Source organism: Oryza glaberrima, chromosome 7, assembly GCF_000147395.1.
Source record: "Oryza glaberrima chromosome 7, OglaRS2, whole genome shotgun sequence".
NCBI classification, from domain to species: Eukaryota; Viridiplantae; Streptophyta; class Magnoliopsida; order Poales; family Poaceae; genus Oryza; species Oryza glaberrima.
This window is the reverse complement of record NC_068332.1, coordinates 19,440,722-19,508,991: the sequence shown is the minus strand read 5'-3', so window position 1 is coordinate 19,508,991 and position 68,270 is coordinate 19,440,722. Positions and strand designations below refer to the sequence as shown.

Below are 68,270 nucleotides of genomic sequence, written 5' to 3'. Positions count from 1 at the left end.
GGAGGAGAAGAGATCGCGGTGAAGAGGCTGTCCCGGAGCTCCGGGCAGGGGCTGGAGGAGTTCAAGAACGAGGTGATCCTGATCGCGAAGCTGCAGCACCGCAATCTTGTCAGGTTGCTGGGATGCTGCATCCAGGGCGAGGAGAAGATCCTGGTGTACGAATACATGCCCAACAAGAGCCTCGACGCCTTCCTCTTCGGTACGTACACCCTCAGAATCCAGCAACATTTTTCTTGCAAAATTCAGAGAGTTCAGAGAGACAGTAATAAGCTGACACTGGCAGTGTGTGACTGTTTTGCTATGTCATGTCAGATCCGGAGAGAAGAGGGCTCCTGGACTGGAGGACGAGGTTCCAGATCATCGAAGGCGTGGCGCGAGGGCTCCTGTACCTCCACCGCGACTCGAGGCTCCGCGTGGTGCACCGCGACCTCAAGGCCAGCAACATCCTCCTCGACCGCGACATGAACCCCAAGATCTCCGACTTCGGCATGGCCAGGATCTTCGGCGGCGACCAGAACCAGGTCAACACCAACCGCGTCGTCGGCACACTGTAAGCAAAAAAGCACCTGAGCACAACAGCAACTCTGACACTGTAACACACTGAGGTTAATTACTTTACATGTCGCCGTGACACAGGGGCTACATGTCACCGGAGTACGCGATGGAGGGGCTCTTCTCGGTGAGGTCGGACGTGTACAGCTTCGGCATCCTCATCCTGGAGATCATCACGGGCCAGAAGAACAGCAGCTTCCACCACATGGAGGGCTCCCTCAACATCGTCGGCTACGTAAGCGCACGCACACACACAAATCCTCCCTGCAATCTTACTCACATTCTTGTCAAAAAAAAGTTTGCTGATCGAGTTGCGTTGCGTCTTGGGATATTGACAGGCGTGGCAGCTGTGGAACGGGGACAGAGGGCAGGAGCTGATCGACCCGGCGATCCGGGGGACGTGCCCCGCGAAGGAGGCGCTGCGGTGCGTGCACATGGCGCTGCTGTGCGTGCAGGACCACGCGCACGACCGCCCGGACATCCCCTACGTGGTGCTCACGCTCGGCAGCGACTCCTCCGTGCTGCCCACGCCGCGCCCGCCGACGTTCACGCTGCAGTGCACGTCGTCGTCGTCGGGGCGGGACATGTACTACAGGGACAAGGAGGAGTCCTACTCCGCCAACGACCTCACCGTCACCATGCTCCAAGGCAGGTAGGAGTGCGTATACCACTACGTATGTCTTAAAATATAGCAATTTAGAACTAGATTAGATATATTCTAGTCTAATAAATCTAGATAACCATTTCTTCAGATTTATTGAACTAGGATATATCTTTCAAATTATTATATTTTGAAACGGAATGAGTAGTAGGAGGTTGGGTGTACAAAACTGTACATAGACACGAAGAAACACGCGCTCTTCTCTCGATCGGGTGGACGATCGAGCTAGGGAGATGTACTGTGTGTTCCACATGTGTTGGGTGATTTGATAGCTCTGGGTGTAGAGATTGGTTTGCTTTTGCTTTGTACATGGCCCCAATTTTGTTACTGCCGGTTCCGGTTTTTTTTTTTTTACACTCAGTTCCAGTTCATTGATTGGTTGAAGTTTGTGTAATCCATCATCACTGTACAAACAAAACTATTTAACCAGGACGCGCCGATTAATTGGGCCGCGTGGGCCCTTCTCACAAGTTCCCCCAGGCCATCTGTTGGCAACAGGCCGAAATTTATGGGCTATGAGGTGAATGTACGGCCCTATTAAGCTATGCGGGAAGGAGTAAGTCTATAGTGGCTCCCTCATCTCTTGCCCTTCGCTGAATAACAACCCTCAACCGCAAAACCGGCTATATATAACACCTCCACCATCTCCAAAAACTAGTACAAATCGACTCCTCCGGTGGTTTTATAAGCGGTTTATGCTGATGTGGTATGTTGACTTGCTCCAAATGTGCCGATGTGGTAGCCAGGTCATTAAAGGGATTGAAAATAGAAGTGAGTCCCACATGTAAATGATAAATGCTAAAACAAAACAAATGGTGGGGCCACTTGTCAGCCCCATTTTTTCTTATCTTCTTCCTACCTTCAATCTTTTTCTCACAGCCACACGCATGGAGACCGATTCGGCCGTGCGGCGGAGCCCTTCTCATCCTAGCGAGCTTCTCCCTCGCGCTCGGCCGGCCGCAGCCTCCCGGCAAGCTCCTCCAACACACACGGCCAGCCGTGGCCTCCCGGCAAGCTCCTCCCCCGCGCCCGCCCGGCCGTAGCCTCCCGGCGACCTCCTCCCCCGCGCCCGGCCAGCCGCGACTTCCCGGCGACCTCCTCCCCCACCGTCATCGCCGTGTTTCCCCCATCCAATCCGCCACCACCAGCGCCAGCCGATGCCCCCTCTCCCACCGCTGCCGCCTATGGGGAGATGATGTCGCCGGGAGGCCACACGAGAGGAGAGAAGCACGCCGGCCTGTCGCACACGGGGGAAGGGGCTCACCGGGAAGCCGGGTGGTGGGAAGGGAGCTCGCCGCCGGCCGCGCACGGGTAGAGGAGCTCGTCGACCAGCCGTGCGCAGATAGCTCCCGGCGGGCCACACGCGGGGAGAGGAGTCATCAGCCAGCTGTGCGCGGGGGAGGAGCTCGCCAGTCGGCCGCGCGCTGGGGATAGAGCTCGCAAGGCGGCCGCGCGCTGGGGTGGGAGCTCGCCAGGCCGACCTGCTGCTGTTGCTACTTGCCGTCGCTACCGTCTCCACTGCCTCCTCTCCTTGACCACCACAGGCGTCGGCTGCTACTTGGACCGCCGCCGCCGCCTCAACCTCCCATCCCGCCGCAGTAGCCACCTGCCTCCTCTCTCTTGCAGTCGCAGTCGCCGCATGCTGCTATTACTTCTTCCACAATGCCGTCGCCGCCGTCTTCACAGCCTACTCTCCCTTCTTCCCTCGCCGTCGCTGCCACTGACACCCTCTGATCCGGCTCACTACGGCCGCAGCCCTCACGGCCTCTGTTGCTGCTGGAATGTGAGAGAGAGAGAGAGGAGAGAGAATGAAGATATGAGATGGGAGGTGAAAAAAAGATGATATGAGGTGGAAGTCGCTGACATGCGGGTCCCAACTTCCAACTCAGCGAGTCAACCTCGGTCTAGCAGCCACGTCAATAAATACCGCTTGCCAAACCACTTAAGGAGATAATTTGCACCGTTTTTTAAAGATGGGGGATGTGTTATACCCAGTTTTGTGAGTGAGGGAGGCAATTCAATAAAGAGGAAGAGATGAGGGAGGTAAAATATACCTATTCCTATGTGGCATGGAGCGTAGTACGCATGGCGCAGATTGGATCGTTACAGTTCCATCGACAAAGAGACGGCATCTCGTGGGCCAATTCGTGGTACCTCGGCTTTATTGAGTCGGAATAAGTTTGCTTAAGGTCCCTCAATTTGACGCTGAGTCTGAAATTCATCCATGAACCACAATACAAGATATGACGCATCACTTAACTTTTAAATAAGTGCAAATAAGGTCTCAAGGTGGTTTGAGCGGTGGTTTTGGCTGACATCACACTTAAAGTTAGGAAAAACCATAGGATCCACATAATAGTGAGTGTTTGGTTAAAACAAATTGTAGTGGGTTCCACCTTTATTTTTTGTCCTTTCTTTTTTATTTATCTTTTCTCCTTTCTTGCTTATTTTCCTTCCCAGCATCCGGTGACCGACCACAGACCGATGTTCTTCTCCTCGCCGATGAGCCACGAGGTTGGGGAGAGAATGGGACCTCGGTTTTAAGGTTAGACATGACGTGAATCAAATTCGCCCTATAGTAGAGGTAGGCAAAATGAACATTTTCCTTTGCGGAGATGTACGGCCCAAATGTTTTAGTATGTTGTTGTAATATACGAGAGAGGATTTTAAACTCTCAAGGTGGCGTCCCCTCGTTTCTTAAACTAGGAAGGTAGCCCGCGCACATACGCGGGTATCTTATTTAATGTGTTTGCAATTTTATTACGAATTTTTACGATTACTCTATTATAAACATAGTTTTTTGAATAATTTGCTTAGGTTTCTTTGAGTTCTAGTATTTTTTTTTCTAATTACCACATGGTGTATGAATTCTAAACTAAAATTACTTAAAACCATTGTAGTTTTAAATTTATAAGAAACTATTGTGTCACAGTGGAGTTGTTACTTATGAAACTATAATATCATTTGTATACAATGCATTTCTTTTTTAATATTTAGTATATTTTATTTTTGCATGTACTAAACTCTGAGTAGCATTTTCTTGTATACTATATCCTTAAAAAATATTCATAAATGACATATATGACTTTGCTATTTAAAATGGGTGTCAAATTCCAAAAAAAAAGTTGGATTTAGAAAAAAAAATAAATGTTCAGTTTTCAATTTTATTTCATGTTATTTTAATTTTTTTCTAGATTTTCATTCCGTCAAGCATCCCTTAAATGTTTTGATCTCTGCAATTTGGAATGAAAATATAAATGGGTTAAGGTCGTACAACTTGGCATGGGGTAATGACATCCTTTCTAAATTTCTCTCTCCAATTAAGAATAAAATATTAAAATAACAGTCATAATGTTTTTTAACTAAACTACCACTAAACTGGAGTGTTTCTAGATTTACCAAATAAATAAATATATAAATATACATGATCTTTAATTTCCATATAGAATTGATTTGATATATGTGGTTGTTTCACTGCTATAATTCCTTGGCACAAACCATGTGCTTGCTACGATCTTATATGATATTCAACGCACCATGTTGGTTATTTTCAATCTGTTACCTATATATGACAAATAGACCCTACACGGGGTACACATTACGACTAAAAAAATGATATAATCAAAAGCTTTTTCTCTAATCTATTAGTGACACCATATATCATATGTATAATTTATATGCTATGATCATCTTAGGAACATTTATTTAATTATCTCCTATAAAATAATTTATTCACAAAAGCACATCTAAGATCAAGTATAAGTAAATAGCCCCTATATGCCTATTAAGAGAAATTAATTACTTCCTCTTTTTTGGAAAAATATATCAATAATTACAACACCAAATTACTTTTAGTAAATTTAAAATTAAATATGTTTTTATAATATATTTGTTTTTTTATAATATATTCAAAACAGAAGTAGTCGGTAGAAAGACATTAGATGTCTAGCAGGGTATCATAAATAATAGGTTTACTAGTTTATTAAAAAAATAAGGTGGGATATTTGAATTTCTAATGAGAAAATTTTATTTTATTTTATTTAGTGGAGGCCTCAAGGTGGATATGTTCCACAATGTAAGTCAATACGCATATTAAATTATTGACTTAATTAAAAATTACAGTAGTTTATACATATTGTAAATTATATATAATTTAAGAAATTATGATTATTTTAAAGTCCTGTTTATGCTGCTTCTATAAGTGCTAGATAGAGGAGAAAGAGAAGAAAATCATGTGATAGAGAGAGAGCCAGCTACATGTGTTAGGTAGAGGTCCATTTTTTAGTCTTTTTCCGTAAAGATAATTTTTATTTTAGTTGTTGCGTGGAGTGAAAAAAAGAAGAAATGACATGGAGAGAGGAACGGGAGGATGGGTGAGGGAAGAAGGTTGGTTTGCGATTTTTTTTAAAGATAGATCTAACCAGATAAAATAGTGGGTCCATCGATTTAAGTGAAAATCGATGGTTAGATGTTTTATTACCCATATTTATAGAATTTTTAATTTATTACAGTTCCTTGTAACGACTTCAGAGCGTTTATAGGCATACCATTAGACCTAGACATTCGTAGTTAGAACGGTCGCATGATCTAATTTTTAAATAACAAAATATGAGCAATATGAATTTGGAATTATGTATTTAATTATAAATAACTCAACAATTGAAAAAAAAAGAAAAAAAATGTAACTTGAGAGTTATGATCATTTAGATGCCTGAATTATTTTTTAATATATTGAGTGTTAGGTAGAAAATATGATAAATTAGCTAAAAGATAGGAGAGAAGGGGAGAGGAGGAGGGTGGGAGGGAGCACGTACGTACGCAATGGAGGTGGGGATACCACTTTTTTCCTTTTTCCTTTTAGATAAAGATCAAATGGTTAAAATTAATGGGTCTACCGATTTAAAGGAAAATCAATGGTTAGATATTTATTTGATTTTTTATGATTAAATTAGAATGCCATATGGCGGTTTAGCAGCGCTTGTAGGAGACAACGTGGCGGCTTGAGAGCGTTTATAGGAAGTTTAATGGACTGTTAGTATATAACTAGGAAGGTAGCCCACGCAGATGCGCGGGCAATTTATTTATTGTTTACAAATTTAATTGGTAAATTTTGAGATAAATCTAATGGTTTAGAAAATTTGAAGATTTTTTTCCTAAGAGAGTAGGAAAGGAAAAAGGAGATGATGAGAGTACGTCCGTACCAGGGAAGTGTGTGGAGAAGGTGGGAGCACATACTTTTTTTGTTTGATCTAATAGTTAAAAATATTGGACCCACCAATTTAAAAGAAAATCAATGGATAGATTTTAGAGTGTCACTTGGCTTAATCCAAACAAATTAAAATTAAATCAGATCTACTTGAAAAAACACAACTAAATTGTTTTATTTTTTTTCGCAATTACGTAGTACATTTATCAAGTGATATTTGACATCATAAAATATGATATGAAATTATTTAAAATTATCATAACATTAATTATTATATATTTGTCCAAGATGTGGTGATGTATTTAGAACCGCAATATAAATTTTATAAGACACAAATATTTTATTTAATTAAATAAATACAACGGGATCATAAATTGATTATACAATTTAAAATAATTTAAAAGATGAACATTTAGAGATAATTGATTTGATATTTTTTATTTATATTATAGATCTAGTTTATATTTGCACATATTTGTGGAGTAATATATTTTTTATATGGTAAAAAGTTATATTTTAAAGACAATTGATTTTGTTCGGACGGTAATATGTATTATCGATTTTAATTTATTTTGAATCTTAAATTGTTGGTTTAATTATGATAGAGCAAAAGTTAGATTAGATATGATATGTGTAGCTTAAAATAACTATGGTTGTTTCTCCTTATCATAACTACTAAAAACTATAGAGAGAAGTGGAGGGGGCAAAAAGTGTTGTGCGTATCTAATGGTGAGGGTGAGGTGGAGGGGACTTTGTTTTTCTATTTTTTTCTAAATCATTTAGGTCAAAAACCAATTATCATGTATTTTTTTTAGAAAATCTTTTTTTAATTTTAAAGTCATCATAATGACTTAAAAAGTATCTTAGATACACCGATTTAAGCTGGACGATTTAACTGGAGATTGCTTGGTTCGAATTAGCTACGTAATATCACGGTAAAGCCATCTAAAGTGATTTAATTAGCTGTATATGTTATATTATCGTTAACTTCCTTCCACAAATCATGTATAATAACTAATTTAATTAGCTATGTATAATCTTCTTGTTAATCTCCTAGCTTCCATATATATATTGCCGTGCATATAATAAATATAGCTATGATTAGTAGTAACACAATATGTCAGCTAATTAATTTCAACTTCTAACAACCATAGTTACTAATCCTTCCTGCAAACCATACATACGTACGGGACAAAGCTAGATCTAATTCATTGATATAAAATAATGGGTCCACCAATTTAAGTGAAAATCAACAGCATGTAAAGATTTAATCTAACTGTATAAAATAATGGGTCCACCAATTTAAGTGAAAATCGATGGTGAAATTATATTGTGCCACAGAGCATTTGTAGGAGCGCCACGTGGCGGCTTGAGAGCGTTTCTAGGAAGTTTAATGGACTTTTAGTATATAATAGAAGATAGATAATAGATAGATAGATATCACTTAAGTATTTATAAAAAATATATAAAAAGATGTATTAACATGTGATATATTAGTCCACAAACATGCAACTTAAAATTTAACTATTACATGTTTTAACTCCTATATTATATGCAGGAGTTACGTAGGACATAACAAAACATGCACATGGTGACATGAACAATATGAACGTATAGCATGTACGGATGTACCGAATCTAACAATCAACATAGAACATGTAGGAATGTATATATCGTTCAATGATTCAACGACATCTGCACGTCCAACTCGAGCCTTTCCATGGCCGGCGCCGGCAAGCACATCGGCACGGCGATCACCTCCTCCCCGCTCGCATCCTTCACCGTCAAGTGAAACGTCGCCAGCGTCGCCGCCGCCGGCCCGCCGTACGCCCCCTCCCCCCACCCGAAGTCGACGCCCTCGAACCCGGCCCGCGTCACGTCGGACACGAGGTACGCCCTCGCCGCGCGCCCGAACCGCGGCCGCCCGCGCTGCGCCATCAGGTCGGCCACCGACTGCAGGTTCCCCTCCGACGTCGCCCTGGCCTTCGCGCCGGCGACCATGCCCACCACGTCGGCGAGCGGGCTGTCACGGAGGCGCCCCGCCGTGCACGCCGCCACCGCGAAGGCGAACGCGTTGCCGTAGAACCCCGCGGGCAGCGGCGGGCTGCGCCCGCGCGCGTTCACCACGAACATGACGCGCACCTCGTCGTCGTCGTCGTACTCCAGCGCCGCCGCCCGGCGCTGCCAGAGGAAAGCGGCGAGCATGTCGAAGCGGGAGATCCTCTTGCCGGCGGCGGCGCCGGCTGGGGCGGCGAGCTCTCGCAATGCGGACATCTCCTTCGGCCCGAAGAAGAACGCGCGCTGCACGAGCGGCTCATGGTGGGCAAGCACGTCGTGGTTGCCGCCGGCCGCCGTCTCGTCGTACTCCGGGTGCCGGTGCGTGACCACCGGTGGCGACCGCGCCATGAGCAGCTCCCTCGCCCACACCGGCGGCACGGTCGGCGCGGGCATGCCCCGCGACATCTCGCCGATCGCTCGCAGGAGTTGCACCGTGCCAGCCGCGTCGGCGATGTTGTGGCATATCTGCAGGCCGAACACGAAGCCACCGCACCTGAGTCGCGTCACCTATCATTTCAACGTTCACAATATTAGCTTACACGTCGGGGAAAGTGTTTTCATCTATCCTCCTAAATAGTCATAATTTTTTTAAAAAAATAATAAAATAGATTAATATATAACATATAGTACTCCACGAATATGTAAGTTTAAATTCAACTTTAAAAAGTTGTAGCAAAAAATAGGCATGTTCGGCTGCTCTTTGCAACCGCACATATAAAATACTATGCGTATAGGCTGCAACATAGTATAAATAAGGGCAGTCGAACAGGGCCATATAACTGCGAATGCACGATATTTTTAGTTAAATTTGTTTTTTTACGACTTGAAGAAGTTGAATTTAGTTATGTATGTTTGTAGAGTGATATATTTTATATTAATCTATGTTATTAAGGTTTTTAAATTTTTTGATAAATATTTAGATGACATGCAATTAATGAGTGAACATACCCTACTACACATCGTAAGTTGTAACGTGAATGCTTATGAAAGACAAAAAAAAAATGGTGCACGTGCGCTGACGTGCAAGATGATCAGTGATCACCTGAATGAAGAGGAGCGGGCGGCCGACGACGGCGGCGCAGTTGCCGTCGGGCTCGCACAGGAGCTCCTGGTAGCACGGGAACGGCGGGCAGAGCACGTCGCCGAAGTCGGAGAGGGAGACGTCGGCGTCCGCCTCGACGAACACCACGCCGTCGCCGGTGCAATCCACCACCAGCTTCCGCGCCGGCGCCTCCACCTCACGGATTCTTCCGGCGACGGGGTAGTAGTGCACGAGCGCGTCGGCGAGCCCTCTCCTGACCACCGCGGCGGGGTCGGCGCCGCCGCCGCCGCGGCCCCGGAAGAAGTGGAGGCCCGACCGGTAGAACCGGAGGCCGTCCTGGTCGTCGATGTCGGACAGCGGCCGGAGCTCCCGCGGCGTCGCCCTCGACGGCGCGACGAGCTCCGGCGCCGACCTCTTCACGGTGAAGGCGAGGGTGGTGGCCATGCGTACGTGTGCACTTGTGATGAAAGGCAAAATGTACGTGTGCTAAGGTAGAAGAGACACGTGGCTTTATGGCTCTTTGGTGCTTCGGGCATCTTTGCGTGCATGGCATTTTATAGGGAGTTTGCATTTGCATGGACAGCAATTGGAACATTCAGAATTGGAGTAGGCCGTGGCATTCAGATTCGGATGCTGCGACGACTAGTAATTATTCAAAGCGGCGGTGACTCGATCGGGGGTCTTCCACTTGCGAATTTTAACGCATGTGATGGATCGTGCCAAGAGTCTGCAAGAATATGAAGTGGTGGCAAAGCATCTGACCTGTCACAAGTCACAAAGCTTTTCATCCTAGTAGTGGATCGATCAAAATTTGTGGATGGCGCCAATGACATCTTGCGCGTTGAGCCTTGCTGACGTTGAATCATCAGAGAGAACAGTCATTTCGTTTGAATTTTCTGCCACTCGGAGGCCGAGTCAGTCTACAGCGAGTCGCTTCTACTGTTCTACCAGTTTATACTTTTCACCCATCCTGTGGGCTGCTTGATTGGGCTGAGGTGATAAGGTGACGCTCTCGGCGGCGTCACGTCACGCTCTCGTGGGCTGGGAATTGGGCCAATATTTTCATGTTAGCCTACTGCGGGTTGCGGCCTTTGTACCCATCCGGATGTTTTATTTCATATCGAAAAAATAAATCCCAATAGACCTGCTTTTTGTTAATTTAGCTTCTCCTCTAAAATTGCGTACTAAACATATTCTGGCCTGGTCCCTTTAAAAAAATATATAATCAGCTTATTTTCTTTTTTTAAGAAACACAGTACAAATACAAGTGCTCATAACGCGTGCACACTCATCTCTATAAATACACATACTCTATCCCTATGAGCACCTCCGAAAGACTAGGTTATAATCAGCTTATTTTCATTCAAACTAATCCCTAAACTTAAAATAACTTTTTTTCGAGCACAGAGTAAAATTCAATCCTTAAATACAAACCCATCCCTGTGTCACCCATCTCACACAACATGGGTGGGACTCGCCACCCACATTACAATGCCTCCCACCTCGTCCCATGCATCTCACCACCGCTAGAGGTCCGCACAGTTGCGAGGAAGGGCGATGGCTGTGATTCTTCTTCTTCATCATCTCTCGCCCTCAACGTTGTGATTCGGGTGCTCATGAATTCGGTGGCGGTTGCGGTGCCCTCGTTTGGGGGCCTACGACAGTGAAGTAGCTAAGTCTAGATCTGGCATCTCCTAGATTGTGGGTGACAGTGAGGCGCAGTGTCTAGAGGGGCGTTGATACAATGGTGGCGGGAGTGGCGCTGGTATGATGGTGGTAGGAGTGGAAGGCCCTAGTGAGGACCGTCTTGAGGTAACCAGGGGTAGTTGGCGGAGGTGCACTGGTATGGTGGTGTATAGCGAAGTTCAAAAGCCTAGCCTTGTGGTTCTTCCTAGCTAGCAACGACAATGCCTTTTGGCACTGTGATCCCTCTTGGGGGCATTCCCGAGATGCCTCCTTCGTCTTTGGCGGGATCCTCCGAGCGAGATCTTTGTCCATGATTTCTTGGATGCACGGTGCGGCACAATCTCCTTAGACGCGTCATCTAGGAGATCCCATTTGTAACTTTCCCGCCTCAAATCAGTATGATCTGCGTGGCATTATTGGTTGTCACCATAGTGTTTGCACGAGGCCAAGTAGATCTGATCTTATCTCTCTCACCCTCTCCCTCAACAACCATTCTCTGTGGGTTTAACTAGTAGTCTATGGCTGACCTTCTAGGGTGGTGCATTTGTGCCCCTATTGATGAGTTGATAGTAACCGGTCACACATAGTGGTAGCCGGCTTGGTGTTAGTTCTTTCCTTGTGAGTGTATGCATGAGCTTTTCTGCGTATGGCGGTGTGTTTTTTTTCCTGATCGTAACTTTCATGGACTATAATATTGTTTTTTTTATGCTATATCAATATATGAAGCCTTACACTGTGTGGTGCGACAGTTTTTTTATTGAAAAGAAAAATTTTCTAGTCCAATTCGATCGGTTGATTTCGTGTGTTGCAATGTTGCATGTTTCTTGATATACTCCCTCCGTCCCCTAATATAAGGGATTTTGATATTTTGCTTGCATTGTTTGACTACTTGTCTTATTCAACAGATTTGTGCAAACATAAAAAATAAAAAGTTGTGCTTAAAGTATTTTGGATAATAAAGTAAGTCATAAATAAAATAAATAATAATTCTATTTTTTTAATAAGATGAATGGTCAAACAGTGCAAGCAAAATATCAAAATCTCTCTCTTATATATATATATATATATATATATATATATATATATATATATATAGAGTAGGGGACGGAGGGAGTATAATTGTAGATGAAGTCGTACACCACAAGCATATAGGGTGAACTTTCTATTTTTTGTGGATTCATGACAAAAGATATCTCTACCCTTCGAAATAATCAAAACTATTCTGGGGAATCTTATTATCTACTTTGATGACTGGTAAGAAATTAGGCAGATAAACATGTTCTAGATATAGCACATTGGATTACTAGAGTCTGAAGTCTGAGCTACCGGGGTAGGTTCATGTGCCAAGTCAGAAGTCATACCGGTTTAGGTTTAGTTTACCACCATCTCAAAGATCTTCCATCTGATGCCGTAATGACTCTTCCAACACTAGAAAAATACACATTTTTTTTTTATCATAAGTCGCCGTTGCGTCAAAAAAGGAGACGCTGCCTCTCCATGAGAAAAATGCCATGGAAGTCGCCATCATGGGCCAAATCTTACCCCATAAGAACGACTCCTTTTTTGTTAGATAATATTTGCATGTACTATCTAAACATAGGATATCAAAATCAGTAAATCACCATCTCCTTTCCAAAAAGGCAGCAATGCAAGACCGCAAGTCGATCCATCGTGGAAAGTCACCGTAAAATATTTATCTTTGTGAAAACTTGATGTTAAAATATTTTGTCAATCAACACCAGTATGATGGTATTACAGTCAAGTACGACTTGGTAGGAGGATGGTTCATAATACCGGTTTGTTATAGTACTATAGGATACTGGCGCGTTATCAGGAGTATCTAAAAAACTGTCGCAAACTTTTTGAGTCAAAAACTTTTCAGATGTTACACTGTAACTACACCGTAACTACAATATAACTTATTAAAACATGTATTCAACAATGCTTTGATTAGATAGCACTGGAATCTTACGTATGACATTTCTTTGTAGCAATTTTTTTCTCTTCATGTACAAATCTTGAGACCATTTGATAGTCACAAATCTGAAAGTTTTGGGGCAGAAAAAAAACTTGCGAAAGTTTTTTAGCAAATCCCTTTTTTTAATTAAAATCCCATTGCATGTGCCATATACTGGTGTCTAAAAATTGAAGAAATGGAGGTAGTACATCCAGCCAATAGCCGCCTCCTAGCCGGTCGCTGGCTCCTGGTCGGTTATCTGCCGGTCCACCTGTTTTTGGAACCATCGTGCTCAGTAGCCACAGTTCCTGGATGCGCGCGCGACAAAGCGAAAATGGCGAATGCAACATTCCATTGGATGAGTAGGCGAGTGTTCAATTTGCACAAGTATTCCAGCTAAAACAAGGTGCGGTTTTAAAATTTTTCTCGCCCATCTTAGTAGGAGCCGTGTGAGTGCGTGGTGCTTTCGGGCGCCACATGGTCACGATGGCCATGGCTGCGGCGAGCGCCATGCGGCCATTAGCTCCCCTCTTCCTTTTCTTCTTCTTCTCCCTTGCCGCCTCCGCGAGTGACAACATTCTTGCCAACTCATCTCTCGCCGATGGCCAGAAGCTTGTCTCGGCCGGTGGGGTCTTCGAGCTCGGGTTCTTCACCCCGCCGGGCTCGACGACGGCGGCGAGGTTCTTGGGAATATGGTACAGGGACATCGATCCGCCGACCGTGGTGTGGGTGGCCAACCGGGATGCTCCGGTGAGCGGCACGGCCGGGAGCTTGGCTGTCGTCGTCAACGGCGGCGGCGGCGGCGGCGGTGGTCGTCTGGTGCTCGGCGATGGGTCGGGGCGCGTGGTGTGGTCGTCGGCGCCGTCGAACGTAACCGCGAGTGATCCGGTGGCGGCGAGGCTGTTGGATAATGGCAACTTCGTGCTCGCCGGCGGCGGTGGCGCCGGGGATGTGATCTGGCAGAGCTTCGATTACCCGTCGGACACTCTGCTCCCCGGCATGAAGTTTGGGTGGGACCTCACCACCGGGCTCGACCGCTACCTGACGACGTGGAGGAGCGCCGGCGACCCGTCGCCGGGCGACTACACGTTCAAGATCGACCCGCGCGGCGCGCCGGAGGGGTTCATCTGGTACAACGGCACGTCGCCGGTGTACCGGAACGGGCCGTGGGACGGGCTGCAGTTCAGCGGCGAGCCGGAGATGGAGCCCAACAACACCAGCTTCCGCTTCGAGTTCGTCGCCAACCGCACCGACGTCTACTACACCTTCGTCGTCGACGGCGGCGGCGGCGGCGGCGGCGGCGGCGGAGTCCTCTCGAGGTTCGTGCTGAACCAGTCGAGCGCGCAGCGGTACGTGTGGCTGCCGCAGGCCGGCGGGTGGAGCCTCTACTGGTCGCTGCCGCGGGACCAGTGCGACCAGTACGCGCACTGCGGCGCCTACGGCGTCTGCGACGTCGGCGCCGCGTCGATGTGCGGCTGCCCGGCCGGGTTCGCGCCGGCGTCGCCCAGGAACTGGGAGCTCAGGGACAGCTCCGCCGGGTGCGCGCGGCGGACGCGGCTCAACTGCACGGGCGACGGGTTCCTGCCGCTGCGCGGCGTGAAGCTTCCCGACACCACCAACGCGACGGTGGACGCGGCCATCGCCGTCGACCAGTGCAGGGCGAGGTGCCTGGCCAACTGCTCCTGCGTGGCGTACGCCGCGTCCGACGTCAGGGGAGGCGGGAGTGGCTGCATCATGTGGAGCTCGCCGCTCGTGGACATCAGGAAGTTCTCCTATGGCGGCGAGGACCTGTTCATGCGTCTCGCCGCATCCGATTTGCGTATGATTCTCCTCTCCTCTCTAGTTCGTATGCCATATACTTTCCTTCGTTTTTAATAGACGAGGTCATTAATTTTAAACACATTTTAACCATTTGACTTATTAAAAAAATTGTACGAATGTAGAAAATAAAAATTATGGTTAAAGTATTTTTAAAAAAAGAACTTAAAAATAAATAATAATTATATAAATTTTTAAATAAGATAGATAGTAAAATATGTGTTTGAAAGTCAATGGTGTCATTGAAAAAAGTGGTAGTATTATGTAATTATTTCACTACACTTACAACATAACTTTTGAGGATGTAGTATGTTTTTTAATATAAAAAGTGATAGGTACATTAGTGGTCATAGAACTATTAGACAAATTTGATCAACTTAGACCGTATGTAACATCTTCATATATACGATTTTCTTAAAGCTAGGTATTACTAGTTCTCAAAATCCATGGATCCATAATTATGATTATACTGATGACATTTGAATAAACTATTTTGCTTATATTAGAGAAATATAAAAATTTAAACCCTTGTACAACCTAAAAATCCAACATGATCTAGGATCTATAGATGTGTCAAATAGAATAGGGTCTTAGTCATCTGTTTGGTTACAACCACAATTATGATAAGATTTTCTTTTAACAAACTATCTCACATGTGTTTGTTTACTCATAAAAGTGTTGGCAATGATATTTTTAGACTTGCTATGGTGTGACAAGGATTTTAAGCACCTACCTTATATTAAGCATGTTTGGTAGCTTTTGTTGATAAATGGTGGCAACCAAATAGGCCATAATAAGTAAAGTTAAGGTATAGCAGATATTATTCGCTTAAAAAAGAATGTTTCAAGAAAACATCAGATATGTTCTGTCATACCTACATGATTTAATTTGCGTATATATATGTTAATTTGATGTAGAACAATATTGTAAAGAATCTGCAGTCTTAGTATAATTCAACCGTTTTGTCCTAGTAGAGACTGAATGAATTGCTTGGATTCGTCTCAAGAATGAATTGAAGTCTTTCTATAGAGAAAATCAGTCTTATTGTTCTATCTGATGTCCTGTGTGGTCACAATGCGCTGATCAGAAATGGTTCTTTAATTTGGCCTGAAGCGACTGTCCTGTACCTAAATCCAAGACATGCAGACTTTTGGTTTTCACTTGTTGCTTTCGTGGACAAGCACCTAAGATTGCTAGTTGTCATATTTATTTTGGATCTTCTTCTTAATTTTACATGGATTATCACTTCCATTATTTTTGGTGTTGGAAATCACGTTTGGCAGCACGAACCTTTCAGTGGTGTACCTGAAATTTGAAAAAAACATTGTCAGTACTAAAAAATCGTCGATAATCATTAAAGAAAAGGGAACTACTAAATCGAGGGGTTACTTGGTTTCAAAGCAAAATCTTCAGTCAATCTTCTACTAGCTGTTTCTGTAGTACAAACTTCACCTATCAGTCAAGCACAACTAATTTTTTAAAATATCTTCTAGTACATCTAATTTGACTTGCTGACACCTCCAAGATGACTCTGACAGCAACCAATGGGGATGATTCCAGCAGGAAAAACACAGTGCTCGCTGTTGTCCTAAGCCTATCTGGTGTTGTTCTTCTGGCGTTGGCTGCATTCTTCGTCTGGGACAAGTTATTCAGAAACAAAGGTTCTTCCAACTCCCAAGTCTTCCTTCTTCTGTCTGTCTGACAGGAGAAAAATGAGCATTTTTCAGTTAATCCATGTGCTAACCTGAATACTAACTACAGTTGCAAATCCAGTGAGATTTCAGAGTCCTCAAAGGTTCACCTCATTTGACTCAAGTATCCCTCTGAATCAAGTCCAAGACAGGAAAATGGAGGATGAAACCAGGCACAGCAACGAATTGAATGTCACTCTCTTTGACTTCAACACGATAGCCTTCTCCACTGACAATTTCGCGAACTTGGCTAAGCTCGGTGAAGGTGGTTTTGGTCCTGTCTACAAGGTAAAAAAAAAACATAAAAAATCAAGGCAGATACATTTCTGATATCACACACATTGGTGATTTTGATTGAAAATTTGAGAACAATTTGCATGACGCGAAATTCATCAGGGAGAATTGGATGGAGGGCAGACAGTGGCAGTGAAGAGGCTGTCGAAATTCTCGACGCAGGGGCTGGACGAGTTCAAGAACGAGGTCATGCTCATCGCGAGGCTCCAGCATGTGAACCTTGTCAGGCTTCTCGGCTGCTGCATCCATGGCGAGGAGAGGATGCTGGTGTACGAGTACATGGAGAACAAGAGCCTCGACAACTTCATCTTCGGTACTGAACACCCAGATAATTGCCTGAACATTTTTGGCGCCATATTGATTCATTGCAGATGAAATTTGATGGGTGTGATTTTGTGCAGACAAGGCTCGATCAGCTCAGCTGAACTGGTCGAAGCGATTCAACATCATACTCGGCATCGCACGGGGCCTCCTGTATCTGCACCAGGACTCCCGGTTCAAGATCATCCACAGGGATCTCAAGGCCGGCAACATCCTGCTCGACGGAGACATGAACCCCAAGATCTCCGACTTCGGCGTCGCGAGGATCTTCGGCGACGACACCGACTCGCACACCAGAAAAGTCGTCGGGACATAGTGAGCACGACACTGACTCTGATGATCTTCAGATATACTCTAATACATAGCTGCTAAATTCTGAGCTGTGATGGTAACAACGGCGAATCGGCAGTGGGTACATGTCGCCGGAGTACGCGATGGACGGCGTGTTCTCGGTGAAGTCCGACGTGTTCAGCTTCGGCGTGCTGGTGCTGGAGCTCGTCAGCGGCCGGAAGAACCGCGGGATGTACAGCAGCGGCGAGCAGACGAGCCTGCTCAGCCACGTAAGCAGCGATCAAGAATTCGAAAAAGTTCGCTGAAAATTTGCTCGAGAACTAATCGAAACGTGCGTGCGTGCGCGGATGCAGGCGTGGAGGCTGTGGAGGGAGGGCAACGCGCTGGCGCTGCTCGACGAGGCGGTGGCCGGCGGCGGCGGCGGCGGGTACAGCAGGTCGGAGGTGCTGCGGTGCGTGCAGGTGGGGCTCCTGTGCGTGCAGGAGCGGCCGGAGGACCGGCCGCACATGGCGGCGGTGTTCATGATGCTGGGCAACCTCAGCGCGGTGGTGCCGCAGCCGAGGCACCCGGGCTTCTGCAGCGACCGCGGCGGCGGCGGCGGCTCGACCGACGGCGAGTGGTCGTCCACCTGCACCGTCAACGACGTCACCGTCACCATCGTCGAAGGCCGGTGACCAGTGCACTGTACCGAACTTTGTGGAGTAAAAATGTAAATTAAATCACATTACATTACAGCATCAGCAAAGTTCAGGCTACTGTATATATGATGCATTTTTTCCGGAACACGCAAAAGAATTAATTGCACACCAAAATATGTTACAAGAAACTAAGAAAGCAAATTAATAATGTTCAAAAATGTCCGAGGTTGAGCACTATGCTTGTAGCTCTCGCCAAGGTGAGCAGATCGATCGGCAGCGCCTCCATCTTCTCTTCCCACTCTTCTTCTGGGCGCGCGCGCCGTGTCGTCGGCTGGCAACGAGAGGTTTAGCCGACGCACGTGCCGCTGCAAGGCGAAGATGCGAATATTAGAGTATGACATAATATCAAATAAGTAGAACAGATGAGACTTCAAACTCAGATCGTCTAGTCCACCACCTTATGAAGTTAGCCGGAAGATCCTTGGCTGTTTCTCCCGCTGCGAGGTGAAGTGTAGCCAGAGTCCGTGGGACGGATGGAGTATTGAATAATGATTTAATTTCCAACAAAAGGCCGGTGACACCAATCGTCAAAACTTGTGGAATGTGGAGTAGATGTAAATTAATCACATTGTATTATCACCAGCATATCAAATGATGCATTTTTTTTCCGTGAACACAAAAAAGAATTGCTCCCCCAAATTCACAACATAATCTCTCACAATATATATCTATACCAAAATTATCGTAGGTCGGCTACACGAGAAAAAAAATATATCTCTGAAAGAAATTGATTGCAAAGCTACGACTGATTTACTGAACACAAGACTGTCACATCCTTGCTTTGTGTAGTAGAGGCCAATTGCCTGAACTCGATTCTGGGATTTGAAAGATACATGCTGCGGACCTTCTCGTAGCCCTCCTGGTCTGGTCTAAATGGTGACTGCTGATAGACCACCTTCTTGAGCATGGCTGCATCCAGTCTGAATATCTGATCCACAAATTCTGCAACTACTCCCACAGGAGCTGATCCTATGGGACGGATCTCTACTTCTTCAAGGCAGTCGAGAGCAATGCCGTCGGTCTTGTAGATATCTGGCGAGCGACAGGGGCATGCTGTCGAGCAGAAACTGGATGGTGATAATGGAGGTGGGTCTCTGTGTTCAATAATCATTACCACAAGTTTCTTTACATGGCTGCATCTTCTCAGGAGATGTAGCATGCTTGGCACAAAGCCATGGAACTGCGCTATTAGAGCTACCACCAAGGTCTCACACTTGGGAAGGTTGTCCATATCATCCATGAATGTCCTGTATGCCTCCACTCCCTGCCACAAACATATACTGGTTCAAGAATTGTATATACGACATATATAGACAACTTGGAAAGTATGCCTTACTTATACCCGTTCCGGTTGGTCTCAAGTATTTGACGTAACTTGGTTAAAATTTTAGAACTTTCACTATTAATAACTTTTAAAATACTTAGTTTATAAAAAACAGCAATTGGTGGGCATACTATACTACAATAACTTTTAAAATACTTAGTTTATAAAAAACGTAATTGGTGGGCATACTATACTACACCTAGCTACGGTGCAAAATAGTAAATATTGTACTATGCGCGCGTTCGAATCTCCAACAAAAGTTGGATGACACTTTTGATATTCGTGGCACACTTTTCAAATTGTTAATTGCTCTAAAATATCAGATAAATCTATTTTTCAAGTTTGTAATAATTAATCGTACGTTAATATACCACCTTATTTTTACGTAAAACACTTAATCTTCATCTTTATCTTGATTTACATGAGTTTCAAACACCACCTATGACTATTACATGATGAAAAGGTGCAGTAAGAGATATTTGAGAAAGATACAACTAGTGAAAAAAAAATTATTAAGATGGTTAAAACAAAAATTGGCGTAAAGGTGAAATATTTATGAATCGAGCAAGTTTAACATGTCTAAATCCAGAACGGCATGCCGCATGCAGATTCCAGACTCACCTGAGGAACCGCGAGTGTCAGATCCAGCCAGTCGACGGCGTCGAATCTCTGCAGCAGATACCCGACCGAACAGGGTGACGTGATGCATAGCCGCCGCAGACTACGCGCGGCGCCGGCGATCTTGAGCGGGCGGCGGCGGACGCCATTGCTGAGGTAGGCACGATGGACGTCTTGCCAAGAGACCTCGGCCAGCATGGGGGCAGCGACGTGGAACCCGGTGTCGCCTGACGCGTGCAGCTTCTCCAACCTCGGGGCCACGACCTCCTCCAGGCCGGAGTCCCGGAGGTGGATGTACAGCGAGGTGAGCGAGTCGGAGCGTATGGAGAAGCTGGAGGCGGCGCCGCCGCCGCCGAGCAGCTTTACGCCGATGATGGAGAGTCTCTCGAGGCGAGGGCAATGCGAGGACACGAGGGCTTCCAGCTCGCGGCTTTCCACGGCGGCGGCGATTATGGTCAGGGCGGTGAGCTTCGTGAACGCGCCGCTGCCGCCGGCCACCGGCGGCGGGATCATCATCAGCCGGAGGCGGAACCTGTGTCCGAGGTCGAGCACGATGCTTGTAGCTCTCTCCATGGCGAGCAGATCGATCGGCAGCGCCTCCATCGTCTTCTCCTCCCCTCCCACTCTCCTCCTGGGCGCGCGCGCCGCCATGTCGTCGTCGGCTGGCAACGAGAGGTTGAGCCGGCGCACGCGCCGCCGCGAGGCGAAGCGTAGCCACGCGATCACGCGGTGGGCGGGGATGGCGGCGAGGGGGAGTTGTCGGGTTCGGTTCTCCTTTTCCACGGTGATGCAGAGGCTGTCGATGGCCGGGGCTTGGCTGGCGGCCATGGCGGCGTCGATGGAGTCGAGGACCGAGTCCACCGCCGCCGCCGGCGCACGGAAGTTTCCGAGTTCGAGGTCGGGTAGATGGGCCCAGACGCGGAGCCAGCGTCGGGACAGGACGCTGGTGCGGGCGGCGGCGGCGGTGGAGCGGAGGCGGAGGAGGATGTTGTGCAGGAGGTCGTCGGGGAGGCCGCTGATGTAGTCCTCCTCGTCCACCTCGCAACTCCGGCCGGCGGCGTCCATGACGATCTCCGATCGGCGGCCGTCATCGGGGTGCACCATCCCTAGTTCGAAAAGAGAGAGATATGGAGTAATTCGATCGGAGTCTGCGATATAAGGAGTCTTTTAGGTCCTGTTAGTATAGATGGCCATATGGCCCGAGGACCGTGGCCCGGCTCAAGCACGGCACGGCCCGATAGCCGGGTTGTGCTTGGGCTGTACTCTTGGCACGGTGGGCCGGCCCGACACGGCAGGATCGAAGAAAAATATATAGGGACGCTAAATAGACTTAAATAACCATATAAGGCAAGATCCAAAGAGAAGAGTAATACAAAATAGACTTATTTTCCAGTCAAATGAACACAGCCCACAGAGTTGAGGGATGAAAAATAGACTTATTATATGGAGAAGAACGACGGGTTGTCGTGTCTTCGGGCCGGTCCGGCATGACCCTAGTCGTGTTGGGCAGTGCCTGGGCCGTGTATGCAACCCGTGGGCTGGCACGGCACGGCTCGGCGTGTCGGCCGGGCCGGGCCGGCCCGACTAACCTTGGCATAGGCACGGCCAGGCCTAGGTTGTACCGTGCTGGGCAGCCCATTTGGCCAACTATACCTGTTAGTATGATTTTTTTTTTATTTAATGTGCTGCTACATTAATTACTTGTGGGCTGTGTATGTGGGCCGCTGAATGTTTGACAATGGGCTGTATATATGGGCTATATGTGCTGCAGTAGTAGGCTGAAGAGTGGGCTAAAAATTAGTGGCGAATTTGGGCTGCAATATGCTGAAATGGGCTTGCAAAAATGGCTGGAAAATTGCTGCGAAAATGGCTGAAATTGGGCCAAAATTGGCCCATCTTTGATTCTGGCCTGTTAACAAATGGGCTGAGGTAGTGTCCATGTCATCATCCATGTAAGCAACCATGTAAGCATCTATGATGATGTGGCAATTCATCCGTGTCGGTTATTTTTCGTCACAGGAAAAGGGCTTGGGCTGGACTAACTAGGCCTCGGGCAATATCGTGATGGTTTAAAACCATCACCGATTCTGGTACTCTGTGATGGTTTTCGACAAACCATCATGCAGGTCAATCCATGACTAGGGGTGGAAAAAAAGCTCGGGCTCGTGAGCTCAGCTCAGGCTTGGCTCGAGCTTGGTTGGCTCGGCTCGGCTCGTAAGCCAAACGAGCCAAGCCCAAACCTCCTTTTCAGCTTGTTGCTGAAATGAGCTGAGCCGAGATGACTTGCGAGCTACTTGTTTTAGCTCGCAAGCCTAGGCCACCATGTGTTTATATCGATTATTTCACTTTTTATAGCGTTATTATTTGTCAACTTGAAATTTATCATTAAAATTTTGAAGAATTGAATATATAAACTTATTTAGATTTTACATGTTGATGATTTGTTCATGCTTCTTTTAATAATTACAAAATATATATTAAGAGGTATTTCAACAGGAAGACTTGCAAGCCAGCTCGAGCTGGCTCGAGCCAGGAAACGAGCCGACCCGAGCTCAAGTTTTAGTTTGTTTCTCTATCTGAGCCGAGCCAAGCCAAGCCTAGTTTGTTGCGAGCCACTATAAGCCGAGCCGAGCCAGGCTTGGCTCGGCTCGTTTCCACCCCTATCCATGACGCTCAATCCGTGATGATTTGTTAAACCATCACAGATGCTGTTTGGTGATGGTTTTCTAGTGATCCGTGACGGATATTTTCCATCACGGATTAACATGATTCTTGTAGTGTACCAATTGATGAGTAAAACTGTGGTGTCACGGTAAATTATACTTCCTCTATCCACAAAAGTTACACCTATTTCACATTTGAGTTTTTCCAAATAAGTTGTTTCTATTTGTAGTCTTTATACATTCAAGACTTAAATGAAGAGATAAATTAAATGTTTTATTAGATCCCAAGGAGTCCTCTAAATACTTATTGGTTGCATGCTTGTATTCACTACTTGATTTTGTAACATCTAAGGTGATTTAATTTCTCCTTGGTCTTGGTGTCAAAAGTAATATGTGTAACTTTTGTTGATGGAGGGAGTAAAACTTACATTGTAAATTTCAACCTTGATTTTATTAATAACTACTTACGAGACCTTCTTTGGTACATATCCCTTATCTCAAGTTTTTGATCAAACCAATCCATTGACACAAACGGTTCATGGGCGAAAAGTGAGTTGTTTGGGTCCTGGAGGATTGACGGGGAGAAGTGCAAGTTTTCGGAGCCGAGATATCCATACGAGTTACTATGGGCGTATTTGTCCAATTGACACGTCCGAAGGAATTCAAACTCATCATAATGTAGATTTCAAAGCTTGTTGGTTGTGTATATCCCTTGGATGTAGAGGCCGGGTTTTATTTAAATCCATTATCTAAAAAAAATTCAAAGCTTGTGCAGTTATTTTTCTGATACACTATACATAAAGATGTAGCAATCATATATGAAAAAAGTGACCCCAAATAAAAAAAAAAGTCCCTATATTTTTAGCAGAAATTATAAGTTTTTCAGTTGAGATGTTTTTTTTAAAAAAATTGCTGTCCATCACAAGGAGCGGCACGGTCAAGGGTATTGAGCTGGTCGACCACGAAGGAGAAACGCGCACAAAGAAGGGGGGGGCTTCACTGGTGAGAAAATGAGTGAGGAGGGTAGGAGGAGGCGAGGGGGAGCAAAAAAAGGAGATAAGAGGCCGCTCACATTAACCATCCCGCACCTCGGATGGGAAGCCATCATGTACTTCCTCCGTTTTATATTATAAGACTTTCTAGCATTACCCATATTAATATAGATATTAATGAATCTAAACACATATATATGTCTAGATTCATTAACATATATATGAATGTGGACAATGCTAGAAAGTCTTATAATATGAAACGGAGAAAGTAGATTTTTTTTTTCCTATGTTTGAGATTAAGTTAGAGTTCACTAGAAGATTTCCTTTGCATGCTTGCAGGTTTCTTTTTTTTTTTTACTCAAAGAGAAACTATCATTCAACACACATGGAAAGGGTGATTCCCCGTCCCAAAATATACAAGGTATCTTAACATTTAAAATTCGTCTCAAAGATTCTTAACATTTGAAATCTGTCTCCAAGCATGAGAACTTTCAGAGCACCAACCACATGATCTTACCTCAGCCACTCGCAATCCCCAACCACCGCTTATTCAATTGTAGTACTTTTGTTAACCACTCAGGAGATAATAGCTAAATTTCTCATATTTTGGGATGGAGGGAATACATCGCTAAAAGTAAATGAATCCCATCAGTCCGATGAAAAAAGAACGATGCGATATAAAGCTACAGTCGGTATTACATAATTTCCATAGCTAGGAGTCATCACTCATCAGAGAAGCAATAATTTTTGCAGTAATTTCAGAAAGGTAGAGGTGCAAGGGATGTTTCACTTCCCACAGGAATAACAAAGTTATCCCATATATATATTCTAAAATGGGGCCTAAATTACTGTCCCACCGTTTCTGTTGCCACTACCTAATCAAACAATTTGTGTTTTTACCACTTTCTTCCGAGGGCAGAGGATGCAATGATCGGCCAAGCTCCCTCACGACCATAACTTGAATTCAACATCAATCTCCGGATGACCATCAACAATGCTGCGAATTTTCTTGCTCTTCGTATTGCTGATGGACTTCACATCCTTTGGGATTCTGACATATACCTTCTTAAGGATTGGCGCATGGCAATCGAGCAGAAGGTTGATAAATTTCATCTGATTAAATTCTCCCTGGAACTCCAATATTTCTACCTCTTTCAGCGAATCTAACTGAATCTTTTCAGTGTTGCAGCTATCCGTCAGAGAGCAAGGACAGCCCTCCGTGCAGCTTTTGTTCCCCTGAAAAAATAGTGTGAAGTACATTTTCAGAGAGAGAAGCTATTTTATGTTAATTTTACAATTTCAGTTCATAACTCTCTGAAATTACACTAGGAGATAAACTTGTAATGTACATGAAGGTACAATCTTTGTACAAACGAAAATCACAAGCTTGCAACCAAGAAACGGTTATGACATTGTTTCAATTGGTATACTAACTTGCATGCATAATTAAGGAACTTTGTCTTAGTTCAATTTCCAGGACATATATGTGTGTTCCTGACACAAATTTTGATTGTATATTCTCCTTAGTTAAAAGAGGTAATTGAGCTTACCATCCGAGGCAGACGAATCAGAAGCTTCGCAACACCAACTGATTTCCTGAGGAGATGCAACACTGCTGATGAAAAGGCGTGCCGTCTCGTCGTCACCTGCACCTCCAAAACCTCACACTTTGCAATCATGCTCGTAGCATTCAGAAACGTCTTGTACCCTCTGATCCCCTACCAACAGCACACACATATATGATTAAGATATGCATGTTTTGTGTATGGTACATAAGTAATGAGAGATTTCCCTACGGTCGTTAAAAAGTGAGAGATAATACATATCCTCCTAGTTATTAAAAAGTGTTTTGGACACACATTTTCCAAAATGAAGCTTTGATCATTAATTCTCAAGGAAATTACACTTTGCACCAAGTAAAATGCACCATGTAAATTACACTGTTGGTATACCAACTTACTAGGTGTGTGCGATTTAGTATATGAACTTGTAAATTGCTCATTTCGGTGCATAAACTTATCTAGTGTGTGCAAACCAAAGCCAAAACATATCTAACTAATCTCACAATTGATTCTGATGTAGGCTTGCATGTCAAGATGATGTTATCATAATAAGCATATGTTCAATCAAACATATAATAAGTCATGTTAATTATACATATTAAAAATGTATTTGAAGGAAGTATGCAATGGATACAAAATAATAGAAGAACAAACTAAACATATATAAATGTTAAATACACGTACGACGTATCACATGCCCTCATATGTGTGCATGACATTTTATAATCAGACTAACTCAACATAATTAGTCACAATATATTTTTTTTGGACTAGTTTGCATGTACTAGACTAGTTTTTTACTAAATTGCACCCATCTAACAAGTTTATATATCACCGACAAAATTTAATCATCAATTTACATAAGGTTTAGTGTATGCTTTCACTGAGTATGACAAATCATCAAAGAAACCTATGAAAGCCTAATGATTTATTATAACAATGATAAAAAAAAGACCATCCGAGACAAACCGATACGCATGAATTTCATAAAGCCAATCCAAGAATTTGAGAGGTGGTTCGTATTAAGTTCTAAAATTTTGACTAAAGGTGGAATGCTATTCCCTGCCAGTTGCATCTTGATACAATAATGTCCAAGGCTCTAGGAGATTGAAATTTTCTCCAATTTCAGTCACCTGATAATAGCAAAGGTGGAGAAAGAGCTAAGTGTGGCTCTGCCCTCTTCCCGCTGATTAGAGTTGCATTTAGCCGTCGTAGTAGTCTCTTCCTTTTCCTGCTTTCTTTTGTTGTTTGTTTTTTTTTTCTCTATTCCCTTGGCATAAGTCGGTCCAACTGATTGTGTTGTGTAAACAAACTCTTATTTTTTCTAATATAGTGATGTACAATCCTTTTATATATTCGAAAAAAAAAAGAGAGAAAGAGCTAAGTAACCAAGGGACTCACCGGTGAAATTCCGAAGCTAAGCACGAGCTCGTCGACGATGTAGAAGCGCCGCATCAGCGCCACCGTCGGCATGTCCATGACCATCAGCTTCCGCAGGCGGTGGCCGGCCTCTGCGAACCGGTGGCGGCGCGGGTCGAACTCCCCGTACCAAGCGACGTCCTCGAGCACCGGGGAGGCGACGCTGACATCCGAGACGTCGCCGGCGGCGGCCTTGGCTTCTGCCCGGAAGTACCGGAGCCTCGGGGCGGCGACCTCCAGCCGGCCGACGCCCTGCGCCATGAAGACCAGCCACTCCAGCGAGCCGGAGCGCACGGAGACGTCGGCGGCGCCTCCGACGAGCGTGACGCTGCGCACGGCGAGCCGCCGGAGGCGAGGGCACCGCGGCGAGCACACGGCCTCGAAGTCGCCGCCCTGCATGCGGGCGCCGACGATGGCCAGGGAGGCCAGCGCCGCGAACGAGCCGGCCGGCGGGAGGCGGAGGTGCCCGACGTGGAGGTTGATGCTCGTCGCCCGCTCGCAGGCGGGCAGCTCGAGGCCGCCGGCCACCGAGAAGTTGAGCGTGAGGTTGCCGGCGACGCGCCGCGACGCGAACTCCAGCCACGGCGCGACGGTGGCGGCCTCGAGGGCGTGGGCCGCGGAGAGGGCGAGGCGGTTCAGCGCCGGCGCGGAGTAGGCGGCGAGCGCGGCGTCGATGGCGCCCGGCTTCTCGGAATCACACTGGAAGGAGAGGGACGGGAGGCGGGTCCAGACTCGGCGCCATCGCCGGGAGAGGACGCTGGTGCGCGCCGCCGCGTCGACGGACGGGAGGCGGACGAGGATGTTCTGGATGAGCTCCTCCGGGAGGTGGCTGATGCGGTCGACGCCCTCACCGCCGTCGCCGGAATTACGAGCGCTGCAGGTAGACATCGCGAGTTAGATTTCTTTTCGGAAAGTAATAGCTTATTTACAGGGCCGGTCCTAAAACTTTGGAGGCCCAGGGCGAGAAAAAATATAGAGGCCCTACAATATTAGTGTGTATATACAGATGTACAAGGGAAAAAATAATTTTTTTTATTATGTGGGAGACACATATGCACATATTACTACACACGCATCCCATAAGTTCACGTACGCTCAAGTGACCGAGATCAACGGAATATTCATAGCCTTACTAAATTCTTGTTTAAATTCCACCCCGCATGTGTAATATCTATGGGCACTAAGTTTTTACTTTGAATAGGAAGAAATGTTTAGCTTTAACGCATCATTAACAATAAACTATTGTTTTAAATAGGAATTTATGAAAACCAAACTTCATCTAGTATGGCTAAAAAAAATTAAAAATCAAGCCATATGCAGAAAATTAGTGCAGTGCCATGAGATGAATGAATCAACCAGGAAGATGGTGCTACATATATACTAAGACACTAATTAGTAATTACTCTCCTAATTGAAATTTTTAGAACATAATATAATAGAAACGTCAAAGTTTTATCTGGTTTTAAAAGAGATTAACTAAGGCAGTAGCACAAAGTGAACTGTGTATGCACGTAGCTGTACATGGCCGTAGGGCCCCCTGATGCCTGGGGCTCAGGGCGGCAACACTGCCTACCCTGCCCCAGCGCCGGCCCTACTTATTTACCCATCATCAAATTTTACGCTGCCACGATATCCAAAACAACAATCGACCTCTTCAAGGATTAGGATTCCCGGAGGGGGGGGGGGGGGGGGGGGGGGGGGGCAGTGATTTTGTTAGACACTTATGGTAACCCCTCCACAATTCAGCACTCAATTTAAACTTCCCTAAATTTCACCCCAATGCTAAATGGTGTTGGATGAAGATCGAACGGCTCATCCATCATAGTCCACATCTACCTGAGTGTGAGGAGGGGGAGGGCTCACCGGCGACGTGGCGGCGACATCCTCTTCAAGCCTCCACGCAGACGACACCCGAATTTCGGCCAGATTCCTTCAGATAAGGGTTTCGGGATTAGAGATAGCAAAGATAGCTTCTGAGGAATGACCAAGAAGGTGGAAGACGGGTGGCGGGTGGGCACACTGGTGGCAACGCCGGAGCCGTGAGGATGCAGGAGGGCGACAAGTGGGGTCGCGTTAGCGGATCTAGCCACCGGAGCCACCGGAAAGAAAAGATTGGAGGCGGGGTGGGGGAACAACACTAAACTTGGAGACGGCTGCGTGATGGCGTTCGGGGAGGAGAGGAGGCAAGGGGAGGGGGAGGGGGAAGGGAGAGGGGAGAGGGGAGAGGATTTGGCCGGGTAGCCACACTGGTGCAGAATCGTCGAGGCGAAGGGAAACGACGCAATATGTTGGGAGGAAGGGGTGGCGGCGGGCAGGCGGAGGGGGGGGAGAGGGGAGGGATGGGGAGGAGTGGGTTAGGTATATATATATATATATATATATATATATATATATATATATATATATATATATATATATATATATATATATATATATATATATATATATATATATATATATATATATATATATAAATGAATGCACGAATCTTAAAGCAATCCTGCGATCGGATGGAGGGGATGAGATGGGGAGGAGTGGGTTAGGTATATATATGTAAATGAATGCACGAATCTTAGAGCAATCTTGCGGTTAGATGGAGGGGTGAGAGGGGAGGAAGGGGGAGGAGTTGGTTAGGTATATAGAGTAATTTGCGGTCCAACAGAGGAGGTGAGAGGGGAGGGAGGGGGTGGAGTGGGTTAGGTATATAAATGACAGCGCGAATAGTAGAGCAATCCTGGCTCAAAAATGTGATTAATTTTTTACCTTTTAGTTGATTGATGAATAGCAAGCTCCCTAACCGAAATAAACTACTCTCTAAAGAAGTTTGGAAGAATCCTGGTAAAATTTGCTCTAACACAAATCTAATATGCCCAATTGCAGATCCTATACAGCATCTATGACCATAGAAATCTGATCTCTACTTGTAAAGGATAAAAAACAGTTGAGTGTTTCTTTCTCTTCAATGTGACCTACGAATGGAATAAACAAACCTGCCTTTTCTCTGAATATGTACTAAGCATTTTTTTTTTCTTGCGACATGTGTACTACACATTTTCATCTGCGATAATGTGCTAAGCATTTTCACTTGCAATTATGTACCGAGCATTAATTGACCTAACAATTAGAAATAGCAACAAGGGACATCTGTGATGGAACTTGAGAACTATCACCGAGAACTAATCTCTCCGTTCCAAAATATAAGTATTTCAATGTATTTTCTAAAATTATATCTGGACGGTGAGATGTATAGATACATTTGGAAAAGAGTAAATTACACACACGGTACAACAATTTGGCAAGTAGGTGCGATATAGTGCAAGAACTTGAGAATTGAACGTTTGAGTGCAATAACTTGATAAATAGGTGCGTTCTAATACAAGAACTTAATAATTTAGTATTTTGGTACATCAACTTGGCTAAGCATATACTAGATGAGTTTTTATCACGATGTCAATATGTTATTACATAATAATCATACGGATATTACCTTATAATATTGAATTTAATCTTAAGAATTATACTGCACATAGTAGTACAATTTACATCCAATTACCTTTAAGAATTTTTTTTCTTTACCTTCTCAAATATCAACCGAAATATAATAATTTCTACATCCATTTCAATTGACTTTCAGTTATTAGTTATTAGGATGAAAATATAAATATACTTATACAAATCTGGGTTAGTATATTGTCAAAATAAGTACTTAATAGAATTTATATAAAAATGCTCCAAATAATTAAGTTGTCGCATAGCTTATTAATTTATTGTATCAAAATCGCACCTACCTTACAAATTGTTGCATTTATACGATCACTTATAAAGTTCTTATACTAAATTACACCTAACTAATAAGTTGTTGCACTGAACGCTCATTTCTCAAGTTATTGCACCAAATTGCACCCACCTGCCAAGTTGATGCACCGTGAATGCAATTTACTCAAGTTCTTATACTAAATTGCACCTAACTACTAAGTTGTTGCACTAGAACGCTCATTTCTTAAGTTATTGCACCAAAATGCACCCACATACTAAGTTGATGTACCGTGATACAATTTACTCTTTGAAAAAACGCACAAAAATACTTATCAGTGGACCGTGCTCTCAGTCATAGTGAATGGAGAAGTTGAGCTCCACACTCATTGGGCCTGCAAAGCAGGGATTGGTGGGTCTATGAACCAGCCCACTGTAAATAAATTCCAGTGAGATAAGGGAGCATTGCCATTGCCATGGCTAGACCTAGTCTCACTTCTTCTATCGTCTATGGCTCATCTTCCTAAATTTGCAGATAACACTAATTCTATTTCCTCTCTCCCATGATTAGGGTTTACATTTGTGATGAAATCTCGGTCCCCCGGTGATATGGCGGTTTTCATGAAAACCAGGCAAAAAAGGACAAATTTCGGAAACAATTTAAGAACAAAAATTTTAATTTGAATTCTCAAGTTTCGTCAGGCATCCACCCAAAACCAATCAAAATGGTTAAACTTTCAACCGGAAACACTAGAATTTTGATAGGGAATTGTCGGATTGTTTGGCTTTGAGAACCGAATTATTTGCACAACAAACTGTTAGGAATTAGAAAAACCGAGCATGCATGTCAAAATTATTTTTTCCTTTATGGAAATAGGGAAAACAGTGGAAAATTGTTAGAAATTTGAAGACGTGGTGAAAGTTATAGAAAACTATGGACGTGCTAGATAGGAGATAATGAAGGCAGCTTTTGACGAACGACAGGGGAGGTGGAAGACTGGTGGTGGATGGAAGAGACGGGCAAGCAACGAGGCACTAGTAGTGATGCCTGAGCCCTAAAGATAAAGAAGGGTGATGGGTGGGATCGCAACGGTGGATCTAGTGATCTACTAATATATGCAATGTTCCTTTGAGATCGGAAATCGTATTAGGATAGTACTACGATTCTATGAAGATAAAGAGCAGAACCGCAAGTTGCTTTAAAACAAACAACGAGAACTGTATTCGGTGAGCATATATAAACACTTGGTGAATCCATCGCGCTGAATGCATCCATGGCCGCACACCATATATATGGGAAAATATATGGTGAAAATCATATATGTATTAGAAACCTGTAAACTATCATTAGATCAAAAAATGGATGTCTGAGATTCGTCCACATGTCATCACAAGTAAAATTACTCGTAGAATTACTCATACGTAAAAAAAATTAATCGGTGACGTGGCATATCTCAAATGTACATTTTTCGATCTAATAGCAGTTTTCAGGTTTCCAAATATATATGGTTTGCACTACATATTATCTCCATACATAGCGAGCTAGCTAACTTACTTATATAGCTTACGTCTACCCGAGTAGAACTCGACTTTTGTATCATGGTGAAAGAGAGCAGCAGTCTCCTCGCGTAATAGGCCCGGCCCTGGGGGGTCGAGCTGTGTGCGGTGGCACAGGGCCCACGAAGTGAAGGGGCCCAACCCTATATATGCTGTACATAATAGCCCATAGAGGAATTAGAAAGCCCACCAGCCCAGGAGAGGAAGAGACACATCTGTCGTCCGTCGATTTGGCTTCCTTCCGCGATCGCTTGTTCTGTTCGCCTCATCACCTCGCCTGTTCTCTGTTCTGCTGCCACGGTGCCGCCCTTCCGCTTCCAGCCGCGTCGTCATGCTCCAAGGGATTAGGGCGCGTCGACGGCGTCGTGCTCGGCAACCGCGTCGTCTTGTTCCGAGGGTTTAGGGCACGGCGGCGTCGTGCTCGGCGGCAGCCGGCAACTGGTTGCAATCTCTCCGTTCAGTTCCGGGAGGTACCCACTGCTCTCCCATTTGATATATGCTAAGTTTATATGTTTAAATTTTGGGATTTAAATTTTACTCCCCAATTGCTCCTCTTCTAATCTCTAAAATTCTGATTTTGGGGTTTAGGGATCCTTATGTTGCAGCTGTGCAAGTGTGCATCTAGGGCAAATACCAGAAATCATTTTAATTATAATGTTGAATTGAATTTAGTATGAAATAATTTCCATAAATTACTTACTAATTTCTGAATTTACAGTGAATGTTAGAAGAAATTTAAGGTAATATATATAACTTAAATGTTTTTTATACATTATATTTATCAGAAACATCGTTATATTATTATAGTTGTATTAAAGGGCCTATTTTTCTAGCTTCGCTCCGGGCCACTAAATTGACAGGACCGGGCCTGTCGCGTATCTTCTCCCATGCGTCGTCGTTGAACGGAGAGTACATGGAACGGCATCCATTAACTAGAAGATCAGCGTTGTTCCTGATTTGATGCGAGAGATGGAAGGACACCCTCTTGGGAATCGGCTTGCACCTGAGCAGCAGCTTCACCGTGCCTAAATCATCGGTTGCTCCTGTGAAATTCCTCATCTTGAAGCGAATCCAAGACGATGCCATCGATCCGTGATCTCAGCTGGTTCTCCGGCTGAGAGCATGGACAGTCGTGGTCTTCGTGGCTGGCTGCTGAGATTCCTCTGTTGAGATTATAGGCATATAATGATTTAATCTATTCCATAAATAAATCATGACATTACAGATGAAAACTAGCATGAACGCATCATTAGATCTACACATGTAAACTACACAGTATAACATGAACAGATCAAATATGCGCAACATATTGAACACGTACCGAGGTGACGGAAAGACCGGCTGCTTGGTCGAAACTTTTCGCAGGCGTCTACGAAGGCACGAAACACGCGAGCGAAGAGGAAGGCGAGCCGTCGCGAACGAACAGAGAGCAGTCGCGCGAAGCGCTTCCCAAAAACCTTATTGCCGCCTTCTCCCGGTGCAGGACGTCGAAGGCAGAGGTTCCGGAGACCTGCTCTCCCGATCGCCGGTGCACGCCGGCGAGCGAGATGGAGTAGTCTACGAGCGACGGTGCAGTACAGAGTAGGAGGCAAACCCTAGATTGATTTCGCGTGTGTTCCGTGAAGACGGCAGGTCGGTTTATATAGAGAAGGGTCGCTTGATCAGGGCGCCCGCACGATCTCTACTGCGCGTAACCGAACCGGATAAGTCGCGCGTAACTTATCCGGACTCCACGCCGTTTGCACGCACCGAATTTTTCGGAACGTTTCCAAAACAAAAATGAATCTGAATTTGCAGCAAAACAAAACTGCAAAAGGAGGCTGCATCTGCGCAAGGGTGAGAAGCCAATTTTTCGGACCATTCGACGCGTACGTCGTGCACGCGCGCCGCCTGCCCTGCCCTGCCCTGCCCAGGCGAGGCGAGGCGAGCGAGCGCGCGCGTGTGTTTCCCCTCTTCTCTTCACCACACATGCTTCAAGTGGCTAGGAGGGCATCCTTCCTTTTAAGGAGGTCCCCCTCTCCTAGAATAAGCAAGGTGGTACTAAACTCCATATGCATGCCATCCCATGAGGTGGGTTTTTGTGATTTTCCAAAGAATTAATCTTCGAGTGGGCTAAGGCCCATTCATTAATTCCAACAATCCCCCACCAAATCTCAAAATCCCACTGAGATTTGCCTTTTCCAATGTACTGTTTATATACCAGCGGTTCGATGGAGACCGATTAAGGTTGAACATCCACCTAGAACTCCAAGCTACACTTACTCACAACTTGAACAATGGACTACGCCTTGAATTGCAAGTCTTGTGCAAGCAAGTTTCACTCAAAGTCTTATCTGGTACTAGACCGTCTGTAGACTACCCCTCGGGTGGAGCGTATAAGTCATACTCCTAGGTCTTTAGTAAGCTTCCTAGAAGATTCACCCAAAATCTTCATAGACTGCGACCAACAGTCAAGCTCACAAAGGTGAGTTCTTTCAAGAATGCTCTGCAGGACAACATCTTCGCTAATTAAAGCCAACAGAACTCATTAAGGCATAGCCAACCTGCCTTGCAGCTCACGAGAGTACATGCATCTTCACTTGGAGAGGGTATATATTGGTACTCTCCTCTAGTTTACTAATGATTTGTTCTTCCCAGGATCTAATTCACGGGATCTCCGATCACATAGACTGGGTTACCACCATAGTATAACTCACATAGGTCTCAAACCCATCTCCTTCGATGCATTGTCTATCACATTTCGTGATAGTCCCTTCGTGAAGGGATCTGCCAGGTTTCTCGCTGTTTGGATGTAATCCAACGTTATAACTCCGGAGTTTCTTAATTTCCTGACAGACTTCAATCGTCTTTTCACATGTCTAGACGATTTCATATTATCCTTAGAACTATTCACTTTGACAATTACCGTTTGATTGTCACAGTTCATAAGGATAGCCGGCACCGGTTTTTCAACAATAGGCAGATCCATTAATAGATCACGCAGCCATTCTGCCTCAACAGTAGCAGTATCCAGTGCCGTCAGCTCTGCTTCCATGGTTGACCTCGTCAAAATGGTCTATTTGTAAGACCTCCATGAAACAGCACCACCACCCAGTGTGAAGATATATCCACTAGTGGCTTTGATCTCATCCACATCAGAGATCCAGTTAGAATCACTATAACCCTCCAGTACCGCAGGATACCCAGTATAGTGAAGCCCCAATTCCACAGTACCTTTCAGATAGCGCATTACTCGCTCAAGCGCACGCCAGTGATCATCTCCTAGATTGGAGGTAAATCGGCTCAACTTGCTCACAGCAAAGGAGATATCAGGCCTAGTTGCACTAGCCAGGTACATCAACGAGCCAATGATTTGGGAGTATTCCAGTTGATTCCTAGCAATTCTCTTGTTCTTGTGAAGCAACAAGCTAGGATCATAAGGTGTTGGAGAAGGCTTACTATCAATGTAGCCAAAGCGATTCAAAATCTTCTCCACATAATGAGACTGCAAGAGTGTAATCCCATTCTCACCTCTAATTAACTTAATGTTTAAGATAACATCAGCTACTCCCAAATCCTTCATATCAAAATTGTGAGACAAGAATAATTTAACCTCATTTATCACCTCAAGGTTTGTCCCAAATATCAGTATGTCGTCAACATACAAGCACAAAATAACTCCCTCACCCCCACCATGGCGATAGTACACACATTTATCTGCCTCATTGTCTGCAAAGCCTGCAGATGTCAATGTTTTGTCAAATTTCTCGTGCCATTGCTTAGGAGCTTGTTTCAGACTATACAAAGACTTTAACAATTTGCACACTTTGCCTTCTTGACCTTCAACTACAAACCCATCAGGTTGATCCATATAGATCTCCTCATCCAGCTCTCCATTAAGAAAAGCTGTCTTAACGTCCATTTGATGAACGAGAAGACCATGTGAGGCTGCTAGGGAAAGTAGCACACGAATTGTGGTCAATCTAGCAACAGGTGAGTAAGTGTCAAAGAAATCTTTGCCTTCTTTCTAAGTATAGCCCTTAGCAACAAGCCGAGCCTTGTACTTTTCAATAGTACCGTCAGGCCTAAGCTTCTTCTTGAACACCCACTTGCACCCCACAGGTTTACACCCATAGGGTCGCTCTGTCACCTCCCAAGTCCCGTTTGCGATAATGGAATCCATTTCACTACGGACAGCCTCCTTCCAGTAGTCTGCATCAGGAGATGCATATGCTTCTGAAATTGACTTAGGAGTGTCATCCACGAGGTACACAGTGAAATCATCACCAAAAGACTTAGCCGTCCTTTGTCTCTTACTCCTTCGAGGAGCTTCACTGACATCCTCCTCAGAGACATGTTCATGTGTATGTTCAGTTTGTTCTGGTGGTGTGATTGAACTGGGAATTATTTCAGAGGGTTGGTTCGAACCACTATATGTATCCTTCATTGGGAAAAAGCTCTCAAAGAAGGTAGCATCACGAGATTCTATAATTGTACCAACATGCATGTCCGGTACCTCGGATTTAACTATTAAAAATCTATAGGCAATGCTATGATGAGCATATCCCAGAAAGACACAGTCCACAGTCTTGGGTCCAAGTTTGCGCTTTTTCGTTATTGGTACATTGACTTTCGCCAAGCACCCCCATGTGCGCAAATAAGAAAGTGATGGTTTTCTCCCAATCCATATCTCATATGGTGTTTTGTCCTTATTTCTGTTAGGAACTCTGTTTAACACATGATTTGAGGTCAACAATGCCTCCCCCCACCATGCCTTAGGCAGTCCCGCGGTGTCCAACATGGCATTCACCAAGTCAGTCAGTGTGCGGTTCTTCCTTTCAGCAATCCCATTAGACTCGGGAGAATAGGGAGGCGTCCTCTCATGTATGATGCCATGTTCCTCACAGAATAAGTCAAACTCGTTCGAGAAAAACTCTCCACCACGATCAGACCTAAGCATTTTTATCTTTCTGTCAAGTTGATTTTCAACTTCTGCCTTATAAATTTTAAAATAGTCTAGAGCCTCGTCTTTCGTTTTCAACAAATACACATAGCAAAATTTAGTAGCATCATCAATCAACGTCATGAAATATCGTTTTCCACCCTTCGTCAACACCCCATTCATTTCACAAAGATCTGAATGTAGGAGTTCTAGTGGTGCCAAGTTTCTCTCCTCGACAGCCTTGTGAGGCTTGCGAGGTTGCTTCGATTGCACACAACTATGGCACTTAGAACCTTTGACAATGGAAAACTTAGGAATTAAACACATGCTGGAAAGCCGAGACATCAAGCCAAAATTAATATGACATAAACGTGAGTGCCAAACATTAGCCTCATCATCCACACTGCCACAAATATGGTTCACAGACTTATTGCAGAAATCAGAAAGGGAAAAGCGGAACAGGCCTCCGCACTCATAACCTTTACCAATAAAATATCCATGTTTAGACACGACTACTTTATTAGACTCAAAAACCAACTTAAATCCGTCTCTAGTCAGACGGGAGCCACTAACAAGATTCCTGTCGATAGAAGGGACATGCTGCACGTTCTTCAGCTGCACGATCTTTCCCGAAGTAAACTTCAGATCTGCCGTGCCAACACCATGAACAGAAGCATGTGACCCATTCCCCATTAGGACGGTGGAACCCCGTGCGACCTGATAAGAAGAAAACAATGAGATGTCAGCACAAACATGTACATTGGCCCCAGTGTCAACCCACCAATTAGTAGACTGATTAACTGAAAAAACAGTAGGTAGATTACCATACCCGCTTCCATCTCCAGTGTTGCCAATAGTCACATTAGCAGACTTAGAAGTCTGCCCTGCAGGTGCCTTCATCCCCTTGCGCTGTGGACACTTCCTAGCCAGATGACCAACTTGGCCACACACAAAGCAAGTCCTCTCATCCTGATTAGGATTGTTGTTGTTCTTCTTCTGCTTCTTGAAGTTGGTGGTCTGCTGAGCTTTGTATTTTCCCTTGCTCTTGTTCTGGGCCTTGTGCACAACATTGGCACTAGACTGCCCACCATCGCCCTTAGACGCGGCATCCTTTTCCCGAGCTTTCTCCTCAACATCAAGAGACGCTATCAACCCCTCAACGGAGTATTCCTGTCTCTTGTGTTTGAGTGCAGTACCGAAACTTCTCCAAGATGGAGGTAATTTCGCAATAATGCACCCGACCACAAATTTGTCGGGTAAGACACACTTAAGGAGTTCGAGTTCCTTAGCCATGGTTTGTATCTCATGAGCCTGTTCGACTACAGAACGGTTGTCAGCCATCTTGTAGTCATGAAACTGCTCCATGATATACAGATCATTGCTAGCATCAGTAGCACCGAATTTAGTATTCAGTGCATCCCACAACTCCTTAGCGTCGGTCATATGCATATACACCTCGACCAGACGATCGCCAAGAACGCTAAGAATGCATCCCACAAAGAGAGTAGTGGCTTCCTCGAATTGCTTCTGCTGTTCAGCAGTAAGAACTCCTTCGGGTTTGCCAGTACTCACCCAGAAGCATTTCATAGCTGTCAGCCACAGAGTGACCCTGATCTGCCATCTCTTAAAATGCACACCGGTGAATTTATCCGGCCTCAGTGCATCGGCAAAACCAGCCATAGTAAAATCACAGTGCCTATAATAAGGTTTTTGGATTGTTGAGATTATAGGCATATAATGATTTAATTTATTCCATAAATAAATCATGACATTACAGATGAAAACTAGCATGAACGCATCATTAGATCTACACATGTAAACTACACAGTATAACATGAACAGATCAAATATGCGCAACATATTGAACACGTACCGAGGTGACGGAAAGACCGGCTGCTTGGTCGAAACTTTTCGCAGGCGTCTACGAAGGCACGAAACACGCGAGCGAAGAGGAAGGCGAGCCGTCGCGAACGAATAGGGAGCAGTTGCGCGAAGCGCTTCCCAAAAACCTTATTGCCGCCTTCTCCCGGTGCATTCGACGCGTAACGTCGTGCACGCGCGCCGCCTGCTGCCCAGCCCAGGCGAGGCGAGGCGAGCGAGCGCGCGCGTGTGTTTCCCCTCTTCTCTCCACCACACATGCTTCAAGTGACTAGGAGGGCATCCTCCCTTTTAAGGAGGTCCCCCTCTCCTAGAATAAACAAGGTGGTACTAAACTCCACATACATGCCATCCCATGAGGTGGGCTTTTGTGATTTTCCAAAGAATTAATCTTCGAGTGGGCTAAGACCCATTCATTAATTCCAACATCCTCCCTGGACGAACCTCTCCTATCTGGGATTAGATATAAAACATGACTGATTAACACAGACTCTTTCCTTCTTAATTGTGAACTGGAGTAGTATATATAACTGATGGAATTCATGTGCTGCAAACTGCGAAACTATGAAACTACTAGTAATCTCTTTATTGTATATGCGAGCGTAGGCAATGCTAAAGAGCGTAGTAATCTCTTTACCGTATATGTGAACTTACATGTTTGGTCGCGGCCACACTCTGCCACAACTAATGTTAGATAAGTTATAACAGCCACAAAAATGTGGTGGACAAATTGCTAGCGAAAAAGTTAGCAAAAAAATAAGTATATGATATTTGAGACATATTATTTAAAAAGTGTGGCAAGTCACAACTGTGACAGCTAAAAATATGGTGGAGCAAAGTATGGTCATGAACCAAACACCCCGTAAAGTGTGGTCATGAACCAAACACCCCGGTAGTCCCCTGCCCATCCAAATATCCAGTTTTATGATACCAGTGCATTTGTTGACGAGGTGAAGCACGATCGGTGCAGTGCAGTGATGCACCACCCCAAGTGTATCGAGAAAGTGTATCTTTAGAACCTTTCACTCGGGAAGTTTGGTCGTGTCCTTCAGAAATAGCATGTACGGGATCTTGCCCTGCCAAAAGCACAATGTTTTAGATAGGTAATAGAAAAACCGGTTAAAATACACAAAGCCAACGCAATGGAACAATTAATCGAACTACAAGATGGATTAAAAATAGTTAATATATATTAATAGTTATTAAAAAATTTAAAAATTGATAGAATATATATTAATATACAGGAATGCTAGGGAACGGTATACCGTTCCCCCAATGGGATGCTCCTCTTTCCCACAACTTGCTCGTTCGATGTAGCAAGATATCCCGACGTGGTGATGGCAGTGACGCCGATGACGAGCTCCGCCGTGGAGGACGCGGCCACCGGCGAGCTACGGCGTGGGGCATGGTTGCATGGACGGCGGAGGATCCTGCGTGGTGATAGAGACGGCGCCGGCGACGAGCTCTGGCGTGGGGCGTGGACGGCGGAGGATCCTGCGAGGTGATGGCGGCGGCGCCAGCGACGAGCTCTGGTGTGAAGGACGCGGCCACCGGCTGAGGCGTGGACGACGGGCACGGTCGCCAGTGACGAGCTCCCGACGGAGGACACAGTCGCCGGCGACGAGCTCCAATGTGGACCGTGGACGGGGGAGGACGCGGCTGCCGGCAACGAGGTTCGGGTTCGGTGTGGAGCGTGGATGGAGGAGGACGCGGCCGCCGCCGACGACGCCTCGACGCCCAGCTCCTGATATCTAGTAGGTATCACCTGATACCTCGCAAGTATCACCCGATACGTCGTAGAAATCGAGCGATACCTGATAGGTATCACATGATACCTCGTGAGTATCACCTGATACGTGATAGGAATCGTCTGATACCTGATACGTGGTAGAATCGCATGATACCTGGTAGGTATCACCCGATACCGGCTAGGTATCAGGACCTGATACCTCGCAGGTATCACCTGATACGTGGTAAGAATCGCATGATACTTATAGGTATCATCTGATACCTTGCAAGTATCACCTGATATGTGGTAGAAATGCATGATACCGGTTCCCGTTTTTTAACGGGATTCTGGTATATAGCAGCCCCATTAATATAAGATATATCACTACAAAAATATGTGAGAAAAAAGTAAACTAAAACATAAATTCATAGTTATATTTATTTCTTTTTATTACAACTTACCAAAGCTAAATTTGATGCATATTTGTGAAGTGATATATCTCATGTTAATCTATATTATTAATATTTTTAATAACTATTTAAGATGATATGCGAAAAAAAATACTCCCTCTATTTCATATTATAAGTCGTTTGATTTTTTTTTTCACAGTTAACTTTATTAAATTTGATCAAGTTTAAAAAAATTAGCAACATTTAAAATATCAAATTAGTTTCGTTAAACCTAGCACTAAAATATTTTGATAATATGTTTGTTTTGTGTTGAAAAAACTAGTACTAAATTTGGTTAAGTTTAAAAGGTTTGAGTAGAAAAAGGTCAAACGATTTATAATATTAAATGGAGGGAGTAAAGACATATATTTCCAATCAATTAATCGTGTAATCAATTGATTCGTGCAGGGATGAACTCTCATCCTTAGGCTGCGCTCGGTGGCAGGTGATATTCTTTCTCTCGTTTTACACGCGCATGCTTCCCAAATTACTAAACGGTGTTTTTTTTCAAAAACTTTTTATGGGAAAGTTGCTTTAAAAAATTATATTAATCTATTTTTAAATTTAAAATAATTAATACTCAATTAATTTTTTTAGGAAATAATACGCAATTAATCATGCACTAGCTCACCTCGTTTTGCGTATCTTCCCTATCTTCTCTTTCCCCTTCTGCTCAAACTCAACGTTAGGCCCATTCGATCTCTTCTCTTTCCCCTTCTCAAACTCAACGTTAGGCCCCGTTTGATCTCTTAGTTGGGAAAGAAATTTTCAGCACACGTAAAATCAGAAAGCTCATTAGCATATAATTAATTAATTATTAATAAATATAAATTTAAAAATAGCTTTATTTGAATTTTTAAAATAACTTTTACATCGAAACTTTTTGTAAAAAAAAGTATCATTTAATAGTTAAAAAGCGTGCTAAGGAAAAACAAGAAAATTGAAGTTTGGAGTTGAGAAAAAAAAACCGGGCCTTATGCGTGAACTCACCAGCGTAATTTCGAGGTTCAGCTCCAGCTCGTCGACGACGTCGAACCGTCGTAGCAGATCCGCGGCGAGCTCGTGCCAGTGTCTATTCTTCTCACTCAAGAAGCGCCGGCCACACCTTCAGCTTCCGGACATGGCGCGGGGCCTGGACGAACAGGTGGCGGCGAGGGTCGTAGATGTCTCGCCACGGCACGTCGCCGAGGTTCGGGGCGGCGACGCTCGCCGTGTTCTGGGCATCCCGGGGGGGGGGGGGGGGGGGGGGGGGACGTGGAAGCACTGGGACACCGCCAGCCGGACGAGCCTCTGGCGGCGCCTTGACGGTGAGCCGGCCGTTGACGCGGCCGCGAACGTCCAGTCGCGCGCTCCAGCGACCCGGAGTGCACGGTGAGGTCGGACCGTCGGAGACCTCGAGGAAGTAGGTGATGACCGTGAGATCCTGCAGCCGCGGGGGCACAGCGACGAGACGAGGCGTCGTTCCATCTCGAGCGAGTCGAAGGTGGAGCAGCGGATGGTCAGGGCACGCAGCGCCGCGAACACCGGTGCACCGGCGCCGGCGGGTGGCCGGATCCGCGGGATGTAGTGGTGGATGTCCATGGAGATGGCCGTCGCCCTCTCGCAGACCGGGCAGCTCGATCTCGTCCAACCCCTTCTCTTCTCAGATGATGCCTTTCGTCGCTCCACCCATTGGCGATTCGGAGGCTGAGCTAGCTCTCCCGCCGATGAGGCGCCGCGACGCGAACCGCAGCCACGGGTTGACGCGGGCGGCGCGCGTGGATAGGCCGACGGGTTTCGACGGAGATTGCCAGGCTATGCAGCGTCGGGGCGGCGTAGGCGGCGTCGACGGCGTCGGCGGCGCACGGTTGGGAGGGGTCGCGTCGTGCGCCGGACAACGAGGAGAGCTCGGAGAGGCTCGTCCAGACGCGGCGCCATCGGCGGGACAGGAGGCTCGTGCGCGCCGCGTCGGCGGTGGTCGGGAGAAGGATGCTGTGGAGGAGCTCTTCGGGGAGGTCGCTGATGCGGTCGTCGCCGCCATGGAGGTCGCTCATGACATCAATTTGCTTGTGTAAAAGGATGGACTTATCCTGATTTATCTGTGTGTAAATGTTGTGTTAGATTCAAAAAAACTACTCCCAGTTTGAGAAGCCAAATGGAGATGTACTCGACAATTTACTCAAGTCCAGCAAGGACTCTTTTTCGGCGAATTTCGTAGAAATGACTAGTTCAATGTGAGTATCTCCCAATTTTCTTCTCTTCTCTTTCTCTAGTAGTACATCCTAAGATGACCGACAAACTTGGAATTGATTCACATCAAAATGACCGCCAAAAAAAATTGCAAAAACTTGCATTAGATTAATAGCAACAAGGTGAATTTCAAACAAGTTTACTTGCAGTTCTTCTCTTCTCAATTTTCTTCTCTTCTCTTTCTCTAGTAGTACATCCTAAGATGACCGACAAACTTGGAATTGATTCACATCAAAATGACCGCCAAAAAAAATTGCAAAAACTTGCATTAGATTAATAGCAACAAGGTGAATTTCAAACAAGTTTACTTGCAGTTCTTCACTGCCAGAATCTAAGTACTACATTGAAATCAGCAATCTACACAGGGCAACCAACACGCGACGCCTCGACACGAAGAGAGAGAAATATTTGGGGGGAGCCTAGCCGCCGAAGCCGTAGAGGGTGCGGCCCTGGCGCTTGAGCGCGTAGACGACGTCCATGGCGGTGACGGTCTTGCGGCGGGCGTGCTCGGTGTAGGTGACGGCGTCGCGGATGACGTTCTCGAGGAAGATCTTGAGCACCCCGCGGGTCTCCTCGTAGATGAGCCCCGAGATGCGCTTCACCCCGCCCCTCCTCGCCAGCCTCCGGATCGCCGGCTTCGTGATCCCCTGGATGTTGTCGCGGAGCACCTTCCGGTGGCGCTTCGCGCCTCCCTTGCCCAGGCCCTTCCCTCCCTTCCCGCGCCCAGACATCCTCGCGGCGACGGCGACGAAGACGACGGCGGAATTGGGGATTTTTTTGGTGGCGAGATTTGGATGTGGAGGATTTTTGGTTTGGGAGGGGTGGATATATATAGAGTTGGGAGGGGAGTGGGCAGCCGTCGGATCGGGGAGCGATCCGCGTGAGTGGTGCGGGGGGGCAGCGCCTGCCGTTGGATCGGGGAGCGATCCGCGTGTGAGTGGAGGAGGCGCGGATCTGGCGCGTTTGGCTGGGTTTTCGGTGGAGTGGAGCCCGCGCGCGGGGGCCGTGGAAAATTTAGCGTTTTGCGGTGTGGGGGGAGATTGAAAATTTCGTGGTTCCGGGAGGCGCGCACGGTTCTGCGTGATTTGGGCCGTGGCTACTGGCTAGTGATCTCCGCATGTTTTAGGCTTCGGCCTGGTTGGTTTGGTATTCTGACAGGTAATATAAGTCTATTTAACCTCTCCCTCATTTCTTGCTCCTAATTGAATCACCTTCCTCAACCCACAGAAATAGGTAGAACACATCCTCCATTTTCCAAAAGGGTATAAATCGACTCCTTTAATGGTTTGGGAATATAGTTCCTGCTGACGTGACAGGCTGACCACGGTTGATTTGCCGAGTCAACAGGTGTACCCACATGTTAGGGACTCCTAGTCCCCTCCTCTCTTTTCCATCTCTCCTGGCATCAGCGAGACAAGCGGCAGAGGAAGGACGTGGGAGCTTTGGGGAGACTGTAGCGGTGCCATTTTGGCTATGTTTGCATCCTTAGAAAGACAGGGGCTGCAATAGCGGAGATGGCCTACTCAACGCGAACACATGCCGAGTGTGGGGAACATATCTAATGGAGACTAAGCCAAATGAGCGGCAAGGAGAAGCTTGACGGACGATGTGCAGCGATGGCCCCTCCCAATCCAATGCCACGACGACAAGCTAGTGGTGGCGATGATATCTCCTCTAAGATGCGGTAGCGGTAGCCCCTTCGTACTCCAGTGGCACAATAACAAGCAATTGTGACGGCTCGAAGACACAACGGTGCCAAGTGACCCATCAACAACTCTGCCTCTTTCCCACGTCGGCATCCATCGCTTCACACTAGGTGTTGATATGTCGCTCTCGGCTCCTCCCGACTCCTATCAGTACCGGAGTTTTGTCTTCCCATCCCTTCCCCTCCTTCCTTAGCGGTGATCATCACCGCCTCCGTGGGAAACCGTCATCGGCTAGACTTCAAGGCCGCTATGCGAAGCCATCGATGACTACTTCATCCAGGCCTTCTGCGGCGTTGGTAGTTCGGTGACACATCCACCACCAATCACCGTTGATGGCTCGATCCATGGGTCAACGAGAGCATCGACGCCGGCTGGACGGAGCGCCACCGTAATCTCGTCCCTATCTCACTCCACATGGCCTCCCTTATGACAACACCGGTCCCGTCACACTACGCTAGGCCTCAGGGTGTGTTGCCTTTCTCGCACTATCCTCCTCTAGCTCCATAGGGCTTTGGGCAGCCGCCGCTTTCCAACTTGCTGTGGAAGAGGAGGAAGAAATAGTTGTGAGAGAGGGGGGTTATGACACTAACATGTGGCTCTAATAACTTTATTATTATTTTTCTCTGTAATTCGCATACACATCGTGTTAGCCATCTTAGGAGCGGGTTGACCCAGTCAAGACACCATATTGGATGAAACTAGGATCCAACCCACGGAGGGAGTCCAGTTAAACGGTTTTGAGGATTGAGGGAAGCTCCATATGAAACCAGGATTCAAATCACGGAGGAAGTCTAGTTAAACCAGTTTTAAGAATTGAGGGAAGCTCCATACATGGTTTTTGCAGTTAAGGGATATAAATCAAACTGAGGCTACAGTGAAGAGACGAAAAATGGACTTTTTCCTTGTGACAGTTGTGGTTTCGGATGAGCACACCACGTTAGCTTTTCTTGTGAAGGCTACGAAGCTTAATACGAGGCCACCGAGTGTCTTCTTGGTTAGTAGTAGGCTTTCTGGATCGTTAAAGTTGCAGCGCATAAAATACTGTAGTCTCAAAAATGAAGGCAGTTGTATAGTTACATAAGCTCACAGAGTACAGTCACCCAGCAGACAGTAGCAGACAAAACGGCACCGTAAGTTACTAAGGAGATGTTCATGCCGTGCACACTAAAATTTCTCCCTGACGAAATATCAAGGAGAGTGATTTTCAGTTTTCACATGGTAAAATAGCGAACAATATTGTCCAATAGAAGGTAATCCTGATCGTAGAGACAACTATCATTGGTTGGAGTATTGGTAACCAGTTGACGCTGCTGGTTGGGCCGGCTGCTGTGCTTCTCTCTGCTTGGCGTACTCGGCAAATATCACCCAACCATCGAGGAACTACACCAACATACGTTAGTGTCAGCAGCAGATCAAGCTATGATGAGCAACAATCTCAGGTGTTCCTGACTTCATGAGAGCATAACTCTCTACTATAGATGTTCCTGACACCAGGTTTTACCGAGAACATCCTAGGTGGTTAATAGAATTTCTCACCTTTCCATCCATGCCTTTTATGCCCTCACCGGCTTCTTCAACAGTTGCATATTTGACAAAGCCAAATCCTCGAGAGTATCCAGATATTCTATCAGTGATTACTCTAGCTGCACATATAGCAATGTGTTTTAGTTGCTTGAAAAGAATTAGCAGCAGTACAACGGGGAGGAACTACAGATGTTAGAAGCAAATACCTTCAATAACCTGACCGAATTTCGAGAAGGCTTCCCTAAGTCCGACAGATGTCGTGCGTTTATTCAACCCTGCATAAGTGCCATGTTATGCAGCTATGTTCGAAATTTGGCTCAAACAAAGCTTCATGCAAATGAAACAAGAAACTGGACTTTGCATCTCAATAATTCAGAACTATGTAAAACCATACAGATAATATATGACTGTAATTTCTGTGACGACCTTATCTGAACTCTACAGAGAACATTTCAAAACAAACATCAAACAAATTATTGACCAGATTTAGATTTAACTGAGTTCTCAAAAGAAAAGATGGATTATGCTACTAAAAACTAGATGGATTATTAACACCCAAAAATGAACTCAAGGACGACGACCAATACTAATACATCAGCAATTAAACCATTAGCTACTTTACTTTATCATCTCACAAAGTAGAGTAGCAACATAAAGGGAAACACTTGATTTGTGTTACTTTACTTTGTACTGTGAGCTTCGTTCTAAAACTCTTGGTGCAATACCCAGAACAGTGCAGTACTGCAGTACCTTAGGTAAACTGTCTCACCAATACATCGATTTCATGTTTTTTTAAGTGGAAGTGTTTACTATTTATCAAGTACTAATATCAACACCTGCTTATTGCTGATACCTTGTGTACTAAAACACGCTCAGAAGCAATTAACTAGTCGTTGAACAATTTATTAATATCTTGTGATATCGAGATAGTTAAAAGATCAGTTAGACAGTTATTTCTATGAAACCTGAGTAGCGAGTCTTATATTCATTATAGTTGGTTACAAACAGCAACTGATCAATTTTCATTCTGAAGTAAACAATAGTTTAGTTATTTAATTTGGCAGTTGCTATGGACTGTAACATGCAAATTAGAGGGTCACCACTCTCAACAGTACTCTGTTAGCTGGATACATACAAGCTATAGGACTCCTGAACTTTGCTGTCTCTCAGATACTAGATCCAAAGCTGATATTCAGATCAATATTCTCGAAAGCCTCCCTTTGTCTATCCTAGCTGATAAGTTTATAATTCAATCATTTGATGAGCATAATGTCCATGTTAGTGTTGATCCCAATATTATCAATGATCTTTTCAACAACTCATGCTAAGTCGCACCCAGCTGAACTATATCAGTTCTACAGGCGTACCACCACAAATCCACAATCCAGTAACCCACTAAGCCAGGGCGCAGGAGAAGAGCGTAAACGAGAGAGTACTACAGCCACAAGAGGAGAGAGGGACGAAGAGCCTGGCTACCTGAGACGAAGAGGTTGTTGCAGGGGTCCGCCACGGGGCGGGCGGCGGGGGGAGGCGGCGGCGTGAAGCCCGAGACGGAGAACATCCGCCGGAACCCGGCGCGAGCAGCGGCCGCCGCCATACTCAGCCAGCGACCGACGGTGGCGGGGAAGAGAGCGGCGGTGCGGAACGGACGGAGGCTTTGCGGCGCGGCGGCGACCAAGGAAGGGTTTAGCGAAGATGGTCGAGACCATTCGAGAAGTCGAGCGAGCTCAATCATTCATTCGTACGGGCCAAATAGTGGGCTTTATCATGGGCTCATGGATCAGCAAAGCAATTTTAGGCCCAGTTTAAAATAGATTTGTTCGGATTATTGAGACAGATTGTTTATACTTAATTAACGCGAAAATAGTATGTTGAGAAATGAACTTCGTAGATTCCACGAAGTAAACAAACAGCTGTCAAGAACAAGAACAAAGGCCTAAGGTTGTGTTTGGTAGAAGAGGATTGAGTGAACGGTGTTTTTTTCCAAAAAGAAAAATATGAAAATTGATTTAAAAATTATATTAATTTATTTTAAAATTTTAAAATAATTAATACTTAATTAATCGTACGCTGATGGTTCAGCTCATTTTACGTATTTCCCAATTTCTCCAATCTTTTCGAGTTTACGTATTTCCCAATTTCTCCAATCTTCTCCTCTCGAAGATTCCCTAAGTCAACTTCTTTCCAAGAACAAACTTGATGCTGAGACTACACTGGAAAGAATTTTACGATAATTTACTTCAGACACTTGTGATATTAGCAATGTTTCAGCATTATACAATGTTTCCTCGACTTGTGTTAACGAACTTCTGTCGGAAATGTAGAATGTCTCTTTCCAAGGTTCCATGAGTAAACAGAAGTCACAAGAAATTGAAGACATGAAATCACTAGTAAACAAAAAGGCTAGTTAAACTGAATAGGAGAAAGTTGCAAAGTAAGGCTGAAACAACCATCTCACAGAAATTGAAAATTATTATACATAACCCGTGTGTGCTTCCTCGGACAAAAACATCTTCAGAGGAAAGGAAGAAACAAGCTCTGTGACACTTTATTACATCGAGCAAGGAATAGCTGATTATTTATTATACATCGGTTTAGTAAATGAAATAACGACAGGATATACTGGACAAGAATTTTCGAGGTCTGTCTTTCTCAATCATGGTTTTCACCATTTATGACAAATGGCCTGGCGTTTCTCTGGCTCTAAAGCATAAATACAAAACTTCAAGAGTTTCTTGTCTGGGTCTTAGGTCTGCAGGAAGCTCGCGTACTTCGCACCAAGGAAAAGCCTCTGCACGCAGAGCAGGGCATTCTTCCTCACTTCGGCGTTCTCGTGGTTCATGAGCTTCATCACTCGGTCCTTCGCCTTCAGATCTGCCACCACAATGCGCCCAGAAGGGTGGTACTGAAGGAACTGTGAGAGGTCATAGCAGGCGACAGCAAGAGCAGTCGTGTCGGCCGATGTGTCGATGATTGTCATAAGCACACGTAGAATCTGCAAAAATTGAAAGTTGACGGTGTTATTTCAAAATATTTATGTTTGAGTCCACTACTTAAAAAAATTACAGATAAATTAGGGTTTTCATTTGTTTGAATTATTATAGGCAAAGCTTTGATCGGGTGCTTACTGTGACCAGTCAATAACCACATGATGCGTGGTAGTATATACTGGTATATAAATATATTAAATAGAAGTGTCTGGGTTTAACTACATCCTGTATATAATCGTGTGCTACTTGGTCAATTCTTACAAGAGAAAACGAAGATCATAAGATTAATTAACCGCATCAAACGGCCGTAGAATCTGCAGGTATGAACATATGCTATACAGGGGTATTAACGTGCTCATAAGTATTTTGGCATTCATTTTGAATTGTATGTGAATTGGCTCAAGGAATGACCTGGAACAAGGGCAAGCATAAAGAATCTCCAATAGTCTTACTGAAGTTCCATAAAATATTGATTGGAATATTTCCCATCCAATAAAGGACAAAGCATACCTGGAAATCATTTTCTTCAAAATTATTAATGTTCTCGCGCCAGAAACTTGGGTCTTTGTGCATTGGAGACCAGTCAAGATGGCCAAGAAGAACTTGTTGCTTGTACTTCTCAAATGAACTCAACTTCTTAAGGTTGTCTTTGAGTCCTATTTCTAGCTGATTCAGCGCATCTAATAAATCCTGGGTGCATAGGTTGTAAAAAGAAGGTTGTCAGTTCAAAAGAGATAAAGACAAGCTCAAATGTGAATAAATAAACATATTTGACAGTTCAAGTGTAGATACACCCCTTTTGCCCTTGTATGATTTTTAAATATTCTGAAAGTATATATACATGTAAATCATGTTAAAACACGTTCACAGCAAAAAAAACTATACATGTTTCTTAAGGCATAGAAAGTCGTAGAAATTCATGTGCTTAATAATATTGTGAGACATAGCAAAAACGGAACTGTTCTGGACTCCTAAAGGATTATTTATTATGCTGGAGTAAATAACTCACAAAGTTCACTACGCAGCATACAGTTTGAAGTAAAGTAGTAACGAAGACAACACTTTATTATGCTGGAGTGCTGGACTCCTAAAGGGTTATTTATTTCAGATGGGACAGTATAAGAAAGGATATGCTTGTCTTTTAACTCCCTTGAAATATTTTGCTTCAAACTATGCTTCAGATATAAAGATGGTATGAATTATATCCTGTCAATGCAAAAATTGAAATCAAAAGCCTTGGTAAGCTCCTCACCTCATCAGTCCATGCTTGAGCTTTCAAATTCTGTACTATGTGTGGCAGTCCAAGATCAATCATTTGGGCAGCAAACGCACCCTTTGCAAGCAAGTTACGGATAGACATGATAACGACCCTGACAACCTGCAATTATTTTAGGAAAAACATGAATGGTATTTCTGATACAAAGGAGATGTGACAACACGACAAAACAACAATACTTCAAACCTCACCTTCTCTTTTGTTGAACCTTTCACAACCTCTACAAGTCTTGGCATAACCCTTGTAGTGGACAAATAATCAACGGCTGCATCATAAAAGGATAAAAGCCAGATGCAGAGGCAAGTTTCGTAGAGAAGCTGCAAATGACACAATAAGGGTAAGCAGAAGGTTGAGCAAATTAGTTCACAAAGTAAATGAGAGAACAGTTATGTTTGATGTCCGTGTATGTGCACAATCTTGTTAAATATGGCATCTCATCAAAGGTGAATATCCCGTTTGTTAATTAGCTCGTTAGTTTTGAAAAGCTCCCTTTTAAATCAAAAAAAGGAAATTGATATATGTATCCTATATCAAGGAAAAGAATATAGCAATTTGGGGAAAGAAAAGTTCAGCTTTGGTTATTATTACAGGACTCAACAAATACCTGGATCGACTGTTGTGTGGAAGCTGGAGAAATTAAAGGAATGAGCAGTTTCACACCATCCGCCTGAACAAATAAAGCTCTAACATACTGCTCTCTTAGCAAAGTGGCAAGACAATGCATAGCAGTAGGAACAGAACAGTTTGGGTGGGTAGGATTCCTCAGCTGCAAAACACAACATTCTCAAAGTTCAGAACCCTTGAACACTAGTTTTGTAACATAGTATATGAAAGGGTAGAATAAATTAGGCCATTCGCAGGTTATACCTGAGAACAGAGCCAATCAACCAAACCTCTTAACACATCTTGAGTAGATGTTAGCTTGCTCTTTGAATTTGAAGCCTCTCCATTTGGAACTATGCCATTCTGCATCTTGGGTCGTGCACTATAATCGCATAAAAATTAGACTCTCCAGAACAAGACAACAAACACGCAGATATGGACAGAACATACCTTATTATTTGGGTCAATATCTTACAACTTTTTTCTTGCACAAACCAGTTACCTTTCAAGAGCAATCTGAAAACGACAATTTTGTTAGCTAAATATGACAATCAGAGATCAAACCTAAACAACAAAAATGCAAAGATTGTAAACAGTTAGACTGGTTGATTCATCCCAGTTTAGATGGTGTAAAATCACGTGTTTAACCAACGTAATGGTTTAGTATCTATAGTATAGTTGCCAGGATTGGATGGTGAAATCTTGTATGGCATAAGTTCATGAATAAATGTGAGATAACTGAGATTAGGAGAAGAAATATCTGACATTCTCAAATTATACCATTGAGGATAACAGCACACAGGTAAAAATTTATCCAAGTAACTGATCTGGAACTATGCCAAATGTTGATAATGACATCACATTGTATGATCAACTGATCATCTCTTTGGTTTTTATAGCCGCCACAGAATGATCCTATCCTACTGTAAGGTAGACCAATTCAACAATTACAAGATGTATCCTTCCCATGACAATGCCTCTTCAAAATATACAAGAAATCTGTCACAGTCTATGTTGGTTTATTTCTATCTTTACAACACATTAGATTACAGGTAAGATGGTATTATGAAAAAACTCATAATAGAACATATACAATTCTAGAATACTTAACTTAGGAAAGGGTCGTAGATGTCTTCACCAGAGAGAGAGTTATCATAGAACAGTGCTGCTCGTTTAGGATTTACTGAAAACAAAGGCAATTATTTAACAGGTGTAACTCATCAGAAGAGTTTTGTTTAACCATATCACAGATAACTAGTTTCCCACCTGCAAGCATCTCATCAATCAGGGCAAGCACATATTCAACAGTATCTTCCTTGGAGATGTTCCGCAAGATATTCAGGAACACTCGAACATAGGATGGCCCATCCTAAAAGAATTTCCAGTGGACATTATGTCAAGAGAACAGTTGCAAATGCAAATTACCATAGCCAAACAGAAGTGCACAAAACAGCAAAATCAGCACTAAGAAGTCAATATGAAATCTCTTAAGGAAAAGCGATCACATGATGGTGCTTAAACTCATTTACCCACAGAAATTGTTGAGGATGAGAACGACACTCACCTCATCAAGCAAAGGACCTCGTTGGCTTTCTGGTTTGTGGTCATAACGTCGCAAAAGCTGAAGGCATGTCCCGGAAATCAGCTTATTTGCCATGTATGATTCCCATGGAATATCCCTCTTGAGAACCTTGAAATGCAAAGGCAGAGTCCAGATCAGCATAAAGCAAGTTTTTCCCCCATAAAATGTAATGCAAATGAAAATTTTTCTACGCTCAAGAAGTTCTCATGGAAAAAGGAGCCCTATCTATCAAGGAACATGACAAGTATTCGGGAGAATGTGACAAATTTATACTTTCGCATGAACTTGATAGACACAAATTAGATAGCATCTGCAGTTCAGTGCCTAACAGGCTAACACTAAAATCTACAAAGCCTATAATGCATAATATATACTTCCTCCATTTCATAATGTAAGTCATTCTAGCATTGTCCACATTCATATAGATGTTAATGAATCTAAACATATATGTGTGTCTAGATTCATTAACATCTATATAAATGTGGATAATGCTAGAAAGTCTTACATTATGAAACGGAGGGAGTATGACAGAACACATATCAGCAGGTTCACTGTTGCCTAGAGCCAGAATTTATCCGTGGTACAAGAAAAAAGGAGGATTTTGTCCACCAGAAAAGTAACAATATTACAGTACGGAAAAGTTTGCCATTCCCAATTTGATGTTTACAGTTCCCTTCAATAAAAGCAAATTTTACATGTTACTGTGGCACATACATAAGAACTGAATGCGTCCATAAACCATAGGCATATCTCTGTGGAAGCAGAACAAAATTCTGTGCAATCTCTAATGAAGGACAGAGTCACGTAAGATGTTAGAATCGACCCATACTATACTTTACAAGCTGGTATTTTAGCTAAAAATCCTTAACAGGACAATCGCTGATTCTATCAATGAAACAGACCACTTTTTAGCTAAAGAAAAAGTTCACAACTATAGTTTAGTTCGGACATGACTTGATAAAGTAGTATTCGGACAAACCCATGATTACCAGTCTAACCCCCAACATAAAAGCATGCATTGAAGTGAGAGGAAAAAAAAACTGGTCAGCTTCCAAATACCACTACACCATAATCTACTCCGTTAAAATTCTCCTGACACTCTACTCAGTTGAAAAACACCTTATATGAAAAATCTTCTCACTTCCTAACACAATCACAACGGCATCTACTTCTACTCGAAAACCACGCTGGTTAACACTGATCGATCGCAAAGGGTATCCCATCTATGAGCGTAAGCATACTTATAATCTACTACAATGTAGACAGGTACTAAATCATAAACACTTTGAACACATGGAAGCTCGCAAGCATCAACAATTCGACAGTAGAACAGGTTTATCAGCACACCAAAGCTAAATCCGCCCCGCGGGGGAGGAGGCAAATCCCAATCACTAACTAACCTGCTCGGTGGTCAGCTCCGCGTGATCCATCACCGGGTGTCCAAAGAGCCCACCTGCAAGAGCAGACGAAAAATCAAGCCACGGATCAGATCAAAACGCCCCCCGGTTTCCTCAGCCCACGGATCCGATCGAACCCCCGGAAAATCCCCAACCACAGCGATCGGGGTGACGCCGCGCCGCACCGCGCGCGCGCTCGCAAGCGAGCGATTCGAGAGGAGTGGTGGGATCGCGGGCGTTGGCTCACCTGGCGCGATGGGCGAGCGAGCGGAGGGAGGGATCGGGAGGTGCGCGGCGACGGGGAAGAGAGGAGAAGAGAAGAGAAGAAGAGAGAAGAGGAGAAGATCTGAGAGAGACGGGGGGCAAAAAAATTAGAGATGAGAGAGAGAGAGAGAGACGAGTGGCCGAGTCCTGATGGGTGTGGGTCCCGCGCCACACGGCCACGTGGAGGAGTAGTGGCCTGCCACCTGTTTGCCCGAATCTCAAAGCGTCTCTTCCCCGATCGTTTTGTTCTTCGCCTCGTCGCCGCCGCCGCCGCCGGTTGCCGGAGAAGAAGCCTCTTCGGCTGTTGCGGCGGCGTACCTCCGGCGGGATATAATGGAGGAGGTCTCTGCTGTTTCCTGCGAGGTGTTGGTTTTTTCTTTCTCCCCTTCCGTTTTCGACTAGGATCTGGACTTGAGTTCGACATAGATCTTTGCGATTTTCAGTGCAGGAATTCGTCTTTGCTAGATCTTACAAAATCCAAGCATTAACGAAATTTTTTACCGGATTAATTCTAATACACATGTTTATTAAATCTCCAGTTCTCCAGGGGTGAGTGAGTTCAAGAGCCTAAACTGAAAGCAATCAATGAATCAAACAACCAAGTCGTCAAGAAGATGAAAAGAACAGAAACTTTCACATGTTGCGAGTTCATTGTGCCACTGTGCTCAATTTCAACACAAAATTTAGTCCTTTTTTCCCCCTTCTATGTCATCAGTCATTCAGTCAGACATGTACCACTGTATTCTCCCTACAAAGAGAACTGCTACTGGAATTATTTCTTCCAGAGAAACATATGTGCTCTCTTAACATAAGTCATGTGAGTTTATTGTAGTCAGGAGTGTCTCGGATGCTTGGAACCTCCACAATGCTGGAGAGAAGGCTCCTCAGCTCCACCATCACAACATCCTGCTCACCCTTCACCTGCAGATGGAGACAGGAGTGAGTGGCCAACTTATCAGAAGACTAAAACTCACAAGAATGGGTTAAAAAGTTCAGCGAAATCTACATGCAATGCAATCTTGTGTCGTAGCAGGAAAATTTTGGCCATATTTAGTTTACCTCGATGGTGAAGAAACTCTCTGCGTAGCCGTAGAAGGATATGGTGTTCAGGCTGAGCACTTGCACTTTGTAGCTGCAGAGTGCTTCCAGCACCTTGGTGAAGAGGCCTGCCCTCTTGGTCCAGAAGATCTTCAGGTTATACTTGCATGACCCAAGAGAGATCAATTCCACCTGACCCTGTGTAAATGTAGATTGTTGAGAGACTGAGGAATCAGATATCAGAGGTAAATTTTGTCACGAAAAATAGATGAATTTGTATCCAATATTTTTTGTGTTCATGTTAAGTCATTTCTGAGATCAAGCTCTGTCTGAATGTAAGTTGAAAAATTCTCACAAAAGTCCATGGCTAGTCTAACTGTGGATCAATGAAGTTGGACATTAGTCTACTAAACCAAATAAGGATTAGATTTTTCACCCTTCTTCAGGTGTGTTTATTGTCTATTAAGCGAAAAAGGTTAAGGAGCTTCAAATATCTGCCAATTGTCTGCGAGACTGCGACTTCATGTAATCGAATTGTGAAACAATCTGGGCCTAAAGTTGTATGAAGTTGAGTGATCATATTTTCCAGATTGCAGCATTGATTGTTCAGAATTAGTCCCAGGGACGCACAGTGGGGTTCTAAAGAGTACAGACCACTGCTCTGTGAAGTATGAACTTTGATGGAAAACATAGACTACTTGAGAACAGCGGCTGCTACCTGATAATGGGCGTTCTCAGTGGGGACGAAGGATTCAGAGCAGGACGCGCTGCCTTGCTTCTCCCAAGCCTCACCGGGTGAGTCGCCGAGCTGGCGCTGCAGCTCAAGAACCTCGTTCTGGAGATTCTTGATGTGTTCGATCGCGTCCGACAAGGTGGCCTCCTTGCTCATCTGCAACAGCAGAGAAAACCAACCATCAGAACATGTCAGGAATGACAAACCGGAATCAAGAAATCCTTTCCCCGGTGAAGCAATCACGATTTCCAGAGAATCGAGAGAGGGTTAGGTAAGTATAAACAGGTTCATATCTGATTATGCGAAGTTTGTATGATCAGTGCAAGAATCAGCTGGTGGTGGTCAGTAAAAGTGGGGAGGAAGCTCAAGAATGCATTTGCCTTGGTGATCTTGGGCACGACCGCCCTGAGCGCGAAGATGTTGCCGTTGAGCCTCCCCCTCCTCCGCCGCTCGGCCTCCAGGTTCTTGGACTTGAACTCCTTCCCCATCGCCGCCGCCGCCGCCTGCTGCTGCTGCTGCTCCTCCTCCCCGTCGTCGCCGTCCTCCTCTCCCCCACCACCTCCACCGAAATTCAGGACCGAGTCGACGAAGTCATCCTCCACCTTCACTTCCTCCCCGCCGCCGCCGCCGCTGCCCCTCGCCCTCGCGCGCCGCGGCATTGCTGCACCACCACCACCACCTTCTTCTTGCCTCCCACCGAACGACAGGTTCAGCGCAGCGCAGCCTCAAGTCTCAAACTCTCTCAACCACACTCGATGGCACTTGCTTCCTTCCTGTTCCTTCCCGGGGTTGCGGTTGCGGGTGGCTTATAAGGATGGAGGAGGAGGAGGAATCTCATGGAGAAAGCAATGCAAGGAAGGGGCTGAACGCAAGGGGAGAGGAGAGGAGGCGAGATGCTCTGCTTGGGTGGGTTTGTTTCCCTTCCCGGGGGTGGGGAGTTGGTTGGTTGTGGATGCCCCGCCCGCCCCGGTTTGTTGGTTGCACTGCGCCGCGTCGTGCCGCCGTTTGACGGAGAGGAGAAGATTATTGTTAGTTTTTTTTTCACCAACATGTAAAAGTATTATATACGTTAATATATTAAAACAAAGTAGAGTACTAGAGTTATACAATGCAACGATCAGAGGCTATTGCAGAGAGATTAACAACAGGCGAAAAAGGACAAAAAAAAAAAGAAACTACTGCTACGGAAAAAAAAGAGAAAAAAAAAGATTATCATAAGTTTAATTTAACTTGCATAATATATCCCTACGTTATAATGCGCTAGGCCCATATAAGTAAGAATGGACTATAAATGCGATTTAAAGGATGAACATTGAATTTGGTGTTTATGTGCACTACACGTGTAATCGTGTTACACACGGGAAGGAGGACGATTACACTTTTTAGTTGACATGAACAAGACATTTGCTCAACTAAAGCTATATAGGTTGTGTTTAGTTTGTGTGCCAAATTTTTTTTGAAATATACGGAAACACATTTGAAGTATTAAACATAGAATAATAACAAAACAAATTATAGATTCCGCCTGTAAACCGCGAGACGAATTTATTAAGCCTAATTAATCCGCCATTAGCAAATGTTTACTGTAGCATCACATTGTCAAATCATGGCGTAATTAGGCTCAAAAGATTCGTCTCGTGATTTACATGCAAACCGTGCAATTTGTTTTTTTTCGTCCACGTTTAATGCTCCATGTATGTGTCCAAACATTTGATGTGATGGAAAAGTTTAAAGTTTAAAGAAAAAAAATTGAATTAAACACGGCCATAAGCCTACAACCACTGTTACTCGAAATCTGAGTATAACAGAATTAAACAAAGATTTTTCTAATAATAAATAAAAACCTAGCATTTGCTTCAACTAAAGCTATATAACCATAAAAAAAAAAGATGAGACACCAATACTAACCAAAGAAAATAAATAACTTATTCAAAACTCAAGTCTATTACTAAATCTCCATCAGAAATATTCGGTGAAAATCTACGTGCAGTGTGTATTGTGATTGTGCAATTGTGAAAATAAACTGTGCAATTGTGATTCCTTCATGCAGTGTGTATGGCCTCATTAATAGATAGCTCTGCTTTAAACAGTATTTGAGTTTAATTTTACTATATAAAAATTATATGAAATTTAAATTTACTCATAGCACGCCACACCAGTCTTTGTAAACTTTGAAAAGAAAAACTTTGTGTATATAGTTTCATTAAAAAAACCCTACTACCTCTCGAAACCCGCACATGTTTCAACTAATAGTAAATTATATCGATATGACCGGTGTGGAATGGAGCTTCCATCTTCCGGCTATATGCATGTGCCTTGCAAAACTGTTTTTATTCAATTTAATGAGAGGATTTACGTATAGTAAGCTCTTCGGTTTTCTTTATAATGGTTGGTTTTGTTTAGAAATCTATTTTTTAAGGGTGGACGGTTTTTATAAGGGAAAATATGTTTTTACATGTCCGTGGAGAAGAACGATTCTCTCTTTAGGCTGCGTTCGGGAGGAGGGGTTGGGCACCCTTCCTCCCCGGCACGCAAAACGAAGCACGTATTATTGCATGATTAATTAAGTATTAACTAATTTTTTTAAAAAAATAGATTAATATGATTTTTTTAAACAACTTTCTTATAGATTTTTTTTTAAAAAAACACACCGTTTAGCAGTTTTAAAAGCGTATGCACGAAAAACGAGAGAAGTGAGTTGGGAAACTAAGGCTGTGTTCGGAGGTGGGAGTTGGGAACCCATCTCCTATACACGGAAAACAGAGTGGTCCATTAGCGCGTGATTAATTAAGTATTAGCTATTTTTTTTAAAAAATGGATCAATATGATTTTTTAAGCAACTTTCATATAAAAACTTTTTGAAAAAACACACCGTTTAATAGTTTGAAAAACGTGTGCGCGGAATACGAGAGAGAGGGGTTGGGAACCCCCTCATCCGAATGCAGCCTTAGGGAAGAACACAGCCTTAGGTAGTAAAGATAGAGATATGCTAGAGAGAGAAAGTGAAAGAACAGAGGAAGAAAGCTATTTTCCTTATCTTCTATCAATACTCCTATTGTTAGTTATTGGAGGGAGATCATGAAGAATAACTGAAGATATCAATCATGTACTGCAAGATCTCAAACTCTTCTCTTTTCCTGGCCGGTACAGGTTGATTGGAATTCTCTCTCTTTGTGGATGGGTGGCTGAAGGTAGTTGGGTCAGAGTACTTTGTACATACAGTCAGGATCATGGGAATTCTCAAAAACGGTGAAAAGATATTCATATCGTTGGAGGCCCATGAGGCCATGACTGGAGCAAAGAGCACAGTACCATGTAAGTGTAACCGCGCAAATGATGCAACGAGATCTGATATCTCTGAAACAACTTTTGGTACCTCACAGTATTGTAATCTGAGCCATCCATTCAGTTTGATCTAACGGTCGACAGTCGTACTGCAAGAAAATGACTGCTTGCTTGTTGAAATTTGATGTACTGTCGTCAGTATTATTCCCTCAAAAGAAGTTGATCGACAGCTGCGGTCGATTCTCCTACTACCGTTCCCGTTCTTGTGCAGATCATTTTACGTGTTCGATTCCTCAACTAGTGTTCTTTGTTTTTTCCTCCTCATCTTCACTGAATCACAAGCCTCATCTGCGCTCGGCGCCGGAGGGGAAGGCGTTGGATCGAGGATTTGTCGTCGGTTGGCGGTGGCTAGGAGACTACTACGCATGAGGCTACTCCCTCCCTCCGTCCCACCAAAAACAATTTAAAATTGTACATTAAGAAATTTGACATTATGCCATTATCATCGAATGCTACTTTTCGGATGAGTTTCGATAAAATGTCACTCTTAACCTATAGCTACACACTACAATATTATTTGGGACCAAATTACCCCCCACTCATCTTCTTTCTCATAGTAGCAGCTGTCCGGCAACGACGAGCTCATCCTCACGGCCTACCACGACGGCGGTGGTGGGCTCTTTGTCCCTGCATCACACGTATGCTCACCACGGGAGTCGGCTCCAACCTCTTGTCGTGGGTGCCCGTGCGGTCACTGCCCATCCCCAAGCAAGTTGTGTCGCTCGATGTCATGCCGCACGGTTCCTACCTCGTCGGCGGCGTATCCAGCCACATCCATACTATCATGCTCCCGTGCTGTCGAGCGACATCGCATGCTCCTTCCGCGCCCACAAGCAAGTGAGGCGGCTGGTGGCACACCGCCGTCGTGGTTTGAGAGCGTGAGAAACAACAGCACGAAGGGATGAGTAGACGGCAGCGACAGCCTCCTCCGGCTTTCATGTCGCCGCCGCGTTCTTGAGCCTTGGCACGATGGCTAGCCTCCTCCAACTCCGACGTGATGGTCGACATGCCTCAACTCCGAGGCTAGCGGCAACGGCCTCCTCTAGCTCCTTTATTTCCCTCCCTGGCAGCTCCTTTGCATCTGCTAATGAAGGAGGAAGGTAAGAAGCCGGGGTGGTCGGTGGCTCACCGGTGGCAATTATAGAGGGAGAGATGACGCCGGAGTTGGGAGAGAAGATGGGGAAAGGAGGAGGCTAAGGGTAAATTGGTCCCATATAGTATTCTAGCATGTAGCAACAGTTAAAGTGGCATTTTGTCGAAACGAAACTGCATGGTGGCATTTGGGTGAAACCCACTTGTGACAATAGCGTAATGTCAAATTTCTAGTCTAGATTCGTAGTACTAGGATTCGGTTTTTTATGAGATGGAAGAAGTCGAAGATAGCAACGTCAGCGTGTGAGTAAATTGCGGCGTGGATAGCGCTTGTGTTGCATGCCCTCTTGCCGTTGTTCTGCTTAGGTTTTGTGACAGTCGACTCATGATGTTAGAAAAAAAAAGAAATTCTAAGATTGCTTTCGTTGGTAGGGGATGGAAGCTAATCTCTTCGATACGTAAAACAGAGCAAATTAGCACATGATTAATTAGTATTAGTTAATAGGATTTTAAAGCAACTTTCGTATAATCTCTACTATTTTAAAAATTCATAGTGGTGGTCTTGATTCCTGACATAGCGGACGCATCTTAAAGACACACGTAATCTCAACCATCCGATTGCCATATCCAACGGCATCAATCTCCTCCCCATCACGCGCTCGCTCCTCTCTTGAATCGATCTCCTCCCCACGCCCACTCCTCCTCCCACGCCGCGTCCTTCGCCCTCCTCCCTGGGCGACGCTCGCCCCGCCGCCGCATCGCCTCCTCACCAGCCACGCCCGCCGGCCTCCTCCGCGATCGCCGCCGCCCTCTCCAACGCGCCTCCACCTCGCATCGGATCGATCATCCACCTTCGCCCTCCTCCCTGCGTCGCCTCCTCGCCTCCTCACCTCGCCGCCGCATCGCCTCCTCAGCAGCCCCGTGCCCCGCGCCCCGCGCCCCGCGCCCCGCGTCCCGCATCCTGCGCCGCCCTCGACCGCCGACGCTGCGACCCGCGCCATCTCCTCGCTGCCGTCGCCGCGCCCCGAGTCCCGCGTCCCGCGCCGCCCTCGTCCGCCGACGCGGGAGCAGGAGGTCACGCCGCGTCAACACCGCCGAGGAGCCGCTTCCTCGCCGGCGTCGCGACGACCCACGCCGCCCTCGACTGCCGCCACCTCCGCCGGTCACGATCGCCGTCATCTGAAGGTATGTATCCCCTCCTGCCCCACCACTTCTGTCAACCGCCACCGCCGCAATAGCCGCACGCCACACCATCCCCGACCTGCAAACCGGCCATTGCCGCCCGCGCGCCACACCACGCTGCTGCGAATCCCCGGTTGCTAGGTCTAGGTTACCATCTCCGTCGCCGCTGCCCAATCCCCAACCAGCCATCGCAGCCTGCACAACTCACAACATCGCCGCCGAATCCCCGCTGCTAGGTCACCGTCGCCGCTGCCCGATCCCCAACTGGCTAGTGCTGCCTCATCCCTAGCCTAGGTCACCGGGACTACTGCTCCCCCGTCCCCAGTTCAAAGCCCCCAACTAGGTACTGTATATTGTTGATCACGAGATGTAAATGCCACTTTTCAATCCCAGGAAACCTAGATCCAGGAGGAATCAAGCAGGGGTTCAGGGACATGCACTTGGCATCTGCTGAATTTTTTTTGGCATTGATACGGTGAGTCTGTCTTTCTCTAAACATTAGAAAAAATAGAGAAAGAAATGGTTTATGTATGCCTTTCATGCTTTTACCATGTTTCGATTTCAGTCTTGATGTTCTGCCCCTGTCCGTTTGTTTGCTCCTGACTCCTGCTCAGAGATTGATAAAGGGTTCTTCCGTTTGCATATTTCAGAGTAATTTTGAAAACTGAATTGAAATGGTGTGATTTTGTGTGAGACAGCAAACAACTCTTCTGATTGGCACATTGTAATTTAAGTGCACAGTTGTTATAAGTAAGTCGATAGTGTATTTTCATTCAATGTTCTGCAGTTTACTAGCAAATCAAACTCAGATTTTTCTGCTGAGCTGATTGCTGGGGAGATATTTTCTGTCAAATGGCATCCCATTAGATGAATTTGTGTACTATGTTCAGCAGGATTTGGCAGGAGACTAATGTGCATGCATGTTTAAACCACTGGGAATTATCATGTGATGGCATAAAGTATTTTTCTTCTGCCTGTTTAAACCACTGGGAAAGAATTATAATGCTTTTCACAAGTATTACTATTTCTCGTAGTCATAACCTTGCTATTTTGTGCTGAGCTATTCATTTAGCATTTGCGCTAAGTGTCTAATTTTATGTGTGTCTAGGCCGCCGACACCTCCGCTGGTCACGACCGCCACGGAGGTCGATCCGTCGCCTCTGCCTCCGCCTCCGTCCTCGACGCCACCGTCTCCCTCTATAGGTACAGCCGTACAGGTCCCCTCCTGCATCACCCCAACCTCCCCCTTCTCTCTCTACCCAACCCTAATTACTCGGCTGCTTCGTTGGTCTGCTCTGCGCCGCCAGAACAACCACGACTGTGCCGTCGGGTGACCGACGCTTGCCGTTGGCTACTTCGCCGATCTCCTCCATTTCGCCAGGAGACCGATGCTTGCTGCTTTTGCCTCTTGGCTCACTCTCCCCAATCCGCGCCGCTAGATCACCATCGCCCGGAGTTGCCTGGGTCTGCGTCGCCCACCAAGCTGATCTCCTCAGCGCCGTCCCAATATCTTCCTCGTCCGCCTCCTTCTTCGCCGCCACCAATCTCTGCCGCCGGAATAGCATCAGCACGAAACGCCTCGTCCCTTGCCTTGCTGATCTCCTCAGCGCTGCCAGAACAATGTCGCCCCGCCTCGATCTGATTCACCGAAAGGTACAAGATCATTCCCTTTTTTTTATCCACCATCAGTACTATGCTTCATCTCTCCCCTATCAGCCGCCGTTGATTTGATCAGACGAGATTCAACCAAAAGAAAATAACCAAAAACAACATTTTGGTAATGCATTCTGTGTTAGTGGTATGTTATGTGGTAGTATCACTGAAGAATTCATTTAGTTAGATAGTAGGAGTAATAACTAAAGTATTCATGTCTATGAACAACGCATAACTGCCTCCACGTGTCTAAACATCTCCAAAGGACAATAGTATCTGGTTAATCAGGATTATTCTGGATGGTTTTTTTCTTACTGTAGAACCGACATGTATATTCTCATATAATTTTCTAACTGATGATAGAACTGACAGGCTAATAATTGTTTTAGTATGGTCACATTATGAACTAATAATTGTTCTGACTTCTGAACTGATAATTAATCAACTATACAGCTTTTGTTATAAACACCATTTGTGATGTCTCCTGCGATGTCTGTTTCAGCCTTTCAGGCTGATGATTCTTGATCATTTGGCAGGATGTGAAGTTGTCTTCCACACGTCTAAAAGAATGAACCTTAGTGGTCATGTATAATCCTGGACACTGTCTTTAGTTAATCTAAACTCTTGATACATGTACAGGGTTCAGATGCTTTTCTAGCTTCTCAATGAAATTATAACACCAGGTATGATCATCTATTTCCCTTGGTTTTGAATTAAATGAAAACCAGATAGGTATCAACCTTTGCATAGTAAACTCTATTTTCTAATTGTCATCTGCCATAATTCACTCCTATATTATGCACACATCGAATATCGAATAGTACTGACTATATTTTTTGGAACATAGTAATCGTTTAGCAGTTAAGAAATGGTTATTGATAGTCCACATTCTGTAGAACTGGACGGGGGATGGGGCTCCTTTTGGCATTATTAGTCAGAGGATGTCCCGCTCTGCATTTTCCTTTTCACTGTACTGAACTTATACCATCTGTTGCTATTCCTTCGCATAGTGACAATTTCAATGGCTTTTTTTTTGCCTCAAAGGCCTTTACAAGGATAATATGACTTGACCTTCTATTAACATTGCATTTGGGACTGCTGCTTGTTGACCACTTTACTGTACTGGGCAATCTGATATCAATATGGAATTTAAATTTGATAAGGCAAAATTCATTCTCTTCGGAGATCAATATGGAGAGTCAAGAATCAAGATAGCTACATCATATTTTTGATAATTCATACTATTTCAATTGGATATGAAATTTACTTCTTGTGGATTTCTTTTATTCATAAAATATGCTAATTTTGTTTTTGCAGTTTGAGTAACCTTTATTTTGGTGACTACAGGTAAAAAAAAATCACTTACATGGGCTCATCAATATGTTAAATCTTTTCACGATCAACATTAGCTTTATCATCTTAGCTAGCCAAGCCCTGAAGGTACGGAGTAATCACTATTCCCTAACTCTGATGAAAATGCCATGTTCTTCACTCTCCATCTTTATCCCCTGCAAATCAGCAATGGCTGGCCCTTCTATTCATTTTTGTATCTAATTTTAGAAATTACTCCAGGGTAAATCCATATGTTGAATTTCTTTACTGGGAGAGCTAATTAGTTGACGCGGGAAATATTTTTCCCTCCTGGACTCACTTCTGAACTCTCTGCAGGCAATGTACGTATTATTTAGGGATGATGGAACTCTAAAGTTACCATTCTTGTTCCTTGTGCTACTTGACAGTCAACTGACTATTTGGAATATGATACTGTAATTTATATATGTATATAAATAAATATCGTGTTTATTTTGTTTCCATACAAGATATTGGAAATTTCCCTACAAGACATTGGAAAAGATTGAGGGAGCTAAATTGCAAAGAGCTGATTTGTGCTAATCTGTAGTTATTTCAGTGCACTAGGTCTTGGCTTGCTTAGTACATGCCACATTTTATGAGGAACATGATCTTTTCAGGCTCTACCGGAGTTCAACCGATAACAACGCAAAAAGAAAGAAAACATAATAATCATATATTACTTGCTTTTGCTAAGGCGTTATAGAATCGAGTGCTTATCAACGATAAATCATAAAATTTCTTAAAAAGTTATTTTTCCGTTGCAACGCACGGGCACGTGACTAGTTTTTTTTTAAAGTGTTTATCATTGGGAAGCGTACGCGTGAAAACAAACCTAATGTTTTACAGTAAATATAGCACAATATGACAATACTTCCTCCGTTAAACTAGATGCGAGTATGCGACCCATTCTACACCAATAAATGTAGACAGATTTGAATCCACGATTGCACTGCACAGTAGCCCAAACCGGCCGGAATTCAGCCCACTCTTCCGTCGCAAGAACAGGGTTGGACTCAACCACCTCGTGGGGTCGTCGTCGTCTCCACGGCGCCACCACTAAACCCAACCAACCCCAAAACGGAGACGGCGGCGAGGAGGGTTTTGCACCCTTGCCCCCCCGCCATGTCCGCGGCCTCTCGGGCTCCCCTCGCTCGCCGCTCCCTCCTATTCCTCCGCTACAAGGCCCTCCCTCTCTCCTCCCCCTCCTCCTCCTCCTCGTCGACCCACAGCCTCCTCCCGAGGCCCCCCGCGTTGTGGCCGCCTCCGCCTCCGCCTCCGCCGCCGCCCCACGGATGCGAGCGGCGGCGCGCGTTCCACGACGGGCGACCGCGGGGCCCGCTGTGGCGGAGCAAGAAGCTGATCGGGAAGGAGGCCCTGTTCGCAATCCAGGGGCTGAAGCGGTTCAAGGGGGACGAGGAGAGGCTCGGGGAGTTCGTGAGGCGGTACGTGGCGCGGCTGCTCAAGGCCGACAAGCTCGCCGTGCTCGGGGAGCTGGAGCGCCAGGAGGAGGTCGATCTTGCCGTCAAGGTCAGGCTCCCCCCTTTTTTTTTTTCTGCTCCCCTCTCGTTGCGGTTGATTGAGTTTAGCCGATATGCCCCAATTTGTCTGCGTGGGGTGGATGGATTATGTTGCGTGAAGCGAGTCGGGTGTGCAATTTTGGCTTGCAAAAAATGGAATCACGTTGGTGCTCATGGAAACTGGGCTGTATGTTTGATATTTGCTTGAGATTGATAGAGATATTAGGTTATTGATGAATGGATTGGAGATGGCATAGGAGGTAAGTTCCAACATTAGTAGTTTGTTGAGGTGATTTTTTGGGGGGCTACTGTGCGGAGGCACAGAATGTTTGGTGAAGGTTTTAAGATTTTTGTTTGGCTGCTTGAGAAGGGTGAATTTATGATTTCTGTGACTCAATTTGTGAAGCACAAGGGCGCAGTAGATTTGCTCCATAAGGCGGATCATCACTGTATTAGTAGCATTTCGCTATATGGAAAAATGGAAAATCAAGATAGATATATGGAGGGCCAATAGGCAGGGGTATTTTGTCATTGCAATAAAAACTCTAACACAGCTAACTGAGCTTCTTAGATGTGTACGTAATGACTATGGGCAATGGCATTTAGTGGATGTTTTTGGAAATGGCATACAGAGTATACACGCGATCTCACCTTTGATTGTTGAACGAGAACAAGCTCTGTAGCAACGGATTGATTTTCCGAGAAAGAAATTGCCATAACACCTGAAAATGATTATGCACCTCTAATAATACTAAATGTGGCTATGAAACTCATCTTGGCTTCATTCAGATCAAGATTGAGAAATGATTTTTGGTTATTTTAGCAACAGGTTGGTTTTCCTAGAAAGAAATGTTAGAAACCTCCTTCACCAAATTCAACAGAAACAACTTATAATGCGACTCACAAAGTATTTGAGTGGAACAAGGTGGAAGAAAGGTAGGGATACAAGTCTCTAGAAGGATCTAGGAACTCCTAGAACCAGGAAGAGGAAGAATGGAGGGTAAGGAAGTAGATAGACAAGGAGCCAAGCCCGCACCGCCAGCACCACTGTCACCGCCGTTCTCGGTTTCTGCTGTTTGTTGGTTGCCTCCTGGAATGAGCAGCTGCCATTGCTCTTGTTCTCTTCCTTGGGCCAGCTTGAGTGAATTGTTGTACTGGCCCATTGGCAGCCCACCTGGTCCTAACAAGAAATTGCCATAACACCTGAAAATGATTATGAACCTGTAATAATACTAAATGTGGCTACTGAACTCATCTTGGCTTTACAGATCAAGATTAGGAAATGATTTTTTTTAATGTTTGCTTATATTCGACTGGCCTGATTGCCTTGCAGATGTTTAGGATAATACAAAAAGAGGACTGGTACAAGCCAGATGTTTTCATGTACAAGGACTTGATTGTTGCTCTAGCCAAGTGTAAGAAGATGGATGAAGCAATGGTAATCTGGGGGAACATGACAGATGAGAACCTTTTCCCTGACGCACAGACATATGCTGAAGTCATAAGAGGATTCTTGAGATACGGTTCCCCATCAGATGCAATGAACATTTATGAGGAAATGAAAAAGTCACCTGATCCTCCGGAAGAATTACCTTTCAGGGTATTATTGAAGGGTCTTTTACCGCACCCACTTTTAAGGAACAGAG

At 44.8% G+C, this 68,270-nt stretch overlaps 10 protein-coding genes across 10 annotated transcripts in view; 3 read left to right on the top strand and 7 right to left on the bottom strand.

Annotated features, from left to right (window-relative positions):
* LOC127780478 (G-type lectin S-receptor-like serine/threonine-protein kinase B120) overlaps positions 1–3,914 on the top strand; it is a 7,648-nt gene extending 3,734 nt beyond the window's left edge. Inside the window, exons 5-9 of the mRNA XM_052307392.1 lie at positions 1–199; positions 313–550; positions 637–787; positions 891–1,204; positions 3,674–3,914. The exon at positions 1–199 is cut by the window's left edge and continues 12 nt beyond it. Coding sequence (XP_052163352.1) covers positions 1–199; positions 313–550; positions 637–787; positions 891–1,204; positions 3,674–3,683 — 912 coding nt within the window. The 3' untranslated portion in view covers positions 3,684–3,914. The remainder of the gene's footprint in view (positions 200–312; positions 551–636; positions 788–890; positions 1,205–3,673) is intronic.
* Positions 3,915–7,870: 3,956 nt separating this feature from the next.
* Positions 7,871–10,022, bottom strand: LOC127780481 (benzyl alcohol O-benzoyltransferase-like). The gene is made up of 2 exons (XM_052307395.1): positions 9,520–10,022; positions 7,871–8,984 (listed from the first exon to the last, which is right to left on the bottom strand). The coding sequence occupies exons 1-2, from the start codon at positions 9,961–9,963 to the stop codon at positions 8,097–8,099; spliced, it is 1,332 nt and encodes a 443-aa protein (XP_052163355.1). The 5' UTR covers positions 9,964–10,022; the 3' UTR covers positions 7,871–8,096.
* A 3,450-nt stretch (positions 10,023–13,472) lies between these two features.
* On the top strand, positions 13,473–18,362 carry LOC127780479 (receptor-like serine/threonine-protein kinase SD1-8). The gene is made up of 7 exons (XM_052307393.1): positions 13,473–14,981; positions 16,519–16,641; positions 16,742–16,959; positions 17,068–17,278; positions 17,367–17,601; positions 17,696–17,846; positions 17,931–18,362. Exons 1-7 carry the CDS (start codon positions 13,640–13,642, stop codon positions 18,249–18,251), a joined length of 2,601 nt encoding a protein of 866 aa, XP_052163353.1. The 5' UTR covers positions 13,473–13,639; the 3' UTR covers positions 18,252–18,362.
* A 652-nt stretch (positions 18,363–19,014) lies between these two features.
* Positions 19,015–21,321, bottom strand: LOC127778279 (putative F-box/LRR-repeat protein At5g02700). The gene is made up of 3 exons (XM_052304859.1): positions 20,900–21,321; positions 20,221–20,845; positions 19,015–19,539 (listed from the first exon to the last, which is right to left on the bottom strand). Exons 1-3 carry the CDS (start codon positions 21,319–21,321, stop codon positions 19,015–19,017), a joined length of 1,572 nt encoding a protein of 523 aa, XP_052160819.1.
* Positions 21,322–24,817: 3,496 nt separating this feature from the next.
* On the bottom strand, positions 24,818–27,741 carry LOC127778927 (putative F-box/LRR-repeat protein At5g02930). The gene is made up of 3 exons (XM_052305573.1): positions 26,836–27,741; positions 25,423–25,590; positions 24,818–25,108 (listed from the first exon to the last, which is right to left on the bottom strand). Exons 1-3 carry the CDS (start codon positions 27,739–27,741, stop codon positions 24,818–24,820), a joined length of 1,365 nt encoding a protein of 454 aa, XP_052161533.1.
* Positions 27,742–43,496: 15,755 nt separating this feature from the next.
* Positions 43,497–44,161, bottom strand: LOC127778571 (histone H4). The gene has a single exon (XM_052305187.1). The coding sequence runs from the start codon at positions 44,098–44,100 to the stop codon at positions 43,789–43,791; it is 312 nt and encodes a 103-aa protein (XP_052161147.1). The 5' UTR covers positions 44,101–44,161; the 3' UTR covers positions 43,497–43,788.
* A 1,938-nt stretch (positions 44,162–46,099) lies between these two features.
* Positions 46,100–48,320, bottom strand: LOC127778714 (organelle RRM domain-containing protein 2, mitochondrial-like). Its single transcript, XM_052305336.1, has 4 exons — positions 48,076–48,320; positions 46,806–46,874; positions 46,612–46,718; positions 46,100–46,455 (listed from the first exon to the last, which is right to left on the bottom strand). Exons 1-4 carry the CDS (start codon positions 48,194–48,196, stop codon positions 46,351–46,353), a joined length of 402 nt encoding a protein of 133 aa, XP_052161296.1. The 5' UTR covers positions 48,197–48,320; the 3' UTR covers positions 46,100–46,350.
* Positions 48,321–49,053: 733 nt separating this feature from the next.
* Positions 49,054–54,814, bottom strand: LOC127779572 (probable V-type proton ATPase subunit H). The gene is made up of 12 exons (XM_052306383.1): positions 54,695–54,814; positions 54,451–54,503; positions 53,033–53,158; positions 52,735–52,837; positions 52,581–52,651; positions 51,919–51,986; positions 51,733–51,850; positions 51,470–51,631; positions 51,057–51,182; positions 50,842–50,967; positions 50,100–50,279; positions 49,054–49,594 (listed from the first exon to the last, which is right to left on the bottom strand). The coding sequence occupies exons 2-12, from the start codon at positions 54,478–54,480 to the stop codon at positions 49,346–49,348; spliced, it is 1,359 nt and encodes a 452-aa protein (XP_052162343.1). The 5' UTR covers positions 54,481–54,503; positions 54,695–54,814; the 3' UTR covers positions 49,054–49,345.
* A 489-nt stretch (positions 54,815–55,303) lies between these two features.
* Positions 55,304–57,403, bottom strand: LOC127779573 (transcription factor UDT1). The gene is made up of 4 exons (XM_052306384.1): positions 56,863–57,403; positions 56,468–56,638; positions 55,771–55,947; positions 55,304–55,632 (listed from the first exon to the last, which is right to left on the bottom strand). Exons 1-4 carry the CDS (start codon positions 57,139–57,141, stop codon positions 55,525–55,527), a joined length of 735 nt encoding a protein of 244 aa, XP_052162344.1. The 5' UTR covers positions 57,142–57,403; the 3' UTR covers positions 55,304–55,524.
* An 8,708-nt stretch (positions 57,404–66,111) lies between these two features.
* LOC127779478 (protein THYLAKOID ASSEMBLY 8-like, chloroplastic) overlaps positions 66,112–68,270 on the top strand; it is a 2,561-nt gene continuing 402 nt past the window's right edge. The window contains exons 1-2 of the mRNA XM_052306264.1: positions 66,112–66,634; positions 67,958–68,270. The exon at positions 67,958–68,270 is cut by the window's right edge and continues 402 nt beyond it. Coding sequence (XP_052162224.1) covers positions 66,230–66,634; positions 67,958–68,270 — 718 coding nt within the window. The 5' untranslated portion in view covers positions 66,112–66,229. The remainder of the gene's footprint in view (positions 66,635–67,957) is intronic.

What these genes read in the sequence shown, in the direction of transcription:
- LOC127780481 (XM_052307395.1), bottom strand. Translation starts at nt 9,963, where the DNA reads ATGGCCACCACCCTCGCCTTCACCGTGAAGAGGTCGGCGCCGGAGCTC. An exon ending in GCCCGCTCCTCTTCATTCAG is followed by an intron (nt 8,985 to 9,519) that starts GTGATCACTGAT and finishes TTGAAATGATAG; the next exon opens with GTGACGCGACTCAGGTGCGG.
- LOC127779573 (XM_052306384.1), bottom strand. Translation starts at nt 57,141, where the DNA reads ATGCCGCGGCGCGCGAGGGCGAGGGGCAGCGGCGGCGGCGGCGGGGAG. An exon ending in TCGTGCCCAAGATCACCAAG is followed by an intron (nt 56,639 to 56,862) that starts GCAAATGCATTC and finishes CTGCTGTTGCAG; the next exon opens with ATGAGCAAGGAGGCCACCTT. An exon ending in CTGAGAACGCCCATTATCAG is followed by an intron (nt 55,948 to 56,467) that starts GTAGCAGCCGCT and finishes ACATTTACACAG; the next exon opens with GGTCAGGTGGAATTGATCTC.
- LOC127778279 (XM_052304859.1), bottom strand. Translation starts at nt 21,321, where the DNA reads ATGGTGCACCCCGATGACGGCCGCCGATCGGAGATCGTCATGGACGCC. An exon ending in TCGCGGCGGCGCGTGCGCCG is followed by an intron (nt 20,846 to 20,899) that starts GCTCAACCTCTC and finishes CGCGCCCAGGAG; the next exon opens with GAGAGTGGGAGGGGAGGAGA. An exon ending in TGACACTCGCGGTTCCTCAG is followed by an intron (nt 19,540 to 20,220) that starts GTGAGTCTGGAA and finishes TGTTTGTGGCAG; the next exon opens with GGAGTGGAGGCATACAGGAC.
- LOC127778571 (XM_052305187.1), bottom strand. Translation starts at nt 44,100, where the DNA reads ATGTCTGGGCGCGGGAAGGGAGGGAAGGGCCTGGGCAAGGGAGGCGCG.
- LOC127778927 (XM_052305573.1), bottom strand. Translation starts at nt 27,741, where the DNA reads ATGTCTACCTGCAGCGCTCGTAATTCCGGCGACGGCGGTGAGGGCGTC. An exon ending in TTAGCTTCGGAATTTCACCG is followed by an intron (nt 25,591 to 26,835) that starts GTGAGTCCCTTG and finishes TGCTGTTGGTAG; the next exon opens with GGGATCAGAGGGTACAAGAC. An exon ending in TGATTCGTCTGCCTCGGATG is followed by an intron (nt 25,109 to 25,422) that starts GTAAGCTCAATT and finishes CTATTTTTTCAG; the next exon opens with GGGAACAAAAGCTGCACGGA.
- LOC127778714 (XM_052305336.1), bottom strand. Translation starts at nt 48,196, where the DNA reads ATGGCGGCGGCCGCTGCTCGCGCCGGGTTCCGGCGGATGTTCTCCGTC. An exon ending in CAACAACCTCTTCGTCTCAG is followed by an intron (nt 46,875 to 48,075) that starts GTAGCCAGGCTC and finishes GCACTTATGCAG; the next exon opens with GGTTGAATAAACGCACGACA. An exon ending in ATTCGGTCAGGTTATTGAAG is followed by an intron (nt 46,719 to 46,805) that starts GTATTTGCTTCT and finishes CTATATGTGCAG; the next exon opens with CTAGAGTAATCACTGATAGA.
- LOC127779572 (XM_052306383.1), bottom strand. Translation starts at nt 54,480, where the DNA reads ATGGATCACGCGGAGCTGACCACCGAGCAG. An exon ending in CCACACAACAGTCGATCCAG is followed by an intron (nt 51,183 to 51,469) that starts GTATTTGTTGAG and finishes TGTCATTTGCAG; the next exon opens with CTTCTCTACGAAACTTGCCT. An exon ending in AAGGTTCAACAAAAGAGAAG is followed by an intron (nt 50,968 to 51,056) that starts GTGAGGTTTGAA and finishes AAATAATTGCAG; the next exon opens with GTTGTCAGGGTCGTTATCAT.
- LOC127780479 (XM_052307393.1), top strand. Translation starts at nt 13,640, where the DNA reads ATGGTCACGATGGCCATGGCTGCGGCGAGCGCCATGCGGCCATTAGCT. An exon ending in TCTCGCCGCATCCGATTTGC is followed by an intron (nt 14,982 to 16,518) that starts GTATGATTCTCC and finishes TGACTCTGACAG; the next exon opens with CAACCAATGGGGATGATTCC. An exon ending in GTTTTGGTCCTGTCTACAAG is followed by an intron (nt 16,960 to 17,067) that starts GTAAAAAAAAAA and finishes GAAATTCATCAG; the next exon opens with GGAGAATTGGATGGAGGGCA.